The following is a 72,089-nucleotide window of genomic DNA, read 5'->3' as shown; positions in this document are numbered from 1 at the left end:
CAAAATTAGAAGAAGTGTTCTAAGACGATACTATCTGCCAAAAGCGTTTGTGGAGATTTCTGACAAAGTGGCTAATTCAAGGCGACACGTCGGAACTCAGTACATGGTGGGACGTAAGATTCTGGAAGTTGGTGATGAACAGGAACCTTCTAACATGTCTAATGACGAAACAACCCTTACTACTGACTCTGAACATTCTACAATGGAAGTTGAGGAAACGGCTACATCTGCTGAGGTAGCGATTAATTTGATAACAGTCGAGGATAAAGTCTTACCTGCTGACAGATCAGCCAGAGTGATGTCTCCTGGGGATGCTGAGGGAACGACCAGTGTTATGACATTCGCGGATTTGGTCACATCTGCAAAGAGAAAGACAAGTGCGCGGACGGTTGAGGAAAACGTCACACCCGCTGAGAGGGCTAATATCATGAGAGTTGAGGGGGGTTTCCTGTCTACAGTAGGAACAGCCAGTGGGGTATCCGCTGATGATACATTCAGGCATTCTTTGGAAACGACCAGTGTTATGGAAATAGCGGACACGGTCACCGTCACATCTACTGAGAGAGTGGCCGGTGTCATTACAGCAGCGGATGCCATTGCATCTTCTCGAGCGGATGGCAGTGTGATAGCAGTTGAGGAAATGGTCATATCGACTGAAAGATCGGCTTCTGTTATGACATTCGCGGATACGATTACGTCTACACAAATTGTGGTCAGTGTTATGCCAATTGAGGATACAATCACGTCTTCTGTGGGAAGGGATCGTGTGATGGCGGTTCAGGGTGCTCTTCCTACATCTGAAGAAGCTGCTGAGGGAACGACCAGTGTTATGACTTTTGCGGATTTGGTCACACCTGCAAAGAGAAAGACCAGTGCATGGACGGTTGAGGATACAGATAAGATCAACAACTCTTCATTGGTTTCTGTTAACAGGCCAGACGATAACTCTTCGTCAAACATATTTGATCAAAATGCGACATCTTCTGGGAACTTGACTGAGTCTGATCGTATTCTAATTGGTCATCTTCAGAAGACAGAAAAAGTGTTCAGGTGGTCTCTCCCAGTTATTTTATTTGGTTTTGGTACGTTTGGTAGTATCATGAGCTTGATCATTATGAGCAAGAAGCGCTACAGAGAAAATAGCACATGCTTTCTGATGGCGGCCCTGGCTGTTCCCGATCTCATTATTTGCACAGTTTTTAATATGCTGTTTTTTTATGGATGGAACATCAGCCTAGATATATTCTACATATGGTACTTTTGCCCTTGTTTTTTCTTATTATTATGTTCTTGCTCGACCGTAAGTGTATGGATCTTAGCCTTTATGACGTCACAGAGACTGGTTTGCGTCTACCAGCCCCTTAAGGCCAAGGCTGTCATGAGTAATATCAAACTCACACGGCGCATTCTGATTGGAATCGTTATAGGCTCTGTCTCAGTTAACATCCCAATGCTAATTGTAACCAAACCAGATGGGCCGGATTTTGCACTTTTTGGTTTTTGCACGTTAGCCTTTGTTGACGCCTGGTACACAGACGTGCTCGGGGAACTCATGACCAGCTTCAGAGCATATATTCCCTGCATAATTATGTTTAGCGCGAATATTGCATTTATATTGAAATTGCGGTCAGCTAACAAGATGCATGTAAGTGCACAACCACGCAACGACATCAAAGCAAGTGGTAACAAACAGAAGACTGTCACAAGGATGTTGTTGAGCGTCTCGTTCGTTTTCTTTATACAGGTTACTCCACTTGCCGTGTTCAGGGCAGTGCGGTTGAATAACTTTGAAGGCTTTGGGCCTGTCGGTAAGGCGATGATGACCACACTCTATCCATTGGCTTACGCGATGCACGCTTCAAATCACGCTATGAACTTCTACTTATATTGTGCGGCGGGAGGAGATCGTTTTCGGCATGAGTTTCGACAAGCACTGAAATGTGCTTTCAAATAAAATCTTCTGATGCAGTACATTGCTAGTCAAGCATCTCACCGAATTAAATGTGAAAGCAATCTATCAATGATATAACTTAAAATTCATGAGAAAAACTGCTATCCACTAATTTTCATATTTCGTCGTCATTGGAATGTTATTAATCCCAGTTCTTCATAACGGCTTTCAAAATTATAATGCTGAATATAATGAATGAATAAACATTCCTAAATATTTCAGGTTTTCCTGCTAAATTACTTGAATGTGCTATTACCGAGTCTGTCTCATTTTTTATACTGCCAGGTTCGTTTGCCTAATTTTATTGTATAAATATTGTATACAATATGTTATACTGTATAATTGTATGAAAATATATTTGTTGTAAATATACTACATGCATCATCGGCCATTGGTTGAATCCCGTCAGATGCTTGCCTTAGTTTCGAATTCGTTACAACATTTTTTGGGCAGAATAAAAATGCTGTTATCGTGATAAGTCATGTGGTTACTTCACATTAACCAAATGTTCCAAAATCAGATTGACAATCCGGTCAATTGAGCTTTTAGTTAAATTCATTAATAAGTGGCGACATTGAACGGGACAAGTTTACCTATGTGATAGACAAGTCCACCATTGATTTTTAAGTCTTTTAGCAGCTAAATTGTCAATGTTTGACCGCGTCGCATCAAATACTGCGTGGGGTTGTGAATCTGAAATGTTGATATGATATTCCGGACAGTCGGGCGAGTAGATGTTGAAATGTAAACTAGTAGTTGACCACGGAAATGTTTTGATAATCGACAACTTGGACAGACGTTGATATTTCCACTCTTTTCAGCCAACTGGCAGAAAAATCTCAAAACACGCCTCTTATTGCAAAAATAGCAAAATTCAAAATTATTTTTTTCATCAAATTATTTCTTTATATCTGTAGACTTACCACACCAAATAATTATGCACTTGACAGTTAAAAACATACTCGCGTCTAATTGATAGGTCTGAATCCTCCAACCTGTGAATATTCAATGGTGGTCTTGTCTCATGTCAGTTAAATGAGTATCTGGGTACGAACAAGATACCTGTCAATGCAAGAAATAACTTGGCTGTCCCAAGACATGAATGAATCCGTGACAATTGAAATACAGTCGGTGTCGGTGATGAGTTTCATTTCATTTTTGTGTGCACAAAATTGGAACAACAACGTATTGAATATATTCCTCAGTACAACAAAACTCGTCGAAATGCATTAAAATATCAACAAGTTTTGAAATCTACAAAACTCGAACGAATTTGAGACGGCAATCTTTATTGAAAAAGCGCTAGGTGGATACTAGCATGTTATCTTTCCTTTTTATGTATTTTCCATCCTTGTATATGAGAGTAAAGACCGGTTCTTATAGTCTAATAATTTTTTGCCATCTTATGTTCAATTGTTCAATGTACGTCATCAAATTTGGGACCGATTTTTTCCCATCATAAGTTGTACATAAGTCAAATCTTCCAGCCTGGGTGAAAATGCTCTGGCTGTGAGTCAGAACTGAGATAACACAGCTTCAATAATTAAGGAAACTATATTAGCTCATATCTAATTACAACCGCCAACAGATAACCACAGACAGAGAAAAGGCCGGTTCTGTGGGCATTTTTCTGCGTTCAATCCGTCAAATTCTTACACGCGGGCCTCAGCTGAATATGAAACCCATCAGAAGACTTATTCTTGCTTCTATGCTGTCATCGTCATCAATCGGCGCCGAGTCTATTACATAATCGTGTTTCTATACGCGGAGACCGAAAAATACGACGTAAGTGGATTTTAAGGGAAATGAAACGAACTGCCACCAAAAACAAGCTTTTTCTTTTGTATATTCCACTCTGATTTCAAAATCATTCACATCATATTTTATGCGGAGTTTGAATTTACACCTTGAGGGCGTTACCTTTTACGTCCAGAGTAGGGTTCTGGTAGAAAAAAGAGTAAAAAAAGGGCTGGCGCATACATGGACTCGTATATTCGTTGATTAATCCAGAGTCTTTCAAATAAATTATTTGAAAGACTCTGATTAATCGAAATCGACAAAGATCAATCACACAAATTTTCCACTCTGTACGGTTTTTTTCTCAAATAATGTGGGTGAAATGTCAAAGTCAAACAAGGGAACAAGCCTGTTTTTTTTATGAAAGCAGTACCCTTACCATCAGGAGGCAATTGTGATTGCCTTTGTATTGCCTCGTCAACATTGCTCTAAGCACACAAAGGCGAATTAAGACGGCAGAGCCGGTGTAACATCTGTGGTTGTTCCCCATGTGTCAGTGTTTCCAAACAATAGGCAGCTAGAGAGACCACGACTTTTCAATAGGGGGGATACACAGAAAAACTTGTCAATCTATTTTTGAGCGTTCCCAAACAATGAGGGGAAACACTCAAAAACAGAAACACTCAAAAACATTACACCGGTAACGCCGTCATCATCGGACAACTTGTGTCGCCAACTCCTTGTCCATCCAGGTTGAGTTTGAATACTATAGGACCATTTAGATGGCAGGCGAAAAAAAAAAAGTCGGATCAGATCCGGATGCGATCCGATCGAATCACATTCAAATATAAAAAATGCGCGCATTTAGACGATCAGCGCCGGGGTCTCATCTGGACGCATTTCTATAGATGTGGAACTCTTCAATACCTGGTGCTTGTGGCGGTGTAAAAATACGTTAGTGCGCATGCGCCCAGGTAAATTTTATCCGGGTTCGGTATCCATTTGGGTTTAGACGACGCTTTTGATTCGGATGAATCCGGATGCATCTATATTAAAACTACCTCGATCGATGTTTTTTTTAAAATCCGGATGGGACCACATTGATCCGGATAATTTTGCATTTAGACGAGAAAAACTTAAACCACATTTGGATTCAATCGGATCGCATGTGGCTATTTTTCTGTCATCTAAATGGTCCTATTGAATGGCCTCGAACGACAATGCCTATGATAATTCATATTTCTTGCGTTACTGTTCGCCAAAACATCGTGCGTTTGTAAGGCGAGATGTAATTGGTCACAAGGCACTGGTGGAATCGAATCCGCATTCCACGTTCCAAGGTAGGCAGCCTGAGATGTTTATAAGTACTGTATACGTATAAGTTTTGCTATAAGTTGCAGATCTCAAACTCTCTAATGGTTGCACCGCACTACACAGTTCTATAATGACAGCTTTGATTTTGCGTTTGTGAGTGCTGCGGGATTTTAGACGAACATGGATAGTCCACTAAACTGACTAGCCCAATTTCCTGAATAAGCTTTGAAAACACATTTAACATGTTTCAACATTGCTCGCAAACGCCAGGTAACCGCTAGGACTGACATAACAGAGTATCCCGTGACGCACAGGTCCGTTGATAGGTCCAGTCACCAATGTCTACTGTTGGAGTAAAATGGACATCATCGCTACTGTTAGGGTAAAAATTGACAACTTCGCTGGACTTTTGGAGAAAATTTCAAATGAGGTCTGGGTGAGATGGCGAGGTATGGGCGGTACTACTTACTGTGCATGACAAAACTAATTATACTGCCCTAATCAAACTCGTTGGGGTCGCTTTTCAACTCTTAGATCAATGTTTATCTCTGTATATTGTCTCAGAAAAGGAGGCAAAGAACTATGAACATGTCATTAGCTATAACTGTAAATATAAGAATCATCATTCCATCTGCCTTTTTCTTATAGGTCCTGCTTCTCCATAGGCTGTCCTCTTGTGAGCTTGTGGACTTGGGGCATTGTCACTTTTGCTTTTATATCATGTTTACTGGTACAATCAATGGGAACGTCCAATGAGCCAAAGAAAGGTTCAGTCTGTGTGTTGCGCTATCACGAGGTGATAAGCGAACACGAAACGGAGGGAAGCGGTACAAGGAAACAGTTTATGGATATGCAGTCGAACTGCACTCCTGACGCAGTGGACCGGCCTCGTCTCTCACCCATACAGTACAATGAATAGAATGATGAAATGGACTGCCCCGGGAGTCTAAGCCTGACAGGCCCTGACATGCCTGAAGAGGTATGGCATGAGCAGAAACCATAATTCCAAACCTACATGACTGTGTGTTTATCACAATAAGGACTAAATGATCGGTTGTACTAGTCGTCCAGAGCATTTCATCGCTTTGGATAAACTATACCCTTGCGCAATAGCATTCCGCGAAGATGACGTCACTGCAGCTGCTGCCCTCTATTTCCCCATCGCTGAATTACAGGCAATGTCGACCAAACATGCGGTTTCGTAATGGATTCAGGCTTTCTAACTAGGGCAGTTAGATTCAATCTGGCAGATGTCCGAGTGTTGGAAATACTACATAATTGTTCTGAATATATCTCTCTCTGACTCTATTGTATCATTCATGCTAAAAACAATGGAGGGTCAAAGATAATTGACTTTGAAATAAGCTCAAATGCGTAGAAATAAGTGTCGATGTCCGACTGTCACGTGACTAAAACGTCATCAATATCTTATGCAAATGACCTTGTGAGCTATAAATAGTAACTTCGCGGGATGCTATTGGCACTAACGGTAGTTGGTACAGCTCAGAAACCAGAGTGCAACTCTCAGAATTCCTTATCATAGTGGGTGAATCTTCTAGGAATCCAGGCCAGCTTGTCCGACCAGTGATGTCATTAATGATAATCAAAGCATAATACGCATAATCTTTAACAGTGATCGGCTGCTTACAATGTCGATGGCGATATACTTGATTGATATTACACGCCCGAGATCAGCGGTGAGTGAAGGCCGGAAGGAGAGGGCGTGCATTCCAATTCTCATTAAAATTCCTGGTGTGTTCCAAAATTTCATGGTCAATTTCAAATTTCAAATTCCTATCTTCATGAATTAGGGGTGAATGTGAATTAGGGGGTGGGGGTTAATGTGAATTAGGGGGTGAATGTGAATTAGGTTGGTGTACGCCCAAGGCCTTTGGATCTGCACCGGAGAAATGTACATGAATGAATAGATAACAAGAACATTTTAAAAATTCGAAAAAAGAGAAAATATGCCGTGCGGATTAACCGGGAGTGGAGCCCATAACCTCCGGTTTCAAAGTCGAACGCACCATCCACTGAACCATCAAGGCTTTCTTGTTAAGTTTATGTTAAGATTTTCTTCCTATCTCATACTGTACTCTAAAAACTAGGGGTGCCAGAAGGCACCCTTTAAAATAGGGTGCTGTAATAGCACCCTGTTTAGGCGTGCTCTGCGGAGTGTCCTGTGGGAGGCGAGCTATGACATCTTAGAACCTTTCTTAGGATAGGAATTAGCGGCACTTTATACATAAAATATGTCCAAATCGTCCCTCAGTTATGACTCATTTAGTTTAAGAATTTTAACACGCAAGTGTCCAATGCAAAGACACTTCACATAACACTTCACAAGCATCATATCGAATTGAGTCGCAATCTATCAATGATGCTACTTAAAATTAATAAGAAATAATGCTATCCACTTATTTTCATATTTCGTCGTCATTGGAATGCCATCCCTGTTACTGTTATGATGGCTTTAAAAATTAAAAATGATACAATTGAAAATAATAAATAAACATTCATAAACATTTCATGTTTTTTTCCTTTGTTCATAAAATACTTGAATGTGTTATTACCGAGTCTTTCGCATTGTTGATACTGATAAGTTCGGTTTGGCTCATTTTATTGTATGAATATTGTATACATTATGTTACACAGTATAATTGTATGACAATATATTTGTTGTAATTATACTACATGCATTATCGGCCATTGGTTAAATTTCTCAGATGCTCAGCTTCGTGACAAAACTTTTGAAGCAGAACAAAAATGCTTCACATAAACCAAATGCTCCAAAACAAGACATACTGACATTTGGTAAGTAGAAAATTCGGTCAATTGAGCTTATTTGGAAGAACGTTTTTGTTAAATTCAATAACAGGTGGCAGCACTGAACGGGGCAAGTTTGTCTATTTGAGTTAACTGAGTACCTGGGTAATGTAATATTTGATTTTAGAACAGGTTCGAACAAGATACCTGTCAGTGCAAAAAATAACTTGTCTGTATCAAGACATAAAAGAATCAGTGACGAGTGTAATCTAGGTAAAGTCGGTGATGAGTTTCATTTCATTTTTGAGTGCACAAAATTGGAACAACAGCTTAATGAATATATTCCTCAGTACTACATAACTCGTCCAAATGCATTAACATTTCAACATCTTTTTAGTCATGGTCAATGAAACCCCCATTACGGTGTGCAAGGGATAGTAGTCCTAGGGCTGATAGTCCGTGTAACAATAGCCCGCATTGCTAAATGTTTTGGTTAGGGTTAGCGGTACAATAGATCATGCTGCTTAATTGGTCAAATACAATGCTACCGGACTATGACTCCAGGGGGACTATATCCGCTGTCACAACGGCACCTTTTGAACCAGTCCTCAGCTATTCATACTTCACAACAACAGAAACAAATATTCCACAGTTCGGTGTATTTCTGAGGACAATTTCATACAGTTTACAAGGAATAATTAGGAATAATCTAATGACTCAACACACGAGAAATGCGGTGTCCATTCCAGTGTCTGCAATGTTTACATAAAGTTACTGATGTGTTTTCTACAATCCAACTACTGTACTCACTAAATATGTTTTCCCTTTGTTTAGTGTCCCACAATAGAACATGATCCATTACGCATCATAAACCCCCATGAACAGCTTCCAAATACTCAACGCATGCAAACCAAGTCCCCCCCCCCCCCACACCCACACACAGACACAACTGGCCTTCCAACTAGAGAGTAGACGGTTGGCCCCTGGCGGATAAAGTGGGGGGTTGGTCCCTGGGCGGCGGATAGGCTCTTTGTCTTTGCTTACGACAAGGGACGGTTGGACCACAGGCGGATGATTGGTACCTCTACTATAGGCCACTTGGTCTTTTGTTCGCCTCATTGTGCTATTGCTCAAGGAAAACAGGCCATTAAGTAGTGAGATATTACACTTAAACACTTACGGTCAATATGGACAATAACAAATCGAAATTTGGTTTAGACGATCTCTGATCTAGGGGATCATGTGTACGTTCGATAATGAAATGTACTACCGTTCTTGCAACGTGTGCACGACGACGACGCATGACGGGCGATGCCCATGGGCACTGCGCTAATATATTGGCTCATCACCTTACGAATGATGAGACTTGTCATATCTGTTGGGCTTCTGGGACTGCTGATAGGGGAGTTGATGAGCGGGCAATGGTAACATAACACGATACATTTCAATTGTCTCCTTTGTTCCGTTAGGTTCAAATAAGTGTCAGCCAATTCGGTGAGGCCTTTTGACATAATAAAGCTTCTTGGAATGCTGCTCCGGGAGGTGATGACCGGGCAGTGGTAATAACGCGATATATTTCAATTGTCATCTGCGCTCTGTAACCTGACATCAGCTCTCTGAAGGCAGTTGAGTATCTTAAGATGGGAAGGTCCAGTTCAGCTTATGGAGTATCCCACACCAGGTTGAAAGCAGCATGCAGAACAGAACAGCCACAGAATAAATATGATAGCACTGGTGTGACAGAATCGAGACCAACGACTCTCTTTCCGCAAATCCCGTGAACTTTGTTGATCAAAACTTTGTTATCGTGGACTAAATTTTCTAGAACAACGGAATACCGAAAATGTCCAAATTAACTCTCGTTTGCTTCGCGGTTTTCATTTATGTCGCGATCTACTGCAGCCGTCTACAATCACACGTCCTGGTTAAGAAAAGGAATACCGTCAGCACATCTGGTTCTGACGGTGGTAATCCTGGGCTCGGGGAGGCGCTCGTGAGTGTCATAGAGGAACAACAGAGGACAGTAGAATCAGAAGAGAATTTTGAGATCAACGTGCATAGTACGATAGAAAGGGGAACTGATCTCGATGATGCGGTAAAGAAGACAGCAAAGGCAGGGACTAATCTCGCCGACAATACGATGAGGACAATAGAACCAAGGGACGTTTATGGTAACAAGTCAGCAACGAGGAGAGATTTAAAGATGCCCACTGAGATAAAATCCCCGGTGTTGATAGATCGATCAAAAAGTTCTTCCGAATCGAACACTGGAAAAAAATCGTCCGACAAAATTAGAAGAAGTGTTCTAAGACTATACTATCTGCCAAAAGCGTTTGTGGAGATTTCTGACAAAGTGGCTAATTCAAGGCGACACGTCGGAACTCAGTACATGGTGGGACGTAAGATTCTGGAAGTTGGTGATGAACAGGAACCTTCTAACATGTCTAATGACGAAACAACCCTTACTACTGACTCTGAACATTCTACAATGGAAGTTGAGGAAACGGCTACATCTGCTGAGGTAGCGATTAATTTGATAACAGTCGAGGATAAAGTCTTACCTGCTGACAGATCAGCCAGAGTGATGTCTCCTGGGGATGCTGAGGGAACGACCAGTGTTATGACATTCGCGGATTTGGTCACATCTGCAAAGAGAAAGACAAGTGCGCGGACGGTTGAGGAAAACGTCACACCCGCTGAGAGGGCTAATATCATGAGAGTTGAGGGGGGTTTTCTGTCTACAGTAGGAACAGCCAGTGGGGTATCCGCTGATGATACATTCAGGCATTCTTTGGAAACGACCAGTGTTATGGAAATAGCGGACACGGTCACCGTCACATCTACTGAGAGAGTGGCCGGTGTCATTACAGCAGCGGATGCCATTGCATCTTCTCGAGCGGATGGCAGTGTGATAGCAGTTGAGGAAATGGTCATATCAACTGAAAGATCGGCTTCTGTTATGACATTCGCGGATACGATTACGTCTACACAAATTGTGGTCAGTGTTATGCCAATTGAGGATACAGTCACGTCTTCTGTGGGAAGGGATCGTGTGATGGCGGTTCAGGGTGCCCTTCCTACATCTGAAGAAGCTGCTGAGGGAACGACCAGTGTTATGACTTTTGCGGATTTGGTCACACCTGCAAAGAGAAAGACCAGTGCATGGACGGTTGAGGATACAGATAAGATCAACAACTCTTCATTGGTTTCTGTTAACAGGCCAGACGATAACTCTTCGTCAAACATATTTGATCAAAATGCGACATCTTCTGGGAACTTGACTGAGTCTGATCGTATTCTAATTGGTCATCTTCAGAAGACAGAAAAAGTGTTCAGGTGGTCTCTCCCAGTTATTTTATTTGGTTTTGGTACGTTTGGTAGTATCTTGAGTGTGATCATTATGAGCAAGAAGCGCTACAGAGAAAATAGCACATGCTTTCTGATGGCGGCCCTGGCTGTTCCCGATCTCATTATTTGCACAGTTTTTAATGCGCTGTTTTTTTATGGATGGAACATCAGCCTAGATATATTCTACATATGGTACTTTTGCCCTTGTTTTTTCTTCTTATTATGTTCTTGCTCGACCGTAAGTGTATGGATCTTAGCCTTTATGACGTCACAGAGACTGGTTTGCGTCTACCAGCCCCTTATGGCCAAGGCTGTCATGAGTAATATCAGACTCACACGGCGCATTCTGATTGGAATCGTTATAGGCTCTGTCTCAGTTAACATCCCAATGCTAATTGTAACCAAACCAGATGGGCCGGATTTTGCACTTTTTGGTTTTTGCACGTTCGCCTTTGTTGACGCCTGGTACACAGACGTGCTCGGGGAACTCATGACCAGCTTCAGAGCATATATTCCCTGCATAATTATGTTTAGCGCGAATATTGCATTTATATTGAAATTGCGGTCAGCTAACAAGATGCATGTAAGTGCACAACCACGCAACGACATCACAGCAAGTAGTAACAAACAGAAGACTGTCACAAGGATGTTGTTGAGCGTCTCGTTCGTTTTCTTTATACAGGTTACTCCACTTGCCGTGTTCAGGGCAGTGCGGTTGAATTACTTTGAAGGCTTTGGGCCTGTCGGTAAGGCGATGATGACCACACTCTATCCATTGGCTTACTCGATGCACGCTTCAAATCACGCTATGAACTTCTACTTATATTGTGCGGCAGGAGGCGATCGTTTTCGGCATGAGTTTCGACAAGCACTGAAATGTGCTTTCAAATAAAATCTTCTGATGCAGTACATTGCTAGTCAAGCACCTCACCGAATTGAGTGTGAAAGCAATCTATCAATGATATAACTTAAAATTCATAAGAAAAACTGCTATCCACTAATTTTCATATTTCGTCGTCATTGGAATGTTATTAATCCCAGTTCTTCATAACGGCTTTCAAAATTATAATGCTGAATATAATGAATGAATAAACATTCCTAAATAGTTCAGGTTTTCCTGCTAAATTACTTGAATGTGCTATTACTGAGTCTTTCTCATTTTTCATACTGCCAGGTTCGTTTGCCTAATTTTATTGTATAAATATTGTATACATTATGTTATACTGTATAATTGTATGAAAATATATTTGTTGTAAATATACTACATGCATCATCGGCCATTGGTTGAATCCCGTCAGATGCTTGCCTTAGATTCGAATTCGTGACAACATTTTTTGGGCAGAATAAAAATGCTGTTATCGTGATAAGTCATGTGGTTACTTCACATTAACCAAATGTTCCAAAATCAGACTGACAATCCGGTCAATTGAGCTTTTAGTTAAATTCATTAATAAGTGGCGACATTGAACGGGACAAGTTTACCTATGTGATAGACAAGTCCACCATTGATTTTTAAGTCTTTTAGCAGCTAAATTGTCAATGTTTGACCGCGTCGCATCAAATACTGCGTGGGGTTGTGAATCTGAAATGTTGATATGATATTCCGGACAGTCGGGCGAGTAGATGTTGAAATGTAAACTAGTAGTTGACCACGGAAATGTTTTGATAATCGACAACTTGGACAGACGTTGATATTTCCACTCTTTTCAGCCAACTGGCAGAAAAATCTCAAAACACGCCTCCTATTGCAAAAATAGCAAAATTCAAAATTATTTTTTTCATCAAATTATTTCTTTATATCTGTAGACTTACCACACCAAATAATTATGCACTTGACAGTTAAAAACATACTCGCGTCTAATTGATAGGTCTGGATCCTCCAACCTGTGAATATTCAATGGTGGTCTTGTCTCATGTCAGTTAAATGAGTATCTGGGTACGAACAAGATACCTGTCAATGCAAGAAATAACTTGGCTGTCCCAAGACATGAATGAATCCGTGACAATTGAAATACAGTCGGTGTCGGTGATGAGTTTCATTTCATTTTTGTGTGCACAAAATTGGAACAACAACGTATTGAATATATTCCTCAGTACAACAAAACTCGTCGAAATGCATTAAAATATCAACAAGTTTTGAAATCTACAAAAATCGAACGAATTTGAGACGGCAATCTTTATTGAAAAAGCGCTAGGTGGATACTAGCATGTTATCTTTCCTTTTTATGTATTTTCCATCCTTGTATATGAGAGTAAAGACCGGTTCTTATAGTCTGATAATTTTGTATTATAATTTTTTGCCATCTTGTGTTCAATTGTTCAATGTACGTCATCAAATTTGGGACCGATTTTTTCCCATCATAAGTTGTACATAAGTCAAATCTTCCAGCCTGGGTGAAAATGCTCTGGCTGTGAGTCAGAACTGAGATAACACAGCTTCAATAATTAAGGAAACTATATTAGCTCATATCTAATTACAACCGCCAACAGATAACCACAGACAGAGAAAAGGCCGGTTCTGTGGGCATTTTTCTGCGTTCAATCCGTCAAATTCTTACACGCGGGCCTCAGCTGAATATGAAACCCATCAGAAGATTTATTCTTGCTTCTATGCTGTCATCGTCTTCAATCGGCGCCGAGTCTATTACATAATCGTGTTTCTATACGCGGAGACCGAAAAATACGACGTAAGTGGATTTTAAGGGAAATGAAACGAACTGCCACCAAAAACAAGCTTTTTCTTTTGTATATTCCACTCTGATTTCAAAATCATTCACATCATATTTTATGCGGAGTTTGAATTTACACCTTGAGGGCGTTACCTTTTACGTCCAGAGTAGGGTTCTGGTAGAAAAAAGAGTAAAAAAGGGCTGGCGCATACATGGACTCGTATATTCGTTGATTAATCCAGAGTCTTTCAAATAAATTATTTGAAAGACTCTGATTAATCGAAATCGACAAAGATCAATCACACAAATTTTCCACTCTGTACGGTTTTTTTCTCAAATAATGTGGGTGAAATGTCAAAGTCAAACAAGGGAACAAGCCTGTTATTTTTATGAAAGCAGTACCCTTACCATCAGGAGGCAATTGTGATTGCCTTTGTATTGCCTCGTCAACATTGCTCTAAGCACACAAAGGCGAATTAAGACGGCAGAGCCGGTGTAACATCTGTGGTTGTTCCCCATGTGTCAGTGTTTCCAAACAATAGGCAGCTAGAGAGACCACGACTTTTCAATAGGGGGGATACACAGAAAAACTTGTCAATCTATTTTTGAGCGTTCCCAAACAATGAGGGGAAACACTCAAAAACAGAAACACTCAAAAACATTACACCGGTAACGCCGTCATCATCGGACAACTTGTGTCGCCAACTCCTTGTCCATCCAGGTTGAGTTTGAATACTATAGGACCATTTAGATGGCAGGCGAAAAAAAAAAAGTCGGATCAGATCCGGATGCGATCCGATCGAATCACATTCAAATATAAAAAATGCGCGCATTTAGACGATCAGCGCCGGGGTCTCATCTGGACGCATTTCTATAGATGTGGAACTCTTCAATACCTGGTGCTTGTGGCGGTGTAAAAATACGTTAGTGCGCATGCGCCCAGGTAAATTTTATCCGGGTTCGGTATCCATTTGGGTTTAGACGACGCTTTTGATTCGGATGAATCCGGATGCATCTATATTAAAACTACCTCGATCGATGTTTTTTTTAAAATCCGGATGGGACCACATTGATCCGGATAATTTTGCATTTAGACGAGAAAAACTTAAACCACATTTGGATTCAATCGGATCGCATGTGGCTATTTTTCTGTCATCTAAAGGGTCCTATTGAATGGCCTCGAACGACAATGCCTATGATAATTCATATTTCTTGCGTTACTGTTCGCCAAAACATCGTGCGTTTGTAAGGCGAGATGTAATTGGTCACAAGGCACTGGTGGAATCGAATCCGCATTCCACGTTCCAAGGTAGGCAGCCTGAGATGTTTATAAGTACTGTCTACGTATAAGTTTTGCTATAAGTTGCAGATCTCAAACTCTCTAATGGTTGCACCGCACTACACAGTTCTATAATGACAGCTTTGATTTTGCGTTTGTGAGTGCTGCGGGATTTTAGACGAACATGGATAGTCCACTAAACTGACTAGCCCAATTTCCTGAATAAGCTTTGAAAACACATTTAACATGTTTCAACATTGCTCGCAAACGCCAGGTAACCGCTAGGACTGACATAACAGAGTATCCCGTGACGCACAGGTCCGTTGATAGGTCCAGTCACCAATGTCTACTGTTGGAGTAAAATGGACATCATCGCTACTGTTAGGGTAAAAATTGACAACTTCGCTGGACTTTTGGAGAAAATTTCAAATGAGGTCTGGGTGAGATGGCGAGGTATGCGCGGTACTACTTACTGTGCATGACAAAACTAATTATACTGCCCTAATCAAACTCGTTGGGGTCGCTTTTCAACTCATAATGTCTTAGATCAATGTTTATCTCTGTATATTGTCTCAGAAAAGGAGGCAAAGAACTATGAAACATGTCATTAGCTATAACTGTAAATATAAGAATCATCATTCCATCTGACTTTTTCTGATAGGTCCTGTATTGGTTGAGTTCTTGTTGCGTGGTTTGTAGGTGCCTTAATATTCTGCGGACAGCCTCGATAAAGACGGGGTAATGTTAATCATCCATTTTAAGAGGAAGCAAAGGAAAGAGATTTCGTGTCACTTTTTTCGACATAAACTACTCTCGGGCACTTTTAATCACGATGACGTAAACTTCATTGTTGCGAGGTCAGCCATTCAACTGTCTTTGTAATGAACAGATTATATTTCTAAGTAATTTTTCGAGTGTAACCTAATTTCGCCAGTACCCTAAATGTGGAATATTTTTGACTGCAAAATAAACATTGTTCCAATACTTCTAAAAATTGGTATTTTAGTATGTTATTAAGTGAAATGGAAAATAGGTGATGTCGATATCAGAGAAAACATTCGCTTTACATGCATGAGTTGATCTTTATGAAAGATGCAAGAAAATATCTTGGACATACAAAAGGAATCCCATATCATTCCGAAATGTTGTTAAGAAGTATTAGTAGACCATAAATTGACAGCATTGACAATCTTACCTTGAGTGGCCACGAAGACATTATTGGTCCCGAGGTCGAACACGCAAGTAATCGTTTTCAGTTTTTCTCTTCACGAGGGCGCCCTTGCGATCAGTCTCGTAATGGACGTTTTGTTTTTGCAGTCAAGTGAGACCAGTCGCATACTAGTATCATGTTTCAAATGCAGTAGGTTTTTTATGGTTGGGTATTTGGTCGCTACGGGAGGGGGGGGGGGGGGTGTATGCTAGTCATCTTCAATAATGTAAGCCTAATCAAGGATGTTTCTCATAGAGCTCTCATAGAGTGTATAACTTTAACATCTCTTACCAGCTGCACCGTCGTTGAGGTGACATTCCACCGTGAGATCCTTGTAATGAGTACAGTTATGAACCCCGAATGGCTTTCGCTTGCAGTCAATGATATTTGATTCCGTGCCGTTACACTGGACCTCGTCGAGAAGGATAGGGCCGGCGCCTCGGCCAAATGGAGTGTTCGCATGTACCTGATAAGATAACCCCGGAGTTGTAAGTAATAAAGAATTGTAGTTCAACATACAATAATTTCTGAAAGAAGACCTGGTTCAATTCCTCTGTAGTTTACAGGCGGTTGCGGATCCCGGATCGAGTAGAATTTGGACATTATATAGTTTTTTCTTTCTTCAGGGTAGCTGACTTCAATACGATGTATTGTATATGTGTTTATTTCATACTCTACGGTATACAAACGAATAGTGCAGAATTAGTTACATAATTGGTGCAATGATTTAGTACTGCATGAATGCAGTGTGTTTACAGGCATTTGGCACAAATTTTATATCCCCTTATACAATTGCGCACGTCGCGTCCCACTCCTTCTCAATAGAAGTTCCTGAGAACTCTATCCAACGTTTTTTTACGGCCAAGGTGACCCGCCGAAGCTCGATCATGCAGTTCTGTCATTACCTTTCGCTTCAGTGAATCCGGAACTGTTATCCGCAGTTTTTCTTTATAACACCTGATCGAACACGCAGTTTGTTGCTTAACTACGAATTTTAGGCGCAATGGCTAGTTTCTGATTTCTGATTCCCATCATATCTGAGATAGTTAATCACCGATTCCAACAGAGGATCATCACGTCGCTAACTGATCTACTCCAGGTAAGCCAGTTGGAGACAGATCAATGGTTATCTCCGGTTCAACACTAGGATTGTCTGAATTGTCAACAATAGGCGCATTTTGGCTCTGATTCTGAACCTTCAGTGTCTTACAATCGTCACACACATAGTCTATGGACTTTTATAAATAGCTTTCACTGATAATCTATGGAGTGTCCGCGAGGATTTAAAGTCACTTGCGAAGTTCAAGGAATAGGCCCTACTCGTGTTTTATTGGATTACGCTTGCGTATTATTTACTTACTATCCTACTTTTGATATATTATAGGAAATGATATTTTAAGTTCCTATGGAAATCAAGGCAAAATACCTAAAAATGTCATTTCCAACCAAACTGCCACTTAAAAACACATGCTTATTAACCAATTCAAAATGTCATTTCCCATAACATATCAAAAAGAGGCTTTTTAAAACATGCTTATCTCACTCAGAGGCACCATGTTTCTATCACATTTATAGGATCTAAATCCAACTGTTCAAGATTTACGTGTACATTGATGCTTGTTCGCCTGTACAGAGCACAATTCGTGGCCCAATGATGATGTCATTAACAAAATTCTAACCCCTCAATTTCCTACACCCACCACTGGAAAAAACTTAAGAATTGGGTTTCTATGGTCCTGATCAGGTAGGCGAACTCGACCCCCACAACACATTCAAATCATTTGTAGCCTGCATGCTAAATAAAAGTCGCTCAATTTCGGGACTATGCGGTGGTGCGATCTTTGGAAAACAGTACGGCACGGTACAGTGATTTCCCATTATGCGATTTATTCGTCTTATTGTAACATTTGGTCCCCATTCCCTTCATTGTAGAATGACAACGGATTTTGATATTCTAGCGACCTTGGTAGGTATTCATTATATGTCTGATGACTTGTCCGCGCGTGTGACAAATATCTTTCAAGGTGTTTCGCGTGGATGATCTGTCCTGATACAATTTCACATGGTAGACTGGTAGCGGACCACAATAGCCTCGCCCAAATCCTTTCTCAAACAAATATTAGAGAGTTTAATGCAATCCTCACAACACTAAATCTGACGAGTCACAGACAGGAACGTCGAACAGGTCAGTATTGTTATCGAAGGTCAATCATCAAACCCGACTCCAGTGCGACGAATCGATTAGGAACAGCGCTTGTTAAATTAGATTCGGCACTGTAACAGGGCCATTAGAAATGTACTACTAATGATAACAATAATAATGATGATGATGATATTATTCATTTACTTTTATATTCAATAGCGCTACAAGAGATATACATCAACATGCACAAACACAAAAATACAGATTGAGATATTTTAAAACAGGGTTTAGACCAATAATAATTGTAAAAAGCTACCGTAAAAAGGTAGGCCTTAATACACTTTTGAAAACTTGTAAAACAATCAATCTGCCTGAAGTTTATAGGCAGTGCGTTCCAAAGTCGCGGGGCACAGACCCGAAAGATCTATCCCGGCAGTTATCTTCACGGGTCGTTAATAAAATGAAATGTATCACTGAACCCATCCCCGCCACCTTGAAAGCAAAATCTTCAGAAGAAGAGGTTTTTTTAACGCTAAACTATTCAGTCTCTCCAACGCTATAGTTTACAGTACTTTTAATGACCCGTGCACATGACGGGCCGTGTGAGCACCTTTTTAGAGAAACTGACCTTCATATGATTATCAAGGTGGGGTAGAGGATCAAATAAGAATGGCGGAGATGAACCCTTTTTTAACCCTACTCTCGGTGAAATGTATTAACACCAATGATTTAATTGCCTTTATTGCAGAACTAATCACTAGTGGGAGGCGTTTTCCGACACCTAATTAACTGTTTCTCTAACTTGTTCCTGTTTTACTCGACAAATGTCCAACATTGTCTGACTTTTCGCTGAAATGAAATCGGATTCCTGGAAAACCTGTGAAAATGAATTAATTAGTATTCACACATAGAGCCACTCTGAGTATTTGGCTCACACCTTATATCAACCCCATTTAACAAGGACTTTGATCTGTATTTCCTTATTTTGGGAAGCCCTGGTATTTTTTACAGGTTTTCTAGAAATCCGACCTTTCACGGTAAAGTTGGATAATGTCGGACTTGTGTCGGACACAATCAGGAAAAAATTAGAGCAATCATTATAAGAAGTAAGGAAAAGCCTCCTAGTGAATTTAAGAACATGTCCCGCTTTGCAAAATTCCCCCACGAATTGAGTGATCATTAGAAGCAGGTCCGACGTAATGATATCAAGACAAAGCATCTCGATCCAGTTAGGTCCAGTTGTTAGAAAGAACGTTAGCTCAAAACATCATGCTGACATGTTGTTACATGTGCATTGATATACAAAAGACAACATGTCTAGATGATGTTATAAGCTGACATGCTTTCTAACAACCGGTGTGACAGCGGATATAGTCCCCCTGGAGTCATAGTCCGGTAGCATTGTATTTGACCAATTAAGCAGCATGATATATTGTACCGCTAACCCTAACCAAAACATTTAGCAATGCGGGCTATTGTTACACGGACTATCAGCCCTAGGACTACTATCCCTTGCACACCGGGCCCAGTTGTTAGAAAGCATGTTTGCTCAAAACATCATGCTGACATGTTGTTACATGTGCATTGATATACATAAGACAACATATGTTATAAGCTGACATGCTTTCTAACAACCGGTGTGACAGCGGATATAGTCCCCCTGAAGTCATAGTCCGGTAGCATTGTATTTGACCAATTAAGCAGCATGATATATTGTACCGCTTACCCTAACCAAAACATTTAGCAATGCGGGCTATTGTTACACGGACTATCAGCCCTAGGACTACTATCCCTTGCACACCGGGCCCAGTTGTTAGAAAGCATGTTAGCTCAAAACATCATGCTGACATGTTGTTACATGTGCATTGATGTGCATGAGACAACATGTCTAGATGATGTTATCAGCTAACATGCTTTCTAACAACCGGGCCCTATAGCTGTTATAAAACAGGCATTTCCAGGCTTTGGAATATTTCTGGCAAATATGCCTCTGAGGTTACTCGCCTGCAGCCTTCTTTATTAATGATTCGCCCTGTAATAGATCACATCGTCTTTCATTTCACATGAACGGAATCCAACACTTCCACTTATAGGGGAACTGCATGAACCACGTGTACGGGTACCTCCTCCGTATGACTTCCCTGAAATTCCCCGGCGCCCTGACCATCATTCCAAGGAACGGTATCCGCGTGGTAGGCAGGAATAAATCCATTGGGAGAACCTGTTCAGATATCGTGTTCTTGAGTGCACCTATAAAGCCCTGTTTTATCGACGATGGCCAGTACTCCTTAAGATACTTGATGCTACGCGATCGCGATATGTTTCTCGCGATCACGTCGTATCGGAACATGTCGCATGTTACCCGAGATTTATCATTGTTGTAGTCCATATACGTGATCATGAGATTCCCTTTAATATTGTGAGGAAGAAGCAACTCGCGGAATGTGTTTCCTAAGTCCAGATTCGAATTGGCATGAAGCCTGCTAATGTCCACATCGTGGTCGTGCGGCAGGATATCTTGGAGTCTCACCGCACCAATTAGTGTCCCGTGGTCAATCCAATATGTCTCGTTCATCTTCTCCAAGGCTAGAATAGTCTGTTTGGCAAGATGGCGCAAAGCGTCCAACCTCTCTTTGGGGACATGACACGCCTCATTGTAACCACCGGAAGCTTTAGGTAGCAACACAAAATGTAGGAAGCCGAGAAGACAAAGACCTAGTAGCATGAGTAACGTACATTTCTTCTTTGATCGGCGATTGAGACGGAAGAACCTAGCAGCGATGTCACTACGTAGTCTCATCATGCCCGATGGATTAAATCTAACAAAAGGTAAGAAATAATAGTAAATTGAATTGCCTCCTAAAGAAGATTCACAGTGTGGTATCACAAACATGCGTACTACACAAAAGCACGTACATGACTGAGTAAAACCCTGATGCTAATACAATTCTAGTAAACGTCTCCTAAGTTCATATGATCTAGACTCGGGGGGTTAATATAGAGGTTTAGAACAAGAACGAGAACGATGCGAAGTCGTCGTTGTTCTCGAAAGGTTTGACGCACTTGCTCGGTTCAGAAAAACCTCATTCTCGTTCTCGGAGTGCATCTGAACCGCTCTATTGTTAGGAGGGTCTCGTGAGATTCCGCGACACTACTAACCCCAAGCGGGGCATCAGGTGGGTAATCCCCTTAAACGTGCCATGATACCAAGTTGTGCCCTTTATGTTAAATTTTCAAAGAGCCGAAACCATGAAATTCGTCAAAATATCACTGGTCTCTGCAAATACCAACAATATCAAATAGACCCGGCGGTGCTATTTTGCTGTGGCTATTCTTATGTGACTGTAAAGTACTTAGTATATCTCTTGCAGGCTATCCTGCAAGAGGATGCGTATGTTTACGTGAAGAAGAACGTGAGGGAAGCCAATGGTGACTTTCGACACGGTCAAAACATAATGTATCTGTATGGAAAATACTAATGGAGCCTACCTACGGGTAAGTATAGAATATGAAAGAAGTACAGAACATAAGCTTAGGCATTGGTAGTTCATCCGTGTGCAATTTGTGAAAGGCTGAAGAGCTTCGTGGCAATAAAAACGTCACTAATTTCTGCAAAAAACAAACTTCACAAACGAAAGCTGCATCATCAACGTCATGAGACGTAATCTGCGATATTTCTCAAATCATGATTTAAAGATGGAAAGTGGAAAGATAATAGCAGTCTCAATTTGATTACAAATGCAGGTTAAATAGTACAAAATCATTCGCACTGCTTCACGAATTGAATACATATTGCGATTTCCGTATATTTGATATAAACAACTTACCCGATATTCTATCATTCGACTTACAGAATGCACTAATATGCTGTCCCAACGTTCTGTATTGAGATATCTCTTTATAAGTCCGGACAGTCGCTGGGCCACTGTCCGTTAAGGCCGTTTCAGTTGACTGGTTTTAGGATTCGACGGGCCTATAGGAACCATGCAGAAACCATATGCGACCTATAATCCACTCAGAAGTTCAGGGTCGTTTTTTTGTAGCAGTGCAATCTTATTCTACTTTCTCAGAAAATTACCTCAGTGATATGAAGAGATAACCCCATTAAAATATTCAGTTTTACTACGTCACCCCCAGATTCTGGCAGTGACGCGGCATGTGACGTATGGGTGTTACCAGGGGCTACGGTGTAGCCATTTTGAATTTCTACTCAAGTAGTCCCAGGTTGGAGAGGTTACTTAACAGTACGTAGCCATTTTTAATGAGTTCGCGGGCGAAAGAGTTCAACATCTTGGTTGGTTTCTTGCTCCGTACCATTCTAATACGATGAATCCAACACATGCATCGCATTCTGTAAGGAGAAAATGACTCATACACAATTATGTGCAGGAAATGATGTAATTTCTATCATTAAATGCATGGTAAAGAGTTGATGAAATAATTTTTCAGTTAATATAGTTACTGTACTATTAGCATTTTAGGCCGTGGACAAAACCCAAAAAGCTGTCGTTAGTGACAAAATTTCGGTGGCAAGGTAGAATATTCTTATGATGAATTATGTGAAAACATCCAAACCTCCTTCTTTCTGGGCAACGTATCAACTAAAATCTTTATACCAGTTAACCATTCAACTGTCTAATTTGTTTTTCTGTAAACCAGGAACCGTGAGTTATGGGGTAAAGATTTTTTCCCTCAGTTATAGGAAGAGATAACCCCATAAAACTATTCATTTTTGGATAGCCCTTGATCCCAGATTTCCAATGATATCAATTTGCCACCCTGTGAGGATCAGGTCGTGACGCTCAGGATGACCTTGGCCTTGAGTCGATGGGGGGGGGGGGGTGCCCATTCAAAAGACAGACTAATGGGTCAAAAAACATTTATATATGGTTAGTTTTGCCTTTTCCGTGAACCCTTACAAGTAGGAAAAGACTATATTTGCGCGTAAATGGTGTGAAGTAGGAATTAGTTCAGAGGATCGCCGCTTGTCAAAAGTGAACCCCAAACTTAAGAGCAGTTAAAATGATGCTCTGGCTTCTAATGTCGATATATCTGGTTTTTCGTGAACTTTAGTTTTATGAGTAGTCTATATAAGCAGCTCACTCATGTCGATAAGAGCAATTCTCTTCCTCCCCCAAAACGATGTCACCAATTCAGAAACTAAGCTTCTGTTTGGATTTTTTTTGTTGTGTTTGTGAAATATCTAAAGGAAAAATCACTAAAGTTATTGAATCTCTGAAGGGCTAGAAGAATTACATCATAGTGTATTACTTACGCTGGTCTTTCAGTTTCATGAAATTGGACATTTCGGATGACATTTTCCGAGCAAAGTTAACTGCTCCAAGACAACGGTACAGTGGAAAGTTACTGGACAGCCGACAGCTCAGTCATAAAGCCACTTGATAACGCTTTAGCGTAGTGCAGAGTAGGTGCCTCAATACCTTTCTCGGTTTCAGCTACTGCCGCTGGCTAGCCCTCGGGTAAAAAGAGGAGCAGATGTGCGTAAGTTTCCTCCTGCCAGTACATAGCCTCTCCTCTGTCAAGACTCCAGCAGTACCTCCCCGGGGTGGACTGCGGTAACTGGACACCTTGCGGCTCCAGGCAGAACGTGCTGGGGATCTCGGAGCAGATTGGAGCCTCAGAGGTGCAGTGTGCAGGCCCACTGGCATGTGGACACGCCCTGGCACTCACCAATCCAATCCCTCCGCAAAAGGGTCATTTGGCACGCCGAAGACGGAAATATCTAGCCAATTTGGCGCATAACTGGGATGTTACGCACTCTACTCTCATGATAGACAAACAAAACCGTGTTAGAGATGGTGCTCAACCTGTGAAGACCCACCAGGCTGGAAGAGTGCCGGGCCCCAAGCCTCGATGGGGTCCACCACATGCTACTGGTGATCCCTATTCCATGTCTCGAGGAGGAGATCTGGCCATCGGGAACCTCCATCAAGGACCTGTTGCGCGGTGACCAGGACCAGCTAAGGCAGACGACGGCGTTCATCGCTAGGACGGGACTGACCATCTGAGAGAGCACGAAAAAGAAGAAGATATAGAAAATAAGATACCATGTATATAACAAAATAATGAACCCAAACGATTTATTTCTTGATTTGCGCGTGGCCGTATGGTCTTGTAACATTTGTTTCCAACTCCTCCATCCATACCGAAGTCAGCAGTCTATCCCCCTGCATCAGACTCTCCTTCATAGCGCCATCAACAATCTCTCGATGGACGAACGGTACGATGTCCTTGAGGCGGTCACAGCGGACCTTGCCGTGATCGGGCAGCTTGCAGTAATCCCGCGGCGCCATTGTCCACATGCCTTCAAAAGGCCTGCGGTGGAGAGGGAAGAGAACATCTCCTTCAATCGACCAGATATCGTAGTCTTGGGTTGAATTTTCTTGATAGAAGTATACGTCTAGGTTTGGTCTGAACTACTTGTAGAATGGTTGCTTCAAACGCGATCGTGAGTACATTTTTAGATATTGGAATCTCGGCGGCTGTGGTCGAGAGAGAGCAATATCAGCATGTCTTTCAAATCGTTTAAGAACTTGACCTTTGAATAAAAACAAAGAAAAAGCAGAATTTATCATAGTACATGACGTACACTTAACTTTTACTTACATGACGTCAAAATACTTGTGTTGGGTGTGGCTCATGTCTTCGGTGCTTACCGCGACCCGCGAGGAATCGATTTTTAGTTATTGTCGTTAGATTTGGAATGGGACAACTTGCAGAGATTTCTTGCCTTTATTCGCATATTATAACAGTTATTTGTATAAGTTAAGGTCCCTCTACTTGAGGTGAGTGTCAAAGGAGTCGCTTGTGGCAGAATCACAGTGCGTTTGTGTAATATAAAGTTAATGTTCGTAGAAGTAATTCAATATTTGCTGCGGCCAACTTTTGCCGCCATTGTGTAGCGTAAATGCAGACCATGTGCTTTCGCTATTTGGGGGTGTGGTTGCGCCCACCATTCTTGCTATCTAAAGCATGATTTAAACGTTGTCAGGACACCAACATTATGTAAGACTATCTGTCTCAATCTATCAGATGTTTATGGACCAGTTGTGATGATTTGTAAGGTGATGTTGGTCAGTTTGGTAGAGCCTTAGTTTAATCATGTAACGCCAGGTGGCAGCACCTGCTGAGACGTCTTGTAAGACAGTCACAAACTGTCTTCTCCACTTTGGACTAGTACCAGTTTAACTTTGTCTGACAATGTTCGTGTTATTTCATTTCAGTTTATGTTCAATTTTGAGGTCAATAAAGCGTTCAGCATATTCGGAACCACACTGGTTATTGGTTCATTGATCGGGAACGTGGATGGAGACCGTTACAATACTCTTAGTTTCGTCGATATTGTGGCCCTTAATAAACTACTACGAAATCGACACAAAGGTTTAGCCGTGAGAACTTGACTTCGAAATTCAAAAATCGTCTTCGAGATTTGTCGCGTATCGCTGTGTGATTTGGGAGTTTGCGGGTTTGTTTGGGACAGTTTGTACATCAGGTCCCCAGAAAGTTCTGTAGGTTTTCTCTGCCACGTGTTTTTTAGCGATAATTTGTACAACTTCCGCCCAGGACTATTCTTGCGTAGTTTCTTCAATTATATCAATGTTATGATGTTTTATAAACAATATATTACATCACTTGTGGGAAGAGAGGGTCATCACAGCGTTCCGTAAGTCATTTACTGTACAACATGTATTAATTCAGTGTAAACATGATTTCTAAACAGGGCACATCTTCCTTGTGCATTTCATCATCATGTCTTCGGGTCATTTTGGACACCCTCAACTTTGGCAGGGTTTTGCCGCCGTTCTGTACGGGTTTTAGTTTTGTAGATTATCTCTCCTACTACTTAAATATGTTTTAACTCATGTGTAAATTGGTCAGTTGTCTATGTTCTGTTCTCAAGACTAAACAAGGGTGAATAGTTAGTTACACCAGTCATGCCAAAATTTGCTGTGTTAGTTCGCATGGTTAATATCAGGTGGCGACATCTTACAGGGTGTCATTTGGTTTGTAATTTAGTAGATTCACCGAGATATTTATTCTGTTAAACAAGTTGGTCTGATGTACCATCACTGATTGTTCAGGTTATTCAAAGTTTGTACCCTTTTGTATTTGCAGAAAACCGTATTGTTCTTATCAATGAGATCAAGAATAAAGGTCTAAGACGTTTGTGAAAATCGACTGATTGTGACTATATCTTCACCACCCACAAGATTCAAACATGACTTTGAGATTCAAGACTCTACTTCGAGATTTAAAACTTAAAACTAAAACTCAAACTCGACCAATCAATTCGTGTTTGTATGCCAACCCAGTAGAAATGTCAACTTTCCCAACCACCACAACATTCTAATCAATTTCTGTTGACCGTCGCAATCACCAGATAGGATTTTGTTTGTATTGCATCATTGTGGAAAAGGCAGAAGAGGTAACAGGTCCAGTGGTTCAGATCCGTTATAAAAAAGCCCTATCCCGAACCTAAACACTAAAACAGGTAATTTCGGCAAACACCGATGCAAATTTTCGCCCCCCCCCCATGGAATTCTGCTGAAAGTGGGTGACCGTGTTTGTCTGTGTTGTGTCCAGAAAGACCCCCCCCCCCATCATATCAAGCACTGGTCATCAGTGCGCGATTGTGATCAGGGGTTGGGGGGTATGGACCGAACATCCCACCAAAGCGAAGCATTTATGTCGTCTGCTAACGGAAACAAAAGAAATGTGAAGTTTTATCCCCTTCGAACAGCAAGGAGCTCAGGAATGGGACTGCACATCCCTACCGGGCGGGTGGGCATACAAACACGACTTATTTGGCCGATTTTGAGTTTTGAATCTCGAAGAAGAGTCTTGAATCTCGAAGTCATGTTTGAATCTCGAAAAGAGTTTTGAATCTCGAAGTCAAGTTTTGAATTTCATATTTTGAAATGAGCCTTCTAGACATTCGTAAAACGCCCATAGAAAAAATTAAAATTGCACTACTTTTTAGTGATACCATTAAAACTATAATTCCTCCCCAGCTGTTGCTAAAGCGCAAGTCGTTTTATAAATAAATTTAGCCAACCTGCGCGCGATTATATAGATTTTCGATAATACACACTGAACAGATGTCGTTAGATGATGGGGCATGGATTGTGTTGCGAGTCCGGGGTCAAGTAATCTAAAGCAATTAGTCAAGCAGGGTTCCAATTATTGATTCTACCAAAGTGCAAGCTGACGCGTGGGCTTACAACGTAAATTGACATCGAATCAAAGCCAGCCACTGGCCACAACTGATAATCTGATATTTGAACCATGGTTTTCCTTCAAACTTAGGGAGAGTTTGGTCACTGCGAAAGTTTGAAGAGCAAACTTGGATTGGATCTGTGAACACCATGTTAGGAAAAAGTGACTGTCTGATTCTCGCTGTATTTATTCATCAAACTCATGAGATAGTGAAAGATTGGTAACCTCTGAAGTAGTTTTTTTTCGAAGTGAAAGACGGATTACATCTCTAAACGGCAAACTTTGAAGAGTGATTTGATTGAGGTTCATTCATATGAGAAAGCGTTCAATTCAAGACACGTGAGCTCATTTACTGCAAGATTGACGAAATGATGGCAACTTTCTCCTGTTAGCTAGCAAACAAATTCGCGGCCTTCAAAGACTTCTTCATACCGCATCCAGATACACTTCATGCTGTTCACGTGCATCCAGTCTTTCGGGAGAAATGGATTGAGACTGGTTACCGGCCACCTTACAGACATTTGTCTTACTACCTCAAGAGTATCTTAACCTTCCATAACGAAACCTTCAACATATGGAGCCATCTTATCGGAGCTCTGGTCATGGGGTACTACACTCTTATCTACTCCGAGTCCTACACGAGGTACAACCAACCAGTAATCCTCGCATTCGGAATATGCTGTGTTTGCGGTCAGCTCATGAGTGTATTCGCCCACTGGTTCTGTTCAATATCGCCAAACTGCTACCGACGAATATTTCTTTTCGACTATGCTGGTATTGGCCTATTTTCCTTTGCAAATCACTTGGTTCTTACCTGCTGTAGTTATGACGCACGGTACGTAAGGTTCTTGGGGCCGTACGCTATTCCATTGGCAATATTTATCGGAGCTTCAGTAGCGTGTTCACTATGCATTAGCAGGATATTCTATCGGTCCATCGCAGTTAAAAACATCCTCAACTTCATTCCAAATACTCTGTCAGCTGCATTAGGATTTATTCCTGTAATAATGCGAATACACCACGAGCTCACTACACGAGAAGCGCGTGACAGTACACATCATGACCACCAAAACAACATCTGCAATCTTCTTGCTATTCATTGCTGCCTTTTTGCTGTCATGGGTTTCTTTTTCATGTCTCACATCCCGGAAAGACTCACGAGACTCTACGGAAGGTTTGACGTCATCGGACACAGCCATCAGTTGTTCCATATCTCCGTTACGCTGTGCTTCCTGACGTCAATGAAAGCAGCCTTCATGGACATCAAATTCGGCTACAGAACACAAGAAGAATTATACATACTTGAAAAATTTTGTTCCATCTGGTCGGCTGTAGTCATTGCATTCATCATCAATATCTGCGTTATGTGTGCGTGCGTGCGACACGTGAATGTCCAGAAATATGAAGGGGAATCGCTGACCGAGTCACGTCTCGTACGGGACGGGCTTGAAACTCAATCTAAGACGGAGTAAATCTTCGTACAGACGGTGCTGTCGAGAATGATAGAAGTAGTAACCATTGGGACAAACAGTCCAATATCTATTGTCATAGCACCTCACGAAGGTGGGATTCTTGTCCACCACACCATCCTCGATTGCCTCCGCCTCCGCTTTCGTTCAGCGTCCATGAGCAACGTCGCCAACATTTTGTCTTCGGAGGAGTGCAAAGTCGTCGTGGGAAACTCAAAGTGACAAATGAACGAGTTGAACGTGAACCCTACGTAACACCCCAGCAAAAAGGATCGGGTGAATCGTGTCGCGTGAAGAGTGAATGGGTCATTCGTGAAGAGTGAAAAGTTAATCATTCATAATATGTAACGTCTGCCTATAGGGGTATTATTATAATTATAGATACTTGAATAAAAACTTCACGGTAGACAACAATTTACTAATGAGTATGTATTTGATTCGTTAATGCGTGCTTTATTTAATTATTCACCAGCTGGCCGAGTTACTAAACCAAATCTGAGAAATAGCTTTGATTTCTCCAAAAATACAATGCCAACCAGTCGAGAATCTGATTTCACTACCGCAATCGCTCTTTCTGGAGTGAAGTGTCCTTTCTTGAACAATTCCATCACAACCGGGCACCCTCCCACGACACAACGAAAAAGACAACTACGGTGTCCGCGGACGCCGAACCCAGTCTCGTATCCCGACGCACTGGGGTAAGCAATTTTAGTGGAGTCAATAACCAGTGTCTCCCATTTTTGACCAGGAATCGAGTGATTCTTCTCAAGCCACTTCAGTGTCTTCTTCCCCTCTTGTAGACTAGTAATCTTGGGTGGCAGATCGGGCCAATATTCCTCGGAGAGCGTCGCCATTGCAGTTGCATTCTCTATGAACGTCGGCCTTCGATCTTTCCGACCCGGGGCACTTGCATGAATTGTGTCCTCGGCTAAAAGAGTAGATAATGGAATGAATTAAATTAACTATAGGGCCGTCCGAATCGTATGACGATGCAACATTTCTAAGGCAGTGACTTTTCCTTCTCTATTATCTTTTGAATTATCTTTTTTGCCGATAGATTTTAGCTTATGCTTCCATTCTATGAAGAATGTTGCCCCAAAGGACTTGCGCTGACCGACTGGCGCTGAATTCCAACTCAAGCCACGACAGCTGGTCCAATATAGTTCGCAGCCCCGGTCGAGAAATCGGCAAATAAATGCTTTAATCTGCAAGTGCAAAATAACTTCGCACGACCACCGATCCAACGTACTTTTTACATTTTCTAGGACGGTGAAGATAGACCTTCTTATTTCTTGTTTAAAAGTCTGGCGAAGATCAGTGAACTCGATAGAGATTCAGCTGGCCAATTTATAGTGACTCACATTGAAAAAGTGATCCAATGCATGCGCAGCAACCAAACGTCTCGGCGCCAGAGACCTCGTCGGCAGCAGTGCTCTGCAACAGTATTAGTGATATTGTCATATTTTTGTTTGCGATAAACTCCTGCAAGTGAACCAATTCATATCACGTAATATCGCAGAGATTTGTAGACAATCGATACCAAATTGACGGTCTCACCAAACATTTTGAGGGTGCATGGGGCTAAGATGTAGGCTAAAATTGACACGCTTCTGCCGATGCGTTTGCTGAAATAACTGCTCCGCCCGAGAGATGTCTAGGGCGACAACCAAAACTTCCGATCGGCTTTCAATTTTGATTACAAATTAAATTAAATTACCCTCCACGCTGAGTAAAGATATATGTTTACATTTGTAAGCCAATAGAAACAAGGCCCTCCCATTACAGTGTTGTGGAGGTACAATCGGATGAAAATAATAAATCTTGGCCTCACGCCCCTCAAAATGAAATAATCTTTTGTATGTTTCTTTTGTGTCGTCATTTCCTCTCCAGGTAGGCAAACCGATACCTTTAGCTACCGTGTTATCCAGGCCTCTTGTTTCCCAAAAGTTCATCGATTGCGTAATAGCAGTAGAACGAATTGCGCATTATGCACTGGCTAGCGGCAGATTTTACCACAGTGCCCACAATCGAATGAATATATCGGTTCCGGGCCAATAGATTCCAAGTCTGTTCACAATCGAATTTGATATGAATACTGGAATGGATCGATTTGGAACTGGTCCAAAGCGATTTAAACGTCTAGTGAGAACACGGCTTAACAGCGCTTCGGCCAAAAAAGTGGCTTAACATTTGCATTGATAACGGTGGTACGTACATCGCAGCCAACTGGGTACACGTATAATAATAGTGCATGGAAATAGTTACCAATACTCACACTTCGTCTTCGGCTACTGCCTCCCTTTAATAGTTGAGATGCCTCGAACTGCCGACTACTACGATGGCCATCCAAGGCCAATCGGCTCGGGCGGCGCGAGCTGGCAGGCTCACTACTGGACCGTCGGGGTGCTTCACTTTTACGTCTGATCTGCCTCGGCTTCGATTTACTTCCCCGCCGTGGGCTCACGGGGGGAGACGACACTGCTCCTAGAGAACTACTCCGTCGGGCGTCTATCTTCCGGGTAGTTTCCGCCGCCTCGCTCCTACTGCTAATTTGCTTCCCTAACCTCGTTAGAAATGCATCCATCTGCAGCGTTATTTTATAATTTTGAATTCACTTACAAGAAACAGTTTGAGCTCGGATGTTGACTATTTACAACACTATCCTACATCAACTAGTTTGTTAGATAATGACAATACATGTATACATGTAAACGAGCCCATGCATAGGCAAACAATGATGTTAATGGTCGACACTCCGTTTCTCCATGGAAACCCGGAGTAACCTAGGAATAAAAATAAAAAATTACCCTCGACGTTTATGTATTGGCCTATCCACATTTATTGGAATGAGTTTATAATAATTAATTACATTATATGTACTCAGTTGCTTATGATGATTTTTGGCCATGCAGCATAATAAAATGCCATATGAAATTATAGAGTGATAGTTCGATCGTAATCAAAACTACCATATGCCGCCATATTTTCGTCCGGTTCAGTGGATTTAAGTAATGATTATTTTTTCAAACATGTCGTATTTTAGCCTTGGTTCAATAGTCCCTGTCTATGATATTGATTGATATGCCCATGCATCAAACAATGCAGGTGCTACAAATACCCAATTCTACCTTACATTTAGTTTTGGAAGTGACTACTTGGCAAGCACGGCTTACCAAACAGCGACTTTTTCTTGTCCTGAATGGAGAGCCGAACTCATTAATATTAAAGTAAAGTCTCCAGCTCGCCAAACAGGGTAGATTTTTTACCTGTTTGGCAAGCCCGGCTGGCCGAACAGGGTGGCTTTTTAGTGCTGCTTGGCAAGCGGCTCTCCAAACAGGACAAAAAAAGATGCATGTTCGGCGAGCGGCTTGCCAAGTAGACCCGGCCTTTAGTTTTATTCGTATTGCCTTAATTGGCTCGCAGATATATCCTGCCGTGACTATGTCCACTATTTGGCGTTCGCAAAACAATATATTGGGCGAAAGTGATCCTAGTGGTTCAAACTTTGCCCTTGGTCAAATATGGCATGGGATTTTCCTGAGGCTCTCGCCCAATATCTCCCTAAAAAATGTTCACTTGTAGACGCCTAAGCTCGTTACACTCCGGACGCAGTCGTGGACCCACCCGAGTGGTAAGCTTTCCGACGACCGAAATGAATTGGCGGGTGAATACGATGCCGATAGTTCATCAACTGGCTGGAAGGGGCGCTGTATTAGGCATAATATTTTGTGAATAATTTTCGCTAATTAGCACAAATGTGATATTAATCGTTCTGTTTGTTGTTTATTCACATGTATAGATCAACTGACGATAATACGCAGTGCGTACGTAGACTCTAAACCATGGAAGAAATGCAGTGAAGGAATAAAGTGTAGCCCTACGCGGTGGTATTTCCCCCAATTTACTAAACGTCTCTAGTGAAGCTGCGCAGTTGGGAGCCGCGGGAGTGTGATGCAGAAATAGCGAGTTGAGTAGTCCCACTTGTATTTTCTGTTCCAATTATTTCCAATATATAAACATGATGAAAAGGAACACCCTGGCGTTCGTGTTGCATTGCTAGCCGGAGGACAATACGAGAGTGTCACAGTGGCGCCCAACGTCAACGTGGGGCCCGACCCTTTGGACCCTTCACCCTTTGGACAAGCAGCAACAAAAACCCGTTCTCATATAATCCTTACCAGGAAGGAGATCGGGTCTGGTTGCACCATCCAGTTTGCAAGGACAGACATCGAAAATAGCATTCCGCGACGTTACTTTTTATAGCTCACAAGGTCATTTGAATAAGATATTGATGACGTTTTAGTCACGTGACAGTCGGACATCAACACTTATTTCTACGCATTTGAGCTTATTTCAAAGTCAATTATCTTTGACCCTGCATTGTTTTTAGCATGAATGATAGGCCTACCATAGAGTCAAAGAGAGAAATATTCAGAACAATTATATAGTATTTCCAACACTCGGACATGTGCCAGATTGAATCTAACTGCCCTAGTTAGAAAGCCTGAATCCATTACGAAACCGCATGTTTGTCCGACATTGCCTGTAATTCAGCGATGGGGAAATAGAGGGCAGCAGCTGCAGTGACGTCATCTTCGCGGAATGCTATTGTTTCTTCTATAGGTAGGACCCAATGTGATGAAAAGACGGTTTCAACTCGCCAATGCGTTTCTTAATTCCAGGGCGTCATATTTTTGGCTCCTTTATGATTCACAGTTTACTCTAAAAGAGCCAATTAAAGTCTCTTTAATCCCCTATGGCGTCGTTTATTTTTTGCACTGTAGAGGTGTCATTTAGACACCACATGGAGTAAGCTGCCCAGCGGGCCATGACACCGTGACATGTACACGAGTGTCCCACTATTATGCATGCCAAAGCGGTACATCGCGCATTCTGATTCGGTGATAGAAAATGCCCTTACGGTTTCGTTACAGCAATGCCCATTGGCTAATCGTCCAGCCGCATGAATTCCCGGCGCTATTTGTGGTAGTCCACAAGGCCAAAAGTGCTGCCCAGGGAGCCTTCAATTGGTTGTTATGTTTCTAATCATTCTACATTCTACCAGAAGTTAGAGAAAAAGGCCCCCTCTGAGTGGAATCGTTGCCTATCAATTGTACTTTAAAAGTACGTTCCTTTTTTAAGCAAATGGAGGAAGATTGTCCTGGTTCTAAGGATAGGACTAGGATGCTGCATTACTCAATTCAGCATTTCTTGACAGTAGAGCAGACACCACCAGCCCAGATGGGGTTGATATCGCCATAAAAGTTAAATACTCTCCCAAACGATGAAAATTCCTACAAAAAAATATTCCCAAGGTCCGAACCAAACGGGCTGCAAGGGTTGATCAACAACCTTGTACCCAGGTTTAAAAAGATGAAAATTGCAGGTGTAATGTATCAAGAAATGTTTAACTTTTTCCTAGGAACAAGGTTACTATTAACCCTCTCATACCGTTTGGCTATAAATGGATATACCTTCTTTCTCTTAAGATTAACCCCCTCTGTGTGGAATCGTTGCCTATCAATTGTACTTTAGAAGTACTTTCCTTTTTCAGATCTTTGTTGGAGCATAGAAGCAAATGGAGGGCCTGGTTCTAAAGAGGAGGATGCTGCGTCACTCAATACAGCATTTCTTGACAGACAGTATAGTAGAGACCACCAGCCAAGTTTGAGATACATACAAACACACAGATGCTGATAAAGACTTTATATTCCATCTAACTCTAACTCTAATTTTATTGTAAAACAACATAGTTATATACAAAGTACATACAACAAGGAGCCACATATCCAGGTATAGTCAGACACCAGTCAATTAGACAACGGTAATTTAGACAAAGTAAATTAAACAACGGTAATCTAGGCAATGGTCATTTTAGACCATGGTAAATTAGACAACAGTAATTTAGGCAATGGTCATTTTAGACCATGGTAAATTAGATACCGGTCAAGCAAGGACGGACTTTCACAACAAAAACGTTCATTTCCCAATAAGATGAATTTTCTCATGTTTAGTGAGATCAGTCTTCCTCATAAACTGTTTCTTACAGTCTTGACACTGAAATGGTCTTTCACCGCTGTGAATAATTTTATGACTTGCAAGAGAGCTCTTGTAGGAAAACCCTTTCCCGCAATCTTTACACCTGTACGGTCTTACACCAGTGTGGGAGAATTCATGAACAGTAAGCTGGTTTTTTAGGGGGTAACTTTTTGCACAATATTCACACTTGAATGGCCTTTCACCAGTATGAATACGCTCATGCTTAGGAACATCAGTTTGCCGCGAAAACCCTTTGCCACAATATTTACATTTGAAAGGACTTTCCCCAGTGTGAATGTATTCATGTCTCATCAGATCATGCTTTTCAGAAAACGGCTTTCCACAGGACAGATATTTGCACTTGTACCGTTTTTCGCCAGTGTGATTATACTCGTGTCTCAACAGATTCGCTTTGGTGAAAAACCCTTTCCCACATGACTGACAAATGAATGGCTTAACACCCGTGTGAGTCCGCTCATGTACAGAAAGGAGGCCCTTCTGGCCATAAGATTTCTCACAATACTTGCATTTGAAAGGTTTTGCAGCAGCGTGAGTGTATTCATGCTGTCTAAGATTTGTCCTGGAAGAAAACCCTTTCCCACAATATGTACAGATAAAAGGTTTTTCACCAGTGTGACTACGCTCATGAACCTTGAGGTGCGACTTCCTTGCATAACTCTTTTCACAAGACGTACACTGGAATGGCCTATTAATATGAATACCTTTATGAATACCTTCATGTTCTCTGCGGTCAGTTTTCAAAGCAAATGTCGTTTCACAAAATTTACACTTAAATGGCTTTTCACCAGTATGGATGCGTTCATGTGTTGTAACCTCGGACGGCCGAAAGAACCTCTCGTCACAAAATTCACACTTAAATGCTTTTTTACCAACATGAATGTTCTCATGTATTGTAAGATCACGTACTAGAATAAACCGCCTATCACAATACTGACACTTCAGTGGTTTTTCATCTAAATGAATATATTCATGACAGGCAAGGTGCTTTTTTTGGGAAAATTCTTTCCCACAGGTTTTACACTTGAAAAGCATGAATTCAGCATGCATCGCTCGCTCATGTTTGGTAAGCTGGATCTTGTGTTTAAAACAGTTCTCGCAATATTTACACGCGTATGATCTTCCCACAGTATTTTGTGTGTGTACCCCCTCATGTTTGGCACAATCTGATTTCTGATAAAACGTTTTGTCACAATAGTTACAATGAAATGCCTTTTCACCATGAAAACGCTCATGCTTTCTTTGGGCAGATCTGTGCACAAATCTCTTCTCACAATATTTACACCCAAATGGTTTTTCACCAACATGCGTCTGCTCATGATTTGTAACATCAGACGGCTTAGAAAATGTACGTTCACAATATTTGCACCTGCAACCTTGTTCACCAGAGTGAATACACTCATGACCTGCAAGAGAACTATCACAATCAAAACACATTTCACAATACTGACATTTGAATGCCTCTTTACCAGTATGGGATTTTTCATGTAGTAGAAGCCTGGGCTTCCGGGAAAACCTTTTCACACAGTATTTGCATTTGAATGGCTTTTCTCCAGAATGATTTTTCAACTCATGATCAGTAAGATAGGTCTTCGCAGAAAATCTAATACCACAATGTTGACACGCATAAGCTGTCTTCTTGACGTGATCATACTCATGCATCTTGAGGCTGCGCAGATCAGTTAACTGTATACCACAAATTCTACATTTAAGGACATCTTTTCTGCTAGATGAAAGTGTGGCTGTTTGTTTTGCACCGTTTGTGAATTCCTTCGAAGATTTGTCCACAAGGTGTTCTGATCCTGCTGGTTTTTTGCAACTTTCAGAAGGCCTGTCTAAAAGGAATGCTGATTCGGCAGCTTGTTCAGAAGTTACCAAAGGCTGCACTTCAAGTAATGAACTCCCAAGTAAACCACCATGCACTCCATTACAAGTTTTTCGATTCTTGATTACATTTTTTCTTCTTTGGGTTTGACGTTTTCTGGTGGAACGCACTGGAGTAGGCCCTGCGATAAAAAAGAGTGGCTTTATGTTCAGGCTACATTACTTGGGGCTGCAAGGTCAATTTAACATAGTAATATTTTTTCGACCATTTGTAGAGAATGGATTTTGCCCAAATTGTAAAAACTTTGCAGACTTTGTGAAATGTTACAAAAGTTGAACCTAGGACTCGCGGGCCTGTATTGAAATCCTGTTTATTTACTTTGTCCTCTGGGGAATAAATGTTGACCCCTGATCATCAATCGTTTCTTTTGGTGTAGATCATCGAGATCAGGGGTCAGGGTTTTTCATTGACTGCTTCATCTGGCATCATATGAGATCTAACAATAAGACCAGAGTGGTATCAACACCAAGCTTCCAATTAAACACTCAGCCCCAACATAACTCCATCTGCACAATTTGTGCATCTTTGAATTTTTGCGATTTTCGGAAATTTCAGAAAAAAACACCTCACGATGTTTGGTTTGGTGGCTTACTGAATACCGGCGGTATCCTCTTTTTTCAAGATTGATTTTTTCGTTAATTAAGTTTCCCCCCAAAAAATGCCCACGAAAATTAAGCGGATGACAAGTTGTCTATGATCCAAATTATACCAATTCCAATGTAATGGGTCACAAAAGTCAGTGGCAGTACACTCACCTATAATCTTATTCTGAATGAGTGGACTAATGCCAGTCAATGCTGTCCCTGTGTCTGGTTGTCCTAACTGAATAAAGAATGACTAAAATTGTTACAAATTTGGTTAAGACAAATGATCATTACAATGTCAGTGGCACAAGTACTTTCGGCATAAGCCTTGCTAAATTTGGACCAGTGACGTAGACCTTTGATCTTTTGGGCCCTTAGTGAAAAGTGACAATACAGATGTGGAAACATACTGTGTCGTACCAAGAAGGTAAGAAATGGGCAAGTAACAAAGGCCTGGCACGCACAGGGACCAAATTTATCAGAAGCATCGAAGGCAATTTCCTCTGGTGCCCTCTCCTGTTGTCGCGATGCCCTTCATATTTCTTCCATCACGAAGTCAATTTTGTTTTCATTGATTCTCATCAAAGTGTGCCCTTTTTCACCAAACCGACAAAAGCCCTTTTTTCGGCAAAATTTGCTGTGCCCTTCTAAAAGCAAATATCGAGGCCTGAGCCGGTGGGCCCATATCAGATTAGGCCAAGAAGTTATTGGGCACCTCTCCCAACCCACACAGACATGCCATACACAGGAAATTAAAGCCGATCGGGAAACTCATTCTACAATAACACGACTGAATACGAAATCCAAGATAGCTGCTTGCGGCCATACCGGATATTTGATAGGACCAAAAATGGCCAGGCACCTATCCGGCCTGAACATCCCAATTGAATCCCACAGTAATAAGAAACCAATCTGACTACATATCTCCGAGTTAATGCCTCTGTTCAATGCACTGTAGGACGGACAGGCAAATTGACAATCGCAAACCTACATCCATACCAAACTACTTCTGTTGGATACAAATTTCTAGTACAATACTTACAGCTGGACCTTTATTCTGCACTGGTACAGCCATGTTCGTCATCGCGACTGTTCCTCCACTGGACAGCGCACATGCAGGACTAATCAAGGGCATCGGTACCTGCAACAGATGAGGTGGCACAGCAGACAAACTGAACACCAGAATGGCATTGGCTACCCCCAATGATAATCCTTTATCTACTGGGCTTTGCTTCTGGATAGTTCTTGGTTCTAACTTGTGAGAACTACTTGTGGAAACATCAGCAAGGTCTACCGGTGTACATGTAGTGTTATCGAAATGACTGTCAGATACAGATTCAGCCTTGGTTTGAACTCCTTCAGACATGTCAGACACTATAACCAACTTTTCTGGTGTCCCTTTAAATGGAAATGTTTGCATCTCTCCAGAAATGTACACATCAGGCATTTCGGGATAAGTTGTCAATTGTATTTCTGTTTTAACAGAGTTCATTTCCCCAAAATGGAAATCTTCCGGCTCAGACTTTATTTTGCCAGCTGCGAGTGCGACATACTCAGATTCTGACCTGAAAGGTTCAGTATCTGTCGGTTCTCGTTTAATCACCTCTGCAATTGACTCCTCCTGAAATGTTTCCAAATCCAAGTCATCACAAGGTTCATACTTGATGTGATCATGTGATTCGAAGTTCGTTCGATTACCTGAAGTAAACTTCACTTGATCCTGTGCGACCGAGTCCATCTCATCACATGACGAATGGCATATCTTATCACAAGGTTCCATTTTTATCTGATCCCACGTTTCAGTTCTTACAAGATCACCTGAAACAGCTTCCATATCAGATGAACTAGGCACACAAGTTTCTGCCTTGATCTGTAGACCAGAATCCATCTTGAAATCACAATTTCCTTCCATATTGACTGTTGTTTGATGCGACATGAATGTGGTTTCTCGGAGTCAAATCTAACTTGCTGTTCAGCCCCAGTTCATATTTTGCAATTCAAAGAGGACCTGTATGAAAGAAGAAAAGAAACAATTTCATGGATGGAATTTGCAATGAATAAATATATTTCAACTTTTGGACCGCAAAATACGTCGTTGCCTCGACATCACTAGGGCAGCACACGCGTAACGTTGGATTCTGGAGCGCAAAATTCGTTGTTGTGTTGATGTCACTACTAGCCACACGCAAAATGTCTTGTCACCCTTCCTGAACCCGTCAACTACTCCCGCATATATGACTATGTCAATGTGGCTGAACCACAACCTTTTTAATTAGCGTATTTGAGTTGGGAATAGTCAAGCCAGGCCCAGAGTGTGCATTATATCAATCACCATGTGCATCTTATGGGCAGAGACCTGTATTCATCCACGACCGGAAGTGTGGCACAGTCACATAGAGCTTATCAAAATGTCAAGTTGTGGTAACTACATGGCTGGGATGGACCAAAGTGGAATTAATTCTCAATCTGTGGTTGATTCTTAATCTACAGAGTCAGGCCATCACAGAAATAGGCCTATGCTTTTTGATAATATATTTAAGAAAATGTGGTCTCACTGGTCAGTTTAGAACTTGTACTTTGACAGGGCCATATCAATGCGCCAGTGACGTTTTGATGGATATGGTGTACGGAAATCTTTTTTTCTCAGGCAATCGGTATTGGAATTTTTTAAAAGTAACTTTATTATGCTATTGGCATAGGGTTCTTCTTGACACATATAAAATTTTGTGCAGATTGATTGGTCCAATGAGTACTTTTTTTACCAAAACCTATGCACAGCAATGTACACATGTTTTAATAGAGGACTCTGGCCTTATCACCCAACCACTAACAGCCAGCTAGTACTAGCTCGTCATGTTTTACCGATTATCGGATACTGTCACCGCAGAATTCTTGGGGTAGGTTTGACTTCAAGTGTCCAGTTCCTAAGACAATTCAAGAACCTGTCATCCTTTTAAAGTAAGAGATTGCTTTTTATAGTGGCAATTGTTCTTTTGTTCACAGAAAATGGCATTATTTGTCGGAAAATAAAACAAATAATGGTATCTCATTTCGGACAGAAGTCGTTGTTTTTGTTGTTTGTTATCTACTACTCTCCCCTCTTCCCGCAAGCAACGGCAACAACGAAACTTCCGTCCGACAATGGCTGAATGGGAAATTGGACAATTTTCTCCGTGTTTTCTTGTTGTTTTCGCCGGTAGGCCTATGTAGGCCTATCCAGACATCCAGATGGAAGAGTCATGAGAGTTTGCATCTGACATGTCTGAACATGCTGGAGGTGTTCAAATCAGAAATGAACCTAGGATAGAGAACGGGTTTGCATCTGACTTGTCTGAACATGCAGGATGTGTTCAAATCAAAAGTGAACCTACCTAACCTAGGATTGAGAACGGGTTTGCATCTGACATGTCTGAGCATGCTGGAGGTGTTCAAATCAAAAGTGAACTTAGGATTGAGAACGGGTTTGCATCTGACATGTCAGAACACGCTGAGGTGTTCAAATCAAAAGTGACGCTGCGATCGAGAGTGACTTGATCTGCGAATACAAAACAGAACAAAGTGATAGTACTGCGGTCACAGATCCTGTTACCTTGTCAATTTCAATCTTCGACATCAAGAACATTTAACAAACATGAACATTACCAGGGTTATGCTGTGGGCCTTGGTCCGGGGCCCCAACCGATTCTGATTGTTGATACGTCGCATGGTGGTGGAGTCAAAATGGAGTCAAATGTCAGCTTCCAGGTGAGGAGTGCAGGAGTCTCTCGGATCATTCTTAGCAAAATCTTCTATTATCCAACAAATCGATTTTTTAAAACGAAAAAAAATTGAAAATTAATATTAAAAAAAAAGGACAAGAAAATAGTTTTTGGCCCCAACATCGCCAGGAATCGATTCGAAGTTGCGAGTGTATTTCTTGTCTGTGGCCATTGTCCTTTAAAATAAAGGGGTTCTACTACAAGAGAGAAATGATTTCATATAAATTCTATTTATTCTTTTATATTCTTATTCTCAATCTCAGGCGAATTCAAATTTTATTTTTCAGTTTTCCTCCATTTACCTGAGGCTGAGCAGACAGATGCTGCTGCTGTGAGTTCGATCCCCAGGCCTTCTCTTGGACATTCCACTGGTGAGTGAACACGTAGTGTTGCTGTGAGTTCGATCCCCAGGCCTTCTCTTGGACATTCCACTGGTGAGTGAACATGTACATGCGTGTTGCTGTGAGTTCGATCCCCAGGTATACTCTTGGACATTCCACTGGTGAGTGAACATGTACATGCGTATTGCTGTGCGTTTGATCCCCAGGCCTACTCTTGGACATTCCACTGGTGAGTGAACATGTACATGCGTGTTGCTGTGAGTTCGATCCCCAGGCCTTCTCTTGGACATTCCACTGGTGAGTGAACATGTACATGCGTGTTGCTGTGAGTTCGATCCCCAGGTATACTCTTGGACATGCCACTGGTGAGTGAACATGTTGTATGCGTGTTGCTGTGAGTTCGATCCCCAGGTATACTCTTGGACATGCCACTGGTGAGTGAACATGTACATGTTGGTTGCTGTGAGTTCGATCCCCAGGTATACTCTTGGACATGCCACTGGTGAGTGAACATGTACATGTTGGTTGCTGTGAGTTCGATCCCCAGGTATACTCTTGGACATTCCACTGATGAGTGAACATGTAGGCCTACATACCTGTTGCTGTTGTGTTTTTCTTGACAGCTGTGTCGGACGGCACTGAAAAGGGTTTCGATATTTTTGTGTTTTCTAACTCATATGAGTGAGCTAAGCTGTTGTCCGGGGTCATTAAGTCGTAGACCTATTTTTAAGCTTCTCTCCATATTGACAAATAATTAGATCAATGTGCCAGAACTTGTGTGTACTAAAAATTACGAATATTGCGTTTTTTTCTACTGTTTCAAGTGTTTGAGAGCTGAAGTGAAACCAAAAACATCAAGCATGTTCAGAAAAATTATTTACTGATGAACCAGAAGAAGAAAAATAATAATGAAGTAAAATACTGCCCATTCCTTTAAGAGGATTTGGATTATCCCTGTATTGTAAGAACATTAAACTTGTCGTACTTGTCATGGTCACGTTGGTCAAAATCTGTAATGTCCGAAAGCCTTTTTTTGAATTCGGCGGTTAGGCAGCAGGTGGCTAAAACCGAATTCTCAAAAGTGCTGTATTTCCGTAACTTAACTAAGACTCAATCATCACCAAATTTTTGTCATTGGTATATAATGATGATACATGACATATCACATAGGTTTTTGATTTGACTTTTCAACTTCAAGGTCACAGAGGTCAAATAGCAAAAATTGGCCAATGGTGGCACGTTTCGTAACCACTGGAGCTGCTGACTTGAAGCTTGGTACATAGGCCTATGTAGCCCTATGTATTGTTATGAAGCCTTGCAGACTAAATTTTGGTCCAGCTTGATTTCTGGTTTGGCCACCAGATGGCTAAAATCAAAACAAAAACCTGTCTATGAGGGAGGTGAGCATGATGGTCCTGGCCATTTCATTTCTAAAAATTGGTTTCTCCCCTCCCATAGTAAAAAATATGTGGCAAGCATTGTCATTGACATTTAAATGTATTGTTCTGCAATGAAAACAGACAACTGTTCACTAGTTTCTTTTCATTGCAGAACCTTACCCATTGGCATTAATAGCCAAAAGCTCCAGAGAGGGAATGCCAAGCGAACCTGGCGATACATCTAGTCAAATATGTTCAATATCATTTGCCCCCGGAAGCACTGGAGAAGAAATGTGCACTAGACCTGTCAGTACTGGCCAAATCCACTGGAAACCGACTGCCCTTGGGAGTGTTTTAGGAGACAACCTGGTACTGGATGGCGCCGACACTAAATCTCTTGGACATGTTTTGGAAGTCAAAAACGGTGCACGCCCTTGTGGTAGTGTCTCCTCTGGAATATGTCCTGCTAAAAAAATGCCGTTTGAATGCAAACATTGTCAGAAGGGTTTCCTCCAAGTGCGTCATCTTCTTGTTCACGAGTTACTCCATGCTGGGAAAGTGCCGTTCAAATGTCAATTCTGCGAGAAAGGCTTCACCCAGCAAAGTCGTCACCAAAGACATGAACTTACTCATACTAGACAGAAACCATTTGACTGCAAATATTGTTCAAAGGCATTTACAGATCGGAGTAATAAGAATGCGCATGAAAGACTTCACAAACAGAAAGGAGATAAGATAGGCCTACTCCAAGGCAAATCTTCTGAAAACACATTAACCAAGGAATGTATGCTAATTGAGCATAAATGTATTCATACAAGGGAAATACCATTGAAATGTGATTTTTGTGAGATGCAGTTTAGCAAAATTTGTCTTCTCGCTGTACATGAACGTATGCATACTGGTGAAAAACGATTCCACTGCGAAGTTTGCTCAGTGAGATTTGCAAATGAAAGTGATTTTAACGCGCATTGGATTATTCATGCAAATGGCGATGGAAAAGATTCACACAAGTGTGAATCATGTAGCAGGACATTTGCTCACTCGAGCAATCTCGCATTGCATAAACACTTCCACATCGGCGGTCAGCCGTTTATGTGTAAACAATGCATGATGGGGTTTCGTCAGAAAAGTGACCTGACAGAGCATGAACTTGAACATTCTGGTGAAATACACTTTGTTTGTCGAGTCTGTGGTGACAGATTCATGCAACAGAGTCACCTTACTGCTCATGAACATACTCACGTAAACGTCGGTGAAAAAACATGGGAATGTGGTTATTGTGATAAGGCGTTCGTTAATGAGAAAAATCTTCAAGAACACGAACGCGTTCACACCAATTGTTGGCCTTTCAAGTGTGGGAACTGTGATAGGGTTTTCAACAAGAAGTATCATCTGATCAGTCATAAACCACACTGTACAAAGACGTGTTCTGTTCAGAAGGAGGAAAGTTATCCAGAGTGCGTTCGATTACTTGTCTAGGACATGTCCAAGTGTGGTAGTTTGCTGGAAGTCAGTAGTCGGACCTGGTCCATCATCGTTCGAAAAGTGGTGTTGGACATGTCTAGGACATGCCCTTCTAACCCTCCTCGCTGATGGGGTTACTTGGGCAAGTGTCCCACGATGCATTGCAGCAACATGGCGTCGATGGCGAAGAAGCTGAAGGTTACGGGCGATAAATTCATCTTCGGAACCGATTTAGGCCTATACGATCCGCCCAGAGTGTATTGTTTGCTGTAGCAATTGAAACAAGGATGTTTTAGCAAAATTTAGTTTATGAATTGACAGTTCAATCAATTGAATTATTGTTAGCGGATCGATGATGTATTTTTTTACATATCTTGATATTGTACATTTTACAACAAGTGAAAAGTTCAAGTGAAAAGAACCTGGAGTGTAAATAGATGACTTCGTCTCACAGGCATCATTGATGGGCACTGTGTCATTCCTCCCTGACGTAAGGAAGGAAAGGCCCAAAAATTGATTGGATTTCCGGTGATGCCTCTGTCAGCAGGTTCTTTCCTATGGGACCTCCTGGTACATGTTCATTTTTATACAACTTTTAATTGTTGATTGTTCTCAACAATATATTTTGTTACTTCGATTTTGTTGCAGAACAGTGTTCGTGTCCGTCATTGGATAACTTGTACTGGGAACATCTCAAAATTGAACTTATCTCAGAAAAGACAGAACTGTTGCATGCATTTCTTTTTGAAGAGGGACTATAGGGTTGCTGTGGGCATGGTGGGAGCTTGTAAAAGTCTTAGAAGTTAGAGTGTTTAATTCGAAAAATCGCTTTTGAGGCTTTTTAAATGTCAGGCGAATCCACTTCTTGTTTGCGTCTTTTGGAAATTGTGTTTTTCCATTTCATGCATTGGAGAAGTTCTGTCTTTTTTCATATAAAACACTTGTGAGATGCATCCCAATCAGTAGTCACATTTAGTCTCTCCTGGCCAACAGCATTTCTAGTTCCCTACGTTTTTCAATTCCGCTGGTCCTGTGGTGGTGTGGCCTAGGCATAGCGGCATTCTCTTCATCTAATTGAAGTTCTTCTAGTGTATCGTCATTGTTCTTCAGACAAAGGTTGTGCATGACACATGCCGCCAAAATAGAGTGGCACAACAGTTCGAAGTCGGAACAATCAAAGTCCCTTAGCCTTCTGAATCGTCCTTTGAGTTGTCCAAAAGCTCTCTCAATGACGACCCTAGCAGAGTTATGTCTCTTGTTGTACCTCTTTTGATCCCTTGTGAGCCCATAATCCTTATATGGGGTCATAAGCCATGGTTGTATCGGGTACGCCGAGTCTCCCAGGAGGAATTCATCCGTTTCAAACTTGGCTGCAGCCTCTTGGAACACTGAGGAGTTATTGAAAACACGGGCATCATGTGTGCACCCTTGCCAGCCAGTATAGACGTGGTGAAGGCCAGGGCATCGTCACAGACACCCTGTAGCACAACCGAGTGGAATTTCTTACGGTTTACATATGAATTGGGATTCTTCGTGGGGGCTTTGATTTTTATGTGACACCCATCTATTGCCCCAATGGCCCCTGGAAAGTGACTGTACTTTTCGAATCCTTCAGAAATGTTCACTCTGTTCTCGTGACTTGGCCAGGATATTAGTTTCTTAATGAGGTTGTTCACAACGGCTTTGCAAACTCTGCGACAGATGCAGTGTGTTGTTGACCTCGAAATCCCGAAGCGATCAGAAATTGATCTAAACGAGTCGGGTGACCCAAGGTACCAGAGGAACACCAAGGCTTGCTTGCCGAGTTCAACTGGAGGACGACCAAACCCATGTTGTCCCAGGGCCATCTCTGGACACGGTTGTAGTTCCCCCAATAAGACCTCAAATGTCGTCCTGGAGAGCCGAAAATGCGATCGGAAATCATCTAGAGACTGAAGTGGGACCGTCACCTCAGCATAGTTCTCAGTCCTTGGGACTTTGGCACGTCTTTCTTCAGGGAGGTGTCTCTCTGACGATAGGCCTGCTGTCTCAAGGCTCTCACTGACAAACCTATTCTGTATTATTTGGGGATTTCCCCGGAAAAGGGCTATAGACATGGCCACCATCGCCCTTTTGCGGTTCGCCTCCATCATGTCCATTTAGGACAACCAGGACAATGCAGGAGACCAGGACAGACGTTTAGTTACAAAAGAAGACCATAGACGGCGACCATGAAGCGCCCGGCTACGCCATGACACTTTGCCCTACAGAAACCTCACATGCGTTCGTTTAGTGACTCATGTCTTGGGAGCCCCAGATCGTGGTCGGACATGTCCTAGACAAGTAATCGAACGCACTGATAGTTGATATGACAGCTAGTGTTGTGCAGGCCAGATCATTGATCCGACAGTGATCTCACTCCTGCACTGTTCCTGAACTGCCATAGGCATCCAAAGGCTGCTGTTCCACAACAAACGCTCTATAGACTGGTTAGGTGATTCGACTTGGCATTTTGCAAGGCTATATAAAAGTGCATGTGAAAATAAGGTGCCACTTGGTGTACTTTAAATACCTAAGGGGCCCAACAGATTGGATTGGAGGTACCGTTGAACTATGCATAGCAGATACCTATATTAGTGTAAGCACTCTTGAAGCAGGAAATACTTTCTGTAAGGACACATATTTTGGTCCATTGGTTATTTCCATTCAATTTGGTCCCAGTAATGAGGACACCTCTAAATCTGTAATCAGGACATATTTCTATTTGTAATAAGGACATGTAACGGTCTCCATCCACGTTCCCGATCAATGCACCGATAACCAGTGTGGTTCCGAATATGCTGAACGCTTTATTGACCTCGAAATTGAACGTAAACTGAAATGAAATAACACGAACATTGTGAGACAAAGTTAAACTGGTACTTGTCTCCAAAGTGGAGAAGACAGGTTGTGACTGTCTTACAAGACGTCTAAGCAGGTGCTGCCACCTGGTGTTACATGGTTAAACTAAGGCTCTACCAAACTGACCAACATCACCTTACAAATCATCACAACTGGTCCATAAACATCTGATAGATTGAGACAGATAGTCTTACATAATGTTGGTGTCCTGACAACGTTTAAATCATGCTTTAGATAGCAAGAATGGTGGGTGAAACCACACCCCCTACATAGCGAAAGCACATGGTCTGCATTTACGCTACACAATGGCGGCAAAAGTTGGCCGCAGCAAATATTGAATTACTTCTACGAACATTAACTTTATATTACACAAACGCACTGTGGTTCTCTCACAGGCGACTCATTTGACACTCGCCTCAAGGTAGAGGGACCTTAACTTATGCAAATGACTGTTATAATATGAGAATAAAGGCAAGAAATCTCTGCAAGTTGTCCCATTCCAAATCTAACGACAATAACTAAAAATCGATGCCTCGCGGGCGGCGGTAAGCGCCGAAGACATGAGCCACACCCAACACACCGGCTCTCTAATTGCGAGTCTTAGACGGAGCAATTATCAAAACCTAACTAAATCCTTCATGTAAGTCACAGCATATAGCTCAAAGTAGTTCACGGAATTATGCTTCAGTCAAAGTCCTAAAATGATCTAAAGTCCTGAAATGATCTTTGCATCGGAGCGAGAGTTCAAATTAACCTTATGTGGTACACTCATGATCTAAGAAAGTCTCCCTCGACACAAAAAGGTATCTAAACATTAATCCAAGTTCGCTGAACATGAAAATTGTCCATACAGGCAACATGTGGACCACGGCGGTCAGTCACTGAATATACTACTAGTAAGTTCACTGTATCGCATCAAGTCAGTCTGCTTGTAAACAGTTAACAAGCTTAGTCCGCTTCAAGAATGAGACATAGTTTAGTAATCGGACGTTTCAAGATGGTGGTCCCGGTTTGGACGCTAACGACTCTCACGAACCCATCGCTATCCTCGACGACGTCTATCACATGACCCAATGGTCACTGGTTCCGCTGCATGCTGGTGTCGGCGACTAACACAACGTGTCCTATCTGGACCGATCGCTGTTCCTTTCTCCATTACTGCCGTTCCTGGAGTCCGACGAGATACTCCTTACTCCAACGTCGCCAGAACACATTAGGGATGTGCTGAATCTGACGCCATTTCCTCTTGACAAAGTTGTCAACCTTTACAAATAACCCTGGTGGTGGTGCCTGGTCTGAATGAAATCTGAGTAGGTAATTCGGCGTAAAAGCTGGTGCATCCACTGCATCGTTAGATACTCGAGTGATCGGCCTATTATTCAAAATATACTCCACCTCACAGAAGAGGGTCTGCAATCCTTCATCTTCAAGATGTATAACTTGCTCCTTGGCAACTCCAGAGAGTATTTTACGGACTGATCTGATGAGTCGTTCCCAGGCTCCTCCCTGATGGGATGCTGTAGGGCAGTTGAAATCTTATTTGTGCCTTTCCGACGTAACGCAGAGCTAATTTGGGACTGATTCCACTTGGAAATTTCTTCTCTCAATTCTTTGCGGGCTCCAACTAGGTTTGTACCGTTGTCGGATCTCAATCTCTGGACAGCTCTCCTTGCGGCAAATCTTCTAACAGCGTTAATGCAAGAGTCTGTTGTGAGTCCTTGGGCAACTCCCAGATGAACTGCCTGGGTTGAAAGGCACGTAAAAATAACACTTATCTCTTGAGTGTAGTGTTCCTTCCTCTCTTTATTACAGAAGAACCAAAATAGTCCACACCTGACTGTGTGAAAGCTGGCTGATCCATTTCAAGTCGCTGCAATGGAAGGTCTGCCATTTTCTGAACTAACAGTTCCGCTCTGTACCTTTGCCGATGATGCTTCGTATAAGTAGGCATGCCCTAGGTATCCAATATCTCTGTCTCAGTAATTTTAACGTACTGTTAGAACCAAGATATCCGACTCTCTGATGTGCATCCCTGATGACGAGTCTTGTCACTGGCGAATCCTTTGGCAATAACACTGGGCGTTTGGCTGCCATTGGGATCCTTGCTTGTCGTAGCCGACCCCCAACTCTTAGTAAAAATCCTGCAACCTCTACGAAAGGATCAAGTTTCTGTACTGATCCCAAGTGTTTTCCGTTATCTGGCAAATGTTTCTCCTGCAAGTACTTGACAATGGCTGACTCCGCAGCCCGTAACTCTGTGAAACTGAGCGGTGTCAACTCGTCCTGCTGAATCTCTGAGTGTTTTACCATTACTGCGACGCTACTTAAATCCTTTCTGTGCTCTCAGTAACCATGCAACCGTTGTCTTCAGTGGCTCCCAATTTGAGTATCTGGCGATCAGCTCATACACAGTCAGGCCAACAGTAGTAGTCGTCTTTGTCTGGGTTTCTCCATTGTCCTCCACGGTGTCCGCTGCAAGGGTAGCATGCACCTTCTTGACATCCGGGTCTTCTGGTGACAGCTCCTTTGAGAACTCTGATTTAGGCCACTGTGACTCCGGCTCCCATAGAAACTTAGGTCCTGATAACCATTGCCCTGTAGCCTCTTGATCGCCGACTTGAATCCCACGAGATGCGGCATCGGCCGGATTGTACTGAGTCGGTACGTTGCGCCACTGGTCTAGAGTAGAACCTTCTTGAATAGTTGTGACCCTGTTCGCAACAAACGTATGAAATCGTATTGTCGTATTGGCAATGTATCTTAGTACTGACATGCTGTCTGTCCAATAGAATGTCTCATCAAACTTCAAATCCATATGTGGCGGCTCTTTGCCAAGAACTGATATTAAACATCTATTGTCGTTTCGTTCTTTATTCTGTTCTTCCAATGTCCACAGATCACGTGAAAACTGTAACAAAATACAAAATGATAAGAAACAACGTCTTTACAGCTGTGGGGGAAGCCACACTAAGGCTATAAAGCCACCTTTATTGCTCCGGAATAACGTAAACAAATCGGTTCGTTTTCTTGTATAAACCATGTGCGTTTATTATGACGAAAAACACATGAACATTTATGCGACTACAATTATACAGGGTGTAACAATACTGCTGTCTGCAACAACCACAATAACTTGAAGGACATGAGCATAAGGTGCATACCAATGAGTCTGTCCATGGAGAAAATTTGGACATGACCTGTAGCTTAAAGGACACCAAGACACTGGACAAATATAGTTGGAATACTAAGTAATCTAGCCCAATGCAGTTTATGTGGATACCAGAAGGATGACTGTACATCCAGAAATGTATGCAATGCACATCCTGTACCAAATGTGGTACAACACAAATACAAGTGTCTATTTTTATAGTCTGATGTTGTGGATTACGAGTTCTACAATGGGGCAGTGTCTCCACCAAAACCTATTCATTCTTGCCTTTATAAATTGAATAGAGATCATTTTGATATATCATCTTTTTGGTGAACCATTGTCTGTTTACATTATAACCGGATATCCGGTCTGCATCTGCAAATGGCACCGCCTATCGTTACAATGAGACATCATTTTTTCTTTGCTGGGAACACATTGAATGCGTCATTATAAACCCAAAATTGACATCTGTCAAATCTCTTAATCTCAAAGACGACACCACAAGCGGAGTCTATATATATATCAATGGTTCCATAGCTACCTAGGTTGCCACCAATCGAATCCTTATAAAAGTAACATAGGTGGAAATTGAAAGGGCGAGGCCCTCGCCAAAACTGTCTTTCCAAGCTCGTGGTTAAAGCGCGGGAAAAAGCGTCACCTGGTGACAACAGCGCCAAACTCAAAGGCGCGAAATTAAATTATCCAAAAAGGTTATTTTAGAAATCTAAAACAGCAACATGCCTTCCCTAAATTGTTGGTCAATTTACACAACACACTTTTGTGCAAATGCCTTCCAGTCTGTAATGCCTTGCAGTGATGTAACAACAGCTAATCTTTTACACAATTGATAACTTATACACGATGTAACTCCAATGGGTGGAGTTGCTAATACTCTTTGATAAATGAACATCTTGTAAAGCCACTGCTTTGCCTTTAAAGGTACCAAGAAAAACAAAAACACCTGACCGATTTAACTAGAAAACACTTGACAGGTCATCTTTAGACTGACTAGAAAAAACTTGACAGGTCAGCTTTAAACCGACTAGAAAAAAACTTGACAGGTCAGCTTTAATTGGACTAGAAAAAAACTTGACAGGTCAGCTTTAAACCGACTAGAAAAAACTTGACAGGTCAGCTTTAATATGATGTACACTGGTTGATCGAATTTGTCACTATTAACTACCAAAACCAACATCATCACTACTAACAGCTCAAAGTTGTGAGCTACCATACAAAGTTAACTGCTCAACTTCAGTTTTTAAAAAAACAACAACTATAGGCCTACATGTATTTACAATCAGAAATCACATGGTCATAGGTACTTAATAATCATCAGATTTCGGAGGCAAACCCCGTGCAGTATCAAACCGACACATGCACAAGATTCTTGCCAGTCTGTGCCCTGCTGCCCAAAGTAACACTAAGACAAAACAGGTTAAAGAGGTAATAAAAAATATTAAACTAGAAACTGTCAATTAAGACAGTAAAAATGTCACAGGGAAATAGGATTTACTCCTTCCCGTCATCACTCTCCGGTGCCAACAAATAGACAAGCTTGTGGACTGGACGCTCCAAGGTAGACTTAGTCCTGCCAACGCGGACTTGAACGCTCCTCACCAACCCATCATCACTAGGATACACCTTGGTGACCTTTGCAAGAGGCCAGGAACATCTGGGCAGACTGCCGTCCACTACAAACACAACATCATTTTCACACACGTTTCTTTTGGGCTTGTCCCATTTCTTTCTGGCTTGTACGCCTGGAAGAATTCTGTTCGCCATCGTTTCAAAAACAAGTTCGCAATGTATTGGACCTTTCTCCAACGTTTGCGACAATACATATCTTGCTTCACAAAGTTACCAGGTAAGGGTTGTACAACAGAAGATTTGAGAGTCAATAATGTTTTAATGTTGTTTATAACGAAGGATAAAGTCGGGTTCACAAACTTAAACTTGTTTATTCAGCCATGATGAAAGTAGTATCAAGAGCTTAGGCCAGGTGTCACCACCTTACAGTGACATACTGTAACATCCTCTTTCCTTTAGATGACTGTTCTGACAATAATACTGTCCACTCACAATTAAACTGTCGAACACCAAGTTACCACAAAACTTGTTTAATGCACCAAACAATTAAACTGTCCAACACCAAGTTACCATAAAACTTGTCTAAATGCAACAATATAACTGAACTGTAACTGATACCTCCAAGAACTTTTATGACCCACAATTTCACAGGCATTTGGATTAGTAACAAGACTGGAAAGAGAGGTTACCAGCACTTCATTTCCATAACTATTCACAAATATGTTACTCCTCGTATCTTTTGGGTTTACGTACAATTCTTCCAGATCTGGTTGTACGGATTTCTGGCTCGGTACCAGGCGCATGTGATTCTACACTAACCAACTCCTGATTGTTCTGAATCTCATCGCTATGATTGTCCATGGTAGGATTGTCCTCTGTCTCTGGCATGTCTGGTTGTGATAGTTCCACGGATTGTTCCACTGGTGGTGGATTTTCCTCCGTTTTCTTCAGATGTACACGATTACGCCTCAGTATTCGATCTCCCCGGCCAGTAAAGAGCTTCGCGGGCTCTACCAATGCAGCCGTCAATACCAATGTGAGATGAGTCAACTAGACTACACATTGTCTTCTGCATACTCGCTGGTACAATCACTATCAATCCACGGAAAACAAGATCACCTTCAGTAGAAATCTCATCTCGGATGGAGAAGTAGTGTCTAATCCTTTTGAGGAACAGCTCGGATGCTAGTAGGCCATCCTTTGATTACAGTTTCTTTCAAAATTTTCAGTAATCATCCTTGACTGTTTCATTGCGCAACTCGTCTAGTCTTTCCTCACGAATAGGAAGCGTTTTTGTGGCGTTCACAGCTTCGTATTCAGGTTGTTGGTCTTCATTTGGCAGATAAGCGCGCGACAGTGTATCCGCTACATACATTCTTGTGCCTTTTTCATACACTATTTCAATGTCATATTGCTGTATTCTCATCGGCATGCCTTGCAATCGTTTTGGCGCGCACACGAGCGGTTTCTTTAGAATCGATTCAAATGGCTTGTGATCTGAAATCGCCGTGGTATGTCTACCATACGTGTAATGATGAAATCGTTCCAATGAAAAGCACACTGCAAGCATCTCTTTTTCTATCTGAGCATACCTGCACTCCGTTGGCGTAAGTCCGCGACTTGCGTAGTAGATCGGGTGACCTTTTTGCAAGAGGGACGTCCCAAATCCACTCTGACTCGCATCACATTGTATTGTCAGTGGTAACTTCGGGTCATAATACGCTGTCGCAAGAGTCTTTGCCTCAGCAAAAGCAGCATCATGCACGTTAGTTCACTTGTATTCTTCTTCGGAATTCATTAGCTTTCGCAGTAGCGTCAATGTTTCTGATAGTCTAGGCAAGAATTTTGCCAGGTACTGAATGAATCTGATAAATCGCTGAATACCAGCACGATCAGTAGGTTTAGGCATATCTTTCACAGCCTCAATCTTGCGAGGATCAGCCATGAGTTCCTTCGCTGACAGAATGTGTCCTGAGAACCCTATTTTTGGTTCACGTAGCTCAACCTTATCCAAGTTGAATATTACACCGTTTTCACGTCCTCGTTGAAGTAAGCAGCGAATGTTCTTATCATGGTCTACACATGCCTCTTGATAAGTACCCCCAACACCATACCGAAGACGTAATCTGCTATGCACAACACTCCTGTCAGACCACTCAGGATTTGTATAAATCGACGTTGAAAGATTTCACTAGACACACACAAACCAAACGGTAATCGTTTCCAACGATATCTGCCATAACGGGTTTGCATTGTAGTAAGGTAGCTACTTTCTTCGTCGAGAACACAGTGCCAGTACCCATTAGCTAAGTCTAGTTTCGTAAACACTTTCGCATTCATGAGCTCCGGTAGGACATCATCTATTATGGGTAGCTGATAATGCTCACGTCGCAATGCTTTGTTCAATGGACCAGAATCTATGCACAACCTGATGTCACCATTTGGCTTTTCAGCAATGACATATTGGTTCACCCAATCGGTAGGTGTCTCAACAGTTGCTAGCACATCCTTTTCTACCAGCTCATCGAGTTTCTTTTTGAATCTCTCCCGTAAGGCTATCGGTTCACTCCGCGGTGGACGTACGACTGGTTGAATGGAATCGTCAATGTTCAGATGAACCTCTCCAGGAAACTGTCCAATCTTAGTCCTGTCGAACACATCAGCATAGCCTTCCAATACCGGATCGTTAAGAGCCTTTGCTGTGTTTACACGCTTGAAATTGTCCTGATTTACGACAATGAGTTTCATGTGCTCGACAGCAGTAAGACCAAGAAGGGGCACAAAGTCCTCTTTCACGATGACAAACTCAATGGAGTACAGTTTCCTATTTTTAGGATTACGGACATGGATTCTGCGCTCCGTTCCACATTTGCAGAACTTTGCTGCACTTTTGCAACTTGATCGAACTATTGACATGTTTAGCGGGTAATATGTTCACAGCAGCTCCACTGTCCAATTGAAATTTCACTCGCTTCTTCGCATCATTTCTGCGTAAATCTCCTTGTTGTCATTATTGCAAACTTGGTTTATCTCTGCAAGATGCACACACCCAATCACATCAGGCTCATCGTCAGAGTCATACTCAGAATCGGTGTAGCCCACCGCATGTACACTTCTTGACCTGCATTTTAACTTGAAATGATTCAAACCACCACATTTGTGGAATTTCTGTCCATTTGTGGGACACTCCTGACGGTCTTTAGCATGCTTCCGTCCACAAAATCGACAGTCTATCAACGATTTCGACGTGTGGTGATTCGATGCACTATGCTCGTATTTCTTTGGCATTGGAGTATCGCCTCCTCTCGACTTTGGTTTCGATTTGAATCGTGACGACACATTTTTTACATCTTCAGTCCCAGAAGAACCGATAACTTTGAGTTGAGTCTGTGCTAACTCAGCGGACTTGCAAATGTCAATACTCTTTTGTAACGACAACTTACGTTCCTGCAATAACTTTCGACGAGTGTTCTGATCTCGGATGCCAATCACAATTCGGTCACGAATCAGTGACTCCTCCAGATTTTCGAAATTACAAGTCTTTACCAACTCTCTCAGAGCACTAAGATACGTATCAAATCGTTCGCCAGACTCTTGGTTATGTGAATTGAACTTGAATCTCTCATACATCTCGTTTACCGTTCCAATGATGTGATCATTGAGCTTTTTGACAATGTCCTTCAAACTTTTGCTCGACTCGCCAGCAGCTGCATCAAATGTGAAGCCGTTCAGGATCTTGAGACCCTGCGTTCCAAGCGCACTCTTAAACAATGCAACTCTGTAGGCCTCGTCCCTTCTTTCCAAATCAGCAACAATGGCATAGTTTTCCCATAGTTGCAACCACAACTTCCACCCTTCAAGAGCATTAGCTTCATCAGATAAGTCAATTGGAGCGGGTGGTTGTATCGGTAGAAAGCTCTGGGCCAGGGGTGCAGGCACTGCAGCAACCGCTGCGGGACGAATGTCCGGCATGTCTGGTTCACCACCTAGCATCTTCAGTGTTCATTATACATGCAGCTATACACCCGTGCATATACACTAAAAGCACATGCTTTCACACTATTGACAATGTCACTTTGACTCATCGAATTCTCGGTTTTACTGCCTTTACTATCACTTTGACCTGTATCGGAGGTGACTCGGGTACTTTCTTCTTTCTTTCATGGAGCCCTTAAGCTGTCACCATGTTTTAATGTTGGTTATAACGAAGGATAAGTCGGGTTCACAAACTTAAACTTGTTTATTCAGCCATGATGAAAGTAGTACCAAGAGCTTAGGCCAGGTGTCACCACCTTACAGTGACATACTGTAACAAGTAATTGGCTTGGGGATAATGGCTCGGGACTGTCAGGAGATGTTGTGTCAATAAAGGTCAGTGGTCGACTGTTCACGATACACTCCACTTCTGTCATAACAGTACTCAACAATTCGTCATCCAAATGTTGCCCGTGCTGCAACAACAGAGTGGTCAAGGCACTTCTCACAGTAAGAATCATCCTCTCCCAGACTCCCCCGAAATGTGAGGCATCAGCTACACGGTTGGGTTCAATTGACACCCTGTCGCACCCATCTTTGAGGAGTTTCCCTGCAATCTTCTCTTGGTCAATCTCCTTAACTGCTGCTGTCAATTCATTTCTGCCTCCCACAAAGTTGGTTCCTTGATCACACCTTAGTTCTCTGATTGGACCTCTCCTACATGTGAAGCGCCGATAGGCATTCATAAACGATTCTGTGTCAAGGGAATTGGCAGTCTCAATGTGAATTGCTCGGGAACTCAAACAGGTAAACAGCACTCCCCATCTTTTTATGTCACTTCTTCTTTCCCTTACAATGAACGGTCCAAAATAATCAACACCGCTGTACTTGAATACAGGTACTGCTTCCAATCGCTCCTTGGGGAGGTCAGCCATTTTTCGTCCTACAGGGTTTCCTCTCAGACGTCTGCAGGTGATACACTTCATTATGTACCCAGTCACCGCTCCTCTGTACCCGGCCTGTCGTATCTTGTTCAAAGTCATGCTTCGACCAGCATGACCTACTAAGTGGTGAAAATGCCCAATGATTAACTTGGTTACATGGCCATGTCTGGGTACCAAAATAGGGTGCTTGAAGTTCTCGCTGAGGTTTCCCTTTGAGACAGGTCCTCCCACACACATGACTGTTCATTTCTGATGGGATCCAAGGGTCGCAGATTAGTACCATCTTCCTGGAAAGCTTCTTGTTGTACAATTCGCAGAATTGTGGTCTCTGCCCTAGTCATGTCATCAACTGAAATGGAAAGTCCGCCCTTTCCGACTGTCTCCCCAGGGTGAGGATGGTTAGTTTTGTCCTTGAGTCGTTGAATGTACTTTTGGCAAAGTGCTACAGCTCGTTTTAGTCTAGACCATGACAAAAGGTGATGAAATCGGTCTGCCATCTTGTCAGTGGTCTTTTCTGTCACAGTGGTTCTGAGGACAGTAGCCGATCCTTTTATCTCCGGGTCCCTGTCATCCAGAGGGATGGGGATATATTGTAGTGTGGGCTCTGGGATCACGTCTCTTTGAAAAAAGGCTGGGCCCTGCTACCAGAGTTTCTTGTTGATCAGTTATTTGGCATCTGACCCTCTAGACGCTATGTCGGCTGGGTTTTCTGTAGTGTTTACATGGCTCCACTGCTGGGGTGATGACACATCTCTGATATGTTGAGTTCTGTTCGCGACGAAGATATGGAATTTCTTGGTCTCGTTAGAAATGTATCCCAGGACAACAGTACTGTCAGTGTAGTAACGCAATTCGAGGTCTTCAATCTTCAACTCCCTATTCAGGAACGTTCCGACCTTCACACATGTAACAGCCGCCGTCAACTCCAATCTTGGTATCATCACAACCTTTACTGGTGCAACTCTGGCCTTGGACATCACCAATGCAGTTTCAACTTGTCCACTTTCATCCACCAACTTCAGGTAACTGCATTGTCCGTAAGCGTATTCACTTGCATCAGCAAAGCTGTGAAGTTCTGCCTTCTGAATGGTTCCGAAATTCATGGACTTCAAGCATCTTGGAATCTGCAGCTCTTTGAGGGTCATCAGTTCCATTCTCCATTTTCCCCATCTCATTCGGATTTTATCGGGAATTGGGTCATCCCAGTCTGCTTTCTGGTGGCACAGATCTTGCAGAATCATCTTTCCTTGAAGGAGAACCGGGGACACCAGGCCAAGGGGGTCAAATATTGATGATACGGTGGACAGTATGCCTCTACTGGTTAAAGGCTTATCCTTGAGATTAACAGAGAATCGGAAGCAATCGGACTTCACATGCCACTCCATTCCCAGCGTTCTCTCTAAAGGGAGCTCATCTTGTCTTAGATCTAGGTGCTGGATGTTCTTCCCTCTTTCTGATGTTGGGACAGCGTCAAGGACCCATCTGTCATTGGAGACAAACTTATGTAAACGAAATCCGCGTTCACCACAGAGTTTGATTGAGTTTGTCACAAGTTCAAGGGTATCTTCAACTGAATCCAGAGACGTGACACCATCAGCAACATAAAAGTCGTCTCTAACAAAGTCAGCTGCAAGTTTGCCATGCTTGGACTCAAATTCGTCTGCTGCTGTCCGGAGAGCAAATTTAGCACACGACGGAGATGATGCTCCTCCAAATAACTGCGCTGCCATCCGGTACTCAGTGGGTTGCGTGGTTAGGTCACCCTTGTCCCACCATAGGAATCTAAGTATATTTCTGTAGTCTTTGTCCACCCCCACTTGGTGGTACATCCCCTCTATGTCACACGCCAATCCAATGGAACCTTTCCTGAATCTAACCATTGTCGTGTTGCTTTTATCGTGAGATGCTCGATTGAAGGCGATGACGATTGATTTCCATAATAAATGAAATGAATTACTTTATTTACGACTCCATCTTTTCCGGAAGTGCTTACATAGCTTCTGCGCATGCGTGACATGAACTCAGTTACAAATTGGCGGGAGATTCAAATATCACCACATCCCCCAAGCTTAGTATAAAACTGGACAAGTTTTAACTCATCTCTCTTATAAACTTTTCAACTGGAAAATATTTGAAAACGAAACACCTGAAGACAAGGCAAACTTTGTCTTCACAAACACCGACTAGGCATATTGAAATTGTCCCAAAATTACTAACAGAAACTGACTATAACTGGAATAATCAATATTCAAATTTAGGTTTTGACTAAACACACTTGCTTAGAACATACAATTTACAAAAAAAAACACACAGGAAAAACATGTCCTGAAAACTTGGTTAACCTTACAGTACTGTATCTTAAAATCACAATCATGGCCAAAAATGCAGAAAAATCTACAAGTTGTATGAAATTACTTCTCCACATAATCCTTCCATCGACTATGTGTAGTCCTGACCCTAGTTGACCTTCTCACTGGTTCAACAGGCTCAACTGGCTGAGAGTTTTCAGGAGGTGCAACTGGGATCTCAGAAGTGTCCACAGTTTCAGTGGTTGTGACAACTGTTGTCTCAACAGGAGACAAATCTGGTTCATGTAAAACCAGCTCAGGGCTGCTCTGAGTCTCAGAGACTTCAGGCCGCTCCTGTATTCTAACTTCACCAGTGATTTTTGAATCTCTAGGAGATTCCCCAGATTGAATTTGAGAACTCTCAGAAGTTGTGTCCACTGTTACACTGGATTCAGACATGCTTGAGTGATACTTCTTGACATGGTTCAATGCTCTTAATTTTACACCTTTTGAATTCTTGAGCAAAACAGCACCGCTCACTTTCTCAACAATCTCATATGGTTCAACCTCATAATTAGGCATCAGCTTGTTCTTACGGAAATTTTCTAAGAGCAACACTTTGTCACCAGGTTTCAACTCAGAAATTTCAGCGTTTCTACGGCTGTCCGCATACTGTTTCTGCCTAAGTTTGGAGATTGCATCACGCTCCCTAAACTTTGCTTGCCAATCTGATTCAGTAACCTCTCTATTTGGCTCAACCCTCAGTTTTGGAAGTCTACATTTCAACTCTCTACCCATTAGTGCTCTGGCTGGAGATACACCCGTCTGTGTATGTGGCGTCGTCCTATAGTCAAACAGGAATTTCTCAACCTCTTTACGCCAATCTTTCCCTTCAAGCTTCGCTATTCGAATGATTTTCAACAAAGTCTCATTTGCACGTTCGACGTTCCCATTGCTCTGAGGCAAGTAAGGTATGCTGCACCTGTGATCAATGTCTAGGTAGTCTAAGAAAGCTTCAAATTCACGTGATTTGAAAGGCGGTCCATTGTCTGACCGTACTGAATAAGGAATTCCATGGGTGAGGAAAACCGATTCTAGAGCTCTGATCACACGTGTGGCATCTGTCTTCTTCAGAAACACAATCTCAGGCCATCGACTATAATAATCAGTGATTACAAGCAAATGGTCTCCATTGGAGATATCTAACAGATCTATGGCTATGTCAAACCATGGGCCCTCAGGCAGTGCATTAGGCCTAATTGGCACCGGCCTGGGCCTTGAACCCACCAGTTGGCACAAAAGGCAGTGTTTTACACATGTTTCAACATCCTTATCCATTCCTGGCAACCACACTCTTTCTCTTAGCCTATTCTTCATTCTCACCATGCCTTGATGCCCACTATGGCCTAGTTCGATAACTTTGGGGCGTAGACTCTCTGAGATGAAGATTTTTCTACCCCACATTATCACATGACCATATGCCCAGAAATCATCCCTGATGTGGTAGATGGGATCATGTTTCAACTCATGCCAGTCTTCAGTCAAAATAGCCCTCTCTACCAATTTCAAACCTGGGTCTTTCAGACTTTCAGTCTCGATTTCCTTTATGCCCATGGCACCAGGAAGACTCTCAGTTACTACAGAGAACGCGAAGTCTTCGCTTCTGGCCTCATCACTAACTACATCAACACTATCCTCAATGGGTAACCTGCTAAGTGGATCAGCATAGTTGTCTCTCCCCTTTATGTGCTTTATAGTGTAATTAAACTGTTGGAGGTAAAGTAGCCAACGTTCTATCCTAGCAGAAGGTGGTGTGGAGTTAGGCGCCAACACTTTCAGTAGAGGTTTGTGGTCGGTGAGGATTTCAAAGGAAGATCCTGTGAGATACAACGCAAGCTTGGAACAGGCCCATTTTACACCAATGGCTTCTCTCTCAAATTGTGAGTACCTACTTTCACAATCAGACAACTTCCTGCTCAGGTAATGAACAGGATGGAAGTGGCCATCAGGCTGAAGCTGTTCGAGAATGGCCCCTAAACCCACGGGTGCCGCATCCGTTACTACTCTTGTTTTAGCCCCTGGCTTGAAGTAAGCCATGCAAGGTGCTGAAACTAGACAATCTTTAGTCTCTTTGAACGCTTTGTCATGCACTGATGTCCATTTCCACTCTGCTGTACAACCAGTAAGCTCCCACAGTGGAGCAGTGATTACAGAGAAATTTCTCATGTATCTCGAGCAGAATTGAGCAAGACCAAGAAAACTTCTAAGTTCAGCTTTGGTCTCAAGCTTTGGAGCCTTCACTATGGCAGACACTTTCTGCTCACTCACTTTCAAACCCTTGCTAGTCATGACATGGCCCATGAAGTCCATGGACTCACCAACAGCACACTTTGGAAAATTCAATGTCAACCCATGTTCAGCCAAACGCTGAATCACCAACTCGACTCTCTCAAACAACTGCGCATAGTCATCTGCGACAACTCTGATGTCGTCGTGTATGTTGTGGGCTCCCGGACAACCCTTCAACACCTGTGCTATCAACTGTTGAAACTTTTCTGTGGCAATGTTGGCCCCAAAAATCAACCTCTTGTATCTGTACAGCGAGCTTGGGCCTGAAAAAGTGGTAATGCCCCTGCTGTCAGGGTGCAACTCCACTTGGTGAAATGCACTGTTCAAATCTAGTTTACAGAAAACTTTGGCCCCTGATATTTCAGACAAACTTTCTTCTACCGTAGGCACGGGGTGTTTCTCCCTTCTTATTGCGGTGTTGGCCCTTCTCATATCCAAGCATAGACGTAGGTCACCATTAGGCTTCAAGACCGACACTAATGGATTCACCCATGAAGTTGGACCAGTTACTGGTTCAATGACATCCAACTTCAGCAACTCATCTAGTTTCTGATTTGCCTTGTCTCTCAGATTGAAAGGAATGCGTCTGTGCTGCACAGACGGTTTCACATCTGGATCAATATGAAACTTCAACTGGTAATTCTTCAGTTTACCTAGGCCCTTAAACACCGAGGGGTACTTGCACCTTAGCCTAGATAGAATATCGTTATCATTACAATGTGCACTGTGCCTGGGACTTGATGGAGGTCCCACCCTGAGGATACCAAGCGATACACATACAGATCGGCTGAGCAATACTGGCTGGTGGCTGGCTGGTACTACATAGAATTCGACATAGGCAGTGCTGCCTGTCTCCGCAACTTCTATTCTTAGTGCGGTTTTACCTAGAATAGCCAGTGGTTCTGTTGAGCCATATGTGTAAACCTTGGTGTCACATCCTCTGAGTGACGGCACTGTTCGTCTGTCTTCTTCACTGTCTCTCTTGATCTTCTTGAAGGTCGACTCAGCCATTAGGTTGCACGTCGCACCGGAATCTATTACCACAGGAATGTCCGACTGATGTATTTTGACGCTGAATGTCTCCACACGATTGTCGCTGGCATGGAACACATAGTATTCATCGTCGTCACTCGATGAAGTGGCACCAGCGAGGTGTTTGTTATCATCGGCAGTGCTATTGGTGTCCACTGCATGAACTGAATGACGCGTTTTGCCACCGCGGCCTCGTCCACGGCCACGATGACCCCCACGTCCGCGGTTGGACTGGGCAGGCACTGTTGTTGTGCCTGACGATTTCGAATGGCAACAAGCCTCGAAATGACCTTTCTTGTTGCATTTCGTGCATACATGATTTTCGAGCGCCGACAATCCTTAGCCAGATGGCCCGGAAGGTCACAACGATAACATTTGGGCTTTGACTCGGACTTGCGTTGAACGAAGTTTGCGTTGCTGCTGGTTGTCGTACCGGAGTCTAGGGTTAGCGCCTCCTTGTCGTGGTAGGAGCGCACGATTTCTACTAACTTCTCCAACGTCAGCTTGTCCTCCCGATACAGCTTCGATTTCAGTGATTTGTTCTTTATGAACAACATCACACGGTCCCTGACCTGATTCAAAGATTCATCGTTTCCGAATTCACAGTCTTTAACAAGTGTTTTCAGTCTTGTTATGAAACTATCAATGTTCTCTCCCCCTTTTGGATTGGTGGAGTAAAACTTCTGCCTGGACATTGGCGCGTTCTTCTTCAGCTGGAAATGATCCGACATGCATTTAACAGCCTTATCGTAGTCCTTATCCTCCCCCTGGTCAGCGGCAGGCTTTGTGTAGAAGATGTCCCGTACCCCTGCACCGACCACATGTAGGAAGAGGGCCTTCTTCTGTACGGCATCTGTGACACCGGCGGCACCGAGGTAGAGCTTGAAATCCTTGACCCAGCGGTCCCACTTAGGGGCCAAAGCCTCAGGCTCCCCAACAATGCTGAACTCCGCCACCGTGGGCAGGCCTCCTACTGATATCGACATGCTTCAGTTCACGAACGATGATGCAGTCTCAATGCACTACGTGGATGTACAGTCATGTACAGTCAAATGCACTGTGGGCAGTGTGGGGTTTGCACGTTTCTGAACGGCTTACCGACTCGTTCAAAACGGGGTTTTCACAGTCTATACATTTATTTCACCGGCTTCACTACGGCCTGCATGGAAAGTTCGAATCCTCGTCGCCATTTTGTCGTGTTGCTTTTATCGTGAGATGCTCGATTGAAGGCGATGACGATTGATTTCCATAATAAATTAAATGAATTACTTTATTTACGACTCCATCTTTTCCGGAAGTGCTTACATAGCTTCTGCGCATGCGTGACATGAACTCAGTTACAAATTGGCGGGAAATTCAAATATCACCACAACCATAATCCCAACTAGACCGTTATTTAAATCTGGTCCTTGTAAAAGGTGTCTGTTTAACGCCTCGCCATTGTACTAAGCACTGCAGTCGAATACCACACGTACTTTAGAGTCAGGCTTGTGTTGGTGATAAACAACAAAGTGTGGGACATACCATACCCGTCCATTGTCTAGATGTGGCTCCTCATCAGGTACTCGTTCAGCGTAACGTAACCCTTGGCAATCAATCCCTCAATGCAGGCTGTGTACTCTTGATGATACTGAGTGGACTTGGCCAATTTCCCTTTGAGTTGCATCAACCTTCGTTGTACCATAGGCTTGTTGTTGGGCAAAAGGGCATCATCCTTTATGGGAAGTGGCATCTCATAATGGTCTCTCACATGGATTCCATTCCTAGTAATCTGCAGAAACCTTTTGTCCTCCTTGTGTTTTAAAGAGTTTATTAGACAGAAAACTGTTAAAATGCTAAGGACAAAGTAATGACATTTTTGGTTCACACACCCAAGCTGGTGTAGACAGTTGAAAAATCCCATAGGTATTTTGGGGCGCGGTGTAAATGCGCATGAAGTTCAGTTTAAATTAGTTGATAATTGTTATTAATTTTCCCGCCTTTATTCCGGATACGAAAATAGAAAGTCATCTGCGCATGCTCAGCACTGTCAAGAGTTTCTTTGCGTCAAAAGACAAACCTCAGATTTCGAATGTTTACAAAAGCAAAATTAAGGGAAACCAAAGAGGTAAATATCCTAAAACAAGAATAAAGCGATGTATAAGAACCCCTCCCTATCTCAGATTGTGATATAACATCACTCGCCCATTACTAAGTAAAAAGTCGTTTTTAGTGCGGCTGTTCTGAGCTATCATTTGCGGCCATGTGGTTGTGCAGAGCCTGCATGCATTTGTGTTGTTGTCTCAAAACGATAGATGGCGCCACTATATGGTATACTATTCAATGTTAGTAAATGAACTTAGGTCTGTTTGATCATTGTATCTTTCCAGATTTTACGCGTAGCATCTGCATTTGTAAAGCATCCGTGAGAATTGAAAGAAAATAATAAGAGCCACTTGTAGAAGTTGCGTTGTCATGTCTTCGTTTCCTTGGTGTCTGAGTTTTGAAATAAAGAACTGAAGCCCTGGCAGTCACAACAACACTGACGAGAAAATATTGTGCGGATGCACAGGGCAATTGCATTTAGTAAGCTCCGCCGACTGATAGTCAAACCATTCCCTGGAGTGCTCGAAAACCTGGAATCACTGTGTACTTCAGCTTGAAAGGTTCGCGAGTGAAGGGGTTTTCTTCATCATGATATTGATAATGATAATAACGATGATGGTTTAAGAGCGCTGGCGGATCAAAGAACTGGAAGAAGAGGGAGCGTGCACTGCATTTCTCATCAAAATTGCTGCACTACAGGTGGGTTCCAAAATTTCATGGTCAATTTCAAAGATTCTATATCAATGCACCCCATGTATACGCGCCTGATGAACGTTCATGGATGAAAGTAGAAATAAAGCTTTTAAAAAAAACGATATAAGATTCGCCAGGGTTTGAATCTAATTCGAATCCGCGCCTGATAAACGTTCATGGATGAAAAATGGAAAGATGACCTTTTAAAAAAACGAAAAAAAAATACATTCGCCGGGGTTCGAACCGTGACCACCCAATCTAAAGCGCAGCGCTCTAACCGCTGAGCTATCAGGGCGTTCATGTTTGACGTGAGATATTCGGCAATCTGAAGACAGGCCTCAGGGTACGCGCCATGATTGTGGCTAGGTCACGCTGGCGGAAGAGAAATTGGGTGCAAATAGTTCCAAGGTAACCGTATAACTCAATATTACTATCGATATTTCTTAATATATCGTATATATATAGCTCGATGATTTTATTGAAAATGTTTGCAGTTGATTTAAATGTTTGAATGGTTTAAAAACAAAATTTTTAGAAGCGAGGTCAACAGGGTCAAAAGAAATAGTTTTTGGCGCCAATGATGTCGGCAATGGCAGATTTGAATTAATATTCGATTCGATTCTTTTGGAAGCCGAAAGTGCGGATGCACAGGGCATGTGCATTAAGAAAGCTCCGCCGACTGATAGTCAAACCATTCCCTGGAGTGCTCGAAAACCTGGAATCAGTGTGACTTCAGCTTGAAAAGTTCGCGGGTGAAGGGGTTTTCTTCATGATAATATTGATAATGATAATAATGATGATGGTTTAAGAGCGCTGGCGGATCCAGGAACTGGAAGAAGAGGGAGTGTGCACTGCATTTCTCATCAAAATTGCTGCACTACAGGTGGGTTCCAAAATTTCATGGTCAATTTCAAAGATTCTATAACAATCAGGGGGCGTGCCTCTGGTGCACCCCCTGGCCGTCTCTCAATTCTGGATCGAGTTTTATAGTCAGTGCACAGTTGGCGGCCAGTGTTGCAAAGTGCCATTCCTCAGACACGACTTCACGAGTGAGAAATGGAAAGCTATCGCGTGAATATACCTGATTGACTGGCGCGAATTTAGGTATATTCCGAATCTTCTTGCAGCCCCATTCATGGAAGAGGTTATCTATGGGAAGACGTACAGCTCCCTAATCGAAGCGTTCATCAACTACGTAGATCGAGATGAAAGGGAAGTTTTGAAAAAGATGACGCAGGATTTCCAACCCGAAAAACTAGATGACCTGATAGAGGTACTTAGAAGGTACGATTGCAGGAAACTTCCCAATGCGAAAAACTATCTTGCCATTATTGAAGAAATTGCCCACAAACAGCTAATACAAACGCCAATGTACGTAATAGACTGCTTGCGCTTAATCTTAGGGCCCATGGCGTTCGAAAGCCTTGCATCATTTATGCAACTGTACGCGTCGTTGACCCTTCCAACAAGCTTGTGAAAAAAACGCTCATCTTCACAGAGAAGATGACAGATGAGGAGAAGGGGGAAGCAAATATCTCACGAAGTTTATCGCAGGGCTTGACGAGAGGTTATTGAAGAGATTTCTCAGATTATCTACGGGAGCCGACTTGTTTTTGGGCCATCCACTAGAAATCAACTTCTCCAGGCTTACTGGCCTAGAGCGACGCCCATTTGGGCACACGTGTGGGTACGGATTAGATGTACCTGTTGACTACGAGAGCTATCCGGAGTTTCGAGATGAGTTCACAAATATTCTGAACAGCGACCAATGGGAAATGGACCAGGTTTAAAGCAAAAACATCCAAGTATGAGACTGCAACATTTACTGCATACCTGGTACTGCATACTGTTTAGTGATTGCATTCCATGATAAAAAACAAGAACGATCTGGCGTTTTGGAACATTCGTAACGTAATCATAGCCGTAATTACCACTCAAGTTTAAGGAGGTAACCACTAGTGCGCTTCTTGTTCCAGTGCTAACCTTTTGTCAGCCCACATCATTAGCAGAGTATAGGTAGTAATTAAGGGCTAACCTTCCAATCAAGCAAAGTAAGGGCTTACTTGTAGAGGTCCGCAGCATTAGCATATCAAGCGTTACTTTTCGTCAGCCCGCATCATTAGCAGAGTATAGGTAGTAATTAAGGGCTAACCTTCCAATCAAGCAAAGTAAATGCTAACTTGTAGAGGTCCGCAGCATTAGCATATTATTTAGAGCAATATACCGGTACCTTAACATAATTTGAAGTAAATGTGTCTGAATGACTACGGTAAACACACAAAAGTCATCTTACTATGGAGATAATCTTTGCCACGAAAAGCCATTTTGGTTAATCCCCTTCTAATCCATTTATGGTATTCTCTTTGTTGGGAAAAGATAATGATCAATTTAAACTCTGCCGTGGACAAAATTATGATCTGGGGCAAAAAGACGGTGTCTTCTAATATTGGTAACGATCATCTCTGAATAAGACGGGTTTTTTGTGAGATTGAAGGCAAGAGACTAATAAATTCTTATGGAAATCATTTATTCATACAGTGTCTTTTTGATTTACTTTGCCTTTGAATGAACGAAATAATTGAACGCATATCCAGGTATGCCTGCAGAAAAAGGAATGTTGTAAACTAATGTTTATAGTTATAGAAGTACGAAAGCCCAGAAGGCTCATTCGACAAAATTGACTTCGACAAAATTGACTTCGACAAAACTCACTTCAACAAAACTTGACTTCGACAAAACTCACTTCAACAATACTTTGACAAAATTGATTTCGACAAAACTCACTTCGACAAAATCGACCAATCAAATCGTGTTTTACATACCTACCTATGAGTTTTACATAGGTAGGCCAGGGTTGGTATTTAGGTCATAGTAGCAGTGCATAACAAACGGCGAAACACTGCTATACTAAAATCGGCCAGGTCAGGCTCGAACGATGACAATTATTTCGGGATTTGTAACCAGGTCCGAAATTCAGTCCACAGCACCCTTCTACACCGTGTACATCATGAAAGGACGTCCATGATTCATGCTCATATTGCGATATCTGCGGATCTTGTGGATATTCCATAGATGTGACACTTCTCTCAGTTCCTCCTGTAATGGAAATGCAATCATCGTCAGAAGTAGTCGCCTTGACTTATATACATGTAGAAAGGGAAGACACATTCCGGGATATACATGAACATTAACTTATCGATTTTGCAAGCGTACCAGTAGGCCCAGCACACAGTGTCACTGTGACCGAGTTCAAATAGCGACCCCAATATGGATTGAAATTTAGGCGGCAAAATGTAGAGTTTAACGAGGGGCAAGCCCGGTGTAATCGCTCTAGGCATGAACACTGAGGTGATTCTTAGTAGGCCTACTAAGATGTGAACTTTAAACCATCTCTACATGTTGACACAGATTTAGGTCAGTGTGACCTACTATTCAGGTATGAGTAGGTCAAGGTTAAAAAAGCCCATTTTCTTTATTCCAGCAGATTGAAGTTTGAAATAAAGTTTTAGAGGTCGGCCTGATATAGAGGTTTCGATATTAAATAGATTAATTTCTTTTCATATCACTAGGTGGCGGTATTGTGCAAAAATGTCAGTTGGCACATTGCCAGCAGTTTTGAATTTCGCGGTTCGAGGCAATCCGTCGGGGTATCCCAGATGCGCAGTGTTGTACTGCGCCACTAGATCTGCATACTACAAGTATGGAAGACAGCCATTTTATGAATTTGAAGCGAGACGAAGAAGGAATTAAATCACCTTGAATCAATGCTAAAACTTAATCATCCGCTCTTCGGATGAGGTCGTATGTGTTGATTACATTCTTGTGATTGGTTGAGATGATTAGTTTGTCCTCATTGCCGGTTGTTTTAGAAAATTTTGACTGTGACTTTTGACTGGAAGGTAAAATGAGAAACTTGTCACACTGTTCTTCGGCTTGGAATGGGGATAGTCAATGCAGAGCCAGTTGGTACAAGCTGCCTTGCGAATCGGGGTGGCGTAATAATACTGTGAAAGAACAATAAAATGATGAATTGTAGCAGTGTGTGTCAGAAATTATGTGATTTCCATTGCATTTGACGATCCCAAAGTTTCGAGAGTATGGCAAAATGGCCGCTGCCGTCATTGGAGATTAGCGTCAAGCCGGAACCTTTCGTTACAATGTGGACTTTTTAACACAAGTTAATTGTTTATAATCACCCAGACGCTACTCATTAGGTAAACCTCTACTAAAAACACTTGCTTTAATTTTTGTAAACATGTCACGAGTGCTTAAAAAGAACCATTTTTGTGATCGTTTTTCGTCGCTGTAGAAATGTACACAGTCAGAGCTTAGAGTCAGTCAGTGTGTCAACACAACAACGGTATTAGTATACACATGAATCCATGATACACGGAGACACGAATGTAAACATTGCCTGTTGGGTCGGAAGGAGTTCACCGTTACCGATCACTGCCCCAAGAAAGGTCATCTGAGCTGGTTGACTAAAGTAGATGATGATAATGATGAAAATGTAGCACAGCTGTCATCAGTGCTTTTATAGTTAGGCCTAAGTAGTATAGTCGGATTCATAAGTAAATATCACTGACTGCCCTTTTGGGTCGCTGTGCAAAAACTATTGGGCCGATTTCTTCAAAGTTTGGTTTTTCTTGAATCTAATTTCGGGACCCAACACAATTTTTAGGTTAGAGATTTGCAAATTATAAAGAAAAAAATTGTCAACTTTGGAGCCCTTTGGCTGGCCATTTTTGGGGAATCTGGAGGGCCCGATTTTTTTTGAAGGATAGTTCTAAATGAAACTTGGCAGCTTTAAAGATAGATACACACGAAAAAAAATCAACCTGAACATTTCAGCAAAATGCATCCAGAAATAAGAAGTACAGAGGAGAAAATGTCAAAATCAATACACTACGTCAATGTACACCAATACATACAAAAAAAATTATTTCGTAACCATGGTTACTGAAATATGAAAATCCTCTTGGGTCCCGAAATTAGATTCAAGAAAACCCAAACTTTGAAGAAATCGGCCCAGTAGTTTTTGCGCAGCGGCCCAAAAGGGCAGTGACATTTACTTATGAATCCGACTATAGGGCTGTCTTGTAACTATGTTATTGTCTCAAAAATGAATACAAACTGCTACCTAGTTACTCAGTACATCATATTCTATACTGTGCATTCCTTGCTTCAATTGTTCTTGTATCATTTTCAACATTTCTCTCTAATCGCAAGCCGAGGATAAATACTCCTTTCAAGATAGCGTAATCACACGCAATTCCACAGATACATCCCATTCATTTGACATTTCGGCCAATGACAGCAGGTTTTACAAAATGTGAATGCGCTGTTCATTTTCAATAGTCACTGAATAGCTAAGACACATGTTAACCCGTCTTAATTGGCCAGAAAACATCTCTCAGCTTCTCCCACAAATAACGATTCACTTATTCCAACGTCAGTAATATGTGCACGCGGAAAACAATACGACTAACTCCACTTTTTCAAGACAAACCACACCATCCCACAACTATTGCATGATTAACCCCTAACAATGACAAGTTCTTCCTCATACTCTCCCTTTCATATCGACAGGTGAGCACAATGGCCCTGGCCATTTCATTAATAGTAGTAGGAGTAACAACATCAGTAATAGATCTACTGGCAGTACTAGTATCAACATTATTCTGTCTATTAGCTCCAGTTGCACTTTGTCCTGAGAGCGTAGCGGCAGTAGGGCTTTGTCCTGAGGGCGTAGCTCGAGTATAGGAGTTTCAACAGGAGCATCATTAACTCTCTCAACTTTAGTCTTAACCCTTGTTAGCTTAGCACTATGGCCTTCCATCAGTGGTGGCGCTATTATCTTCTCTTTATTGATATCATTCCTACTAGGTTTAGCATTACTTAACCTGAAGCCCATATCAGAATTGGTGAAGGAACGAAGATGGCAATGGTTGGGCCATGTGCTCCGAATGCCTGCAAACGCATTGCCAAGGAGAGCACTCACATGGACACCACAGGGGAGACGGAATAGAGGCAGACCAAGAGAGACCTGGCGGCGTTCCATGGCAAAGGAACTTCAAGAGAAGGGCCTAACGTGGGAGGCAGCCAGACAGCGAGCAGCCAACAGACTTGAGTGGAGGACCCTGGGGAACGCCCCATGTGCCACCTAGGGCACGAAGGGTCCTAAGTAAGTAACTAAGTTAGCATTACTTGGAGCTATTAATATCTTGTTATTGTAGTTATGTACCTTACCAAGTACCATGTCTGAGCCTATGATGTACATGCCAGTTCATATTACATAATCTAGTATTGTACGTGTTTTGAAAACTGCATCATGGTACCTTCGAATTGAGTTCGGAATATCAGGGTGTTGATCTATCGAATCCCTTAGCAGCTTGTTAAACTCCTTTTGAGCATCTAATTCAGTTCCAACTATCGGTGTTCTAGTCTCTGCTTGTACTCCAAGAATACAGTTAACATATGTCCTGATAGTGTCATTCAGCCTCTGTATCACACG

The 72,089-nt window shown here is 42.2% G+C and overlaps 6 protein-coding genes across 6 annotated transcripts; 2 read left to right on the top strand and 4 right to left on the bottom strand.

Annotated features, from left to right (window-relative positions):
- The first annotated feature begins 24,865 nt into the window (after positions 1-24,865).
- On the top strand, positions 24,866-29,126 carry LOC135497719 (membrane progestin receptor beta-like). Its single transcript, XM_064787552.1, has 3 exons — positions 24,866-24,886; positions 25,662-25,826; positions 28,047-29,126. Exons 1-3 carry the CDS (start codon positions 24,866-24,868, stop codon positions 29,124-29,126), a joined length of 1,266 nt encoding a protein of 421 aa, XP_064643622.1.
- A 5,772-nt stretch (positions 29,127-34,898) lies between these two features.
- On the bottom strand, positions 34,899-40,693 carry LOC135497929 (zinc finger protein 271-like). Its single transcript, XM_064787960.1, has 4 exons — positions 40,512-40,693; positions 38,692-39,657; positions 37,821-37,887; positions 34,899-37,186 (listed from the first exon to the last, which is right to left on the bottom strand). Exons 2-4 carry the CDS (start codon positions 39,583-39,585, stop codon positions 35,103-35,105), a joined length of 3,045 nt encoding a protein of 1,014 aa, XP_064644030.1. The 5' UTR covers positions 39,586-39,657; positions 40,512-40,693; the 3' UTR covers positions 34,899-35,102.
- Positions 40,694-41,351: 658 nt separating this feature from the next.
- Positions 41,352-45,149, top strand: LOC135498036 (zinc finger protein OZF-like). The gene is made up of 3 exons (XM_064788185.1): positions 41,352-41,393; positions 41,695-41,778; positions 43,300-45,149. The coding sequence occupies exon 3, from the start codon at positions 43,344-43,346 to the stop codon at positions 44,604-44,606; it is 1,263 nt and encodes a 420-aa protein (XP_064644255.1). The 5' UTR covers positions 41,352-41,393; positions 41,695-41,778; positions 43,300-43,343; the 3' UTR covers positions 44,607-45,149.
- Positions 45,150-45,895: 746 nt separating this feature from the next.
- Positions 45,896-46,729, bottom strand: LOC135497718 (uncharacterized). Its single transcript, XM_064787551.1, has one exon. It carries the CDS (start codon positions 46,727-46,729, stop codon positions 45,896-45,898), a length of 834 nt encoding a protein of 277 aa, XP_064643621.1.
- Positions 46,730-56,453: 9,724 nt separating this feature from the next.
- Positions 56,454-57,119, bottom strand: LOC135497716 (uncharacterized). Its single transcript, XM_064787550.1, has one exon. It carries the CDS (start codon positions 57,117-57,119, stop codon positions 56,454-56,456), a length of 666 nt encoding a protein of 221 aa, XP_064643620.1.
- A 674-nt stretch (positions 57,120-57,793) lies between these two features.
- On the bottom strand, positions 57,794-59,008 carry LOC135497715 (uncharacterized). The gene has a single exon (XM_064787549.1). The coding sequence runs from the start codon at positions 59,006-59,008 to the stop codon at positions 57,794-57,796; it is 1,215 nt and encodes a 404-aa protein (XP_064643619.1).
- Between the last annotated feature and the right edge of the window lie 13,081 nt (positions 59,009-72,089).

Source organism: Lineus longissimus, chromosome 13 (genome assembly GCF_910592395.1).
Source record: "Lineus longissimus chromosome 13, tnLinLong1.2, whole genome shotgun sequence".
NCBI classification, from domain to species: Eukaryota; Metazoa; Nemertea; class Pilidiophora; order Heteronemertea; family Lineidae; genus Lineus; species Lineus longissimus.
The sequence above is the reverse complement of the archived record's forward strand: the minus strand, read 5'-3'. Positions and strand labels throughout refer to the sequence as shown.

Excerpts from the sequence above, each read along its gene's own strand:
- LOC135497718 (XM_064787551.1), bottom strand. The coding sequence starts at position 46,729 with ATGGACATGATGGAGGCGAACCGCAAAAGGGCGATGGTGGCCATGTCT.
- LOC135497716 (XM_064787550.1), bottom strand. The coding sequence starts at position 57,119 with ATGGCTGACCTCCCCAAGGAGCGATTGGAAGCAGTACCTGTATTCAAG.
- LOC135497929 (XM_064787960.1), bottom strand. The coding sequence starts at position 39,585 with ATGTCGCATCAAACAACAGTCAATATGGAAGGAAATTGTGATTTCAAG. Across the intron at positions 37,888-38,691 it reads TGCAGAATAAAGGTCCAGCT|TTAGGACAACCAGACACAGG; the intron begins GTAAGTATTGTA and ends TTCTTTATTCAG. Across the intron at positions 37,187-37,820 it reads CATTCAGAATAAGATTATAG|GGCCTACTCCAGTGCGTTCC; the intron begins GTGAGTGTACTG and ends TTTTTATCGCAG.
- LOC135497719 (XM_064787552.1), top strand. The coding sequence starts at position 24,866 with ATGGTTGCTTCAAACGCGATC. Across the intron at positions 24,887-25,661 it reads TGGTTGCTTCAAACGCGATC|TTTATGTTCAATTTTGAGGT; the intron begins GTGAGTACATTT and ends ATTTCATTTCAG. Across the intron at positions 25,827-28,046 it reads ATCGACACAAAGGTTTAGCC|CTAGCAAACAAATTCGCGGC; the intron begins GTGAGAACTTGA and ends TTCTCCTGTTAG.
- LOC135497715 (XM_064787549.1), bottom strand. The coding sequence starts at position 59,008 with ATGGTTAGATTCAGGAAAGGTTCCATTGGATTGGCGTGTGACATAGAG.
- LOC135498036 (XM_064788185.1), top strand. The coding sequence starts at position 43,344 with ATGCCAAGCGAACCTGGCGATACATCTAGTCAAATATGTTCAATATCA.